Here is a 72089-nt window from a genome sequence, read left to right as displayed (position 1 = left end):
CAGGAGTTGTTTGATTTAATTCCAGGGGTTACATGATATAATTTCGGGAGTTATAATAGCTGAATAATGATGCAATGAACCTGGACTATTTATGAGTCAGGTTCATTTAGACGTTTCAGCTGTTACAAAGAAGAGATTTAATCCTGAAATTTTATAGACAATTTTAACCCTATTTCTAGCCTATAAATATAGAGCTATATTCAGCTTCTCAACTCACTCTCAACATTCAGAATTCACTCTCCAAGTGTTTTACTAAATATTCTCTCTGTGTGCTTTCGATAAGAAGAACAATACCACCGGCAGTCCAATCCGATTTCGGGTGTACGGAATTCGGAGCGACCGTGTTTACCTCGGAGGACGGTCCGCCTACTGTAGCGATTACACACATCGGGGCGAATTCATTTCTAAAGAAGTGGTTATACCACGACACGGTTTACGAATCTGTTCCTTTTAATTACTGTTTATATTTCCAATCATTGCTAAAGGTGTAGTTTTGCAGTTCATATATCCAACATATAAAACATCGAATTTCTTTAAAGATTTCCCTTTTGCATCCCTCGAGAACTTGAAGTGATATCTCAACATATTAAACTCAACATTGATGGATGATTGAATCCTTGGAGTTGATAATAAGAACCCAAAAGTGACTTCAACAAATGAGCGTTCAAAGTAGCATTCAACTTGTTTCTTCTTAACCCTTTAAGTTCATACTTATTTATATATTTCATCATTTTCTTTCAATTAAGATAATGATAGGTGTTATTATCTTATTTGACGACATTAATTTATTAAAGAAATTACTTAATTGCATTATACGTCCTCAAACTAGAAATCTCATTTTAAACTAGTCCTTAAATTTTTAAATATTTCAACTTTATCCTTGAACTATAACTCTCATTTTAAATTAATCCTTAAACTTTTTAACATTCTTATTCCATCTCTAGACTATGATTGTAACACCCCCAACCTATATTCAACCTGAATACGAATCCAATGTGTCACATTGACTTTTCAAATCATTGACTTTTCAAAGTAGTTTAAAATTAAAACTTTTATTTATATTAAAATGGTGGAACCCTTAACTTAAAATAAATATTAAAAACTCAAGCTCAATTCAAACATAAATACTTAATAATTTACATAAATACAATAAAGTATGTTTACAAAATCTGATAGATCATATGCGATTTAAACATCTAATTACATACCAACAAAATTCAATATAACAAAAGAACATACCACTTAAATTATTTCTGATATGATCTTCTGTAAAGATATGTTATCTTGACTTGTCCTTGCTTTGTTCTTCCGGTTTCTTTGAACCTACGTGTGAAACACTCACATGCTAAGTCTTTGACTTAGTGAGGCATAAAATGCATAAATAAAACATAAAAACATTTAATCTTATTCTTAGCTTTTATAAAAAAAATCATAGAATAAAGAAACTATAGTACATTTCATTAACAAAACATATATTATCATGCACTGTTCATTAATGTTATTTCTTTTAATAGCCCATGGTAATTCACTGAGAACTCAAGGTATGTGAGTGCATTGATGTTGTGCACTGGGTTGCAGTCGAAACTGCCACATAGAATTGCACCGAAGTGCCGCATAGAATATGCACCGAAGTGCCACGTAGAAATTTCTCGAAGGACCACGTAAAAATGTCCAGAAGGACCGTGTAGAATATGTCCTAAAGGACCACATAGTATTATCCCGAAGGACCGCGTAGAACCCTCCACTCTTGGCATGCCAATTATACCTTTAGCTCTCATATCACATACTTTTGGGTTTTACCATTTATACATTACTCATAGCTTATATCACATATTCATATAATCACATATATCAATAACACATAGTATAAAATCCAAACAGTGCATGTACACATAGTAACAAAATCAAAACCATGCTTATATTCATGTAAACATGTATTCCTAATATTAATAAACTTTAAAAATATTGTTTTAATCAAAACATTGGAAATAAACTCATCGCAAGTCTTCTTTCTATATAACCATATATTATAGCAGTATGCACTCACCCTTTTGCCTCACTTAGTTAAAGCAAAATCCTTATCACTCTTGGCCAATATCTTATAACGTCGAATCGTCCAGAACTTGCCTTCGTTCAATATCTACACAATAATACAATCTAGAGGAATATCAATGTTCATATTACTATTAATCAAGCATCAATAACTTAAGCTAAACGAAACATCTTATTCAAAATCTCAAGTTGAAAAGTATCGATACTCTATGCCAGTACTGATACTTCCTCACTATGGTATTGATACTATACTTCAGTATCGATACCCAATCTACATTATGGAATTCGACTTCCAAAAATGGTACAGATACTTGTCCATTTGTATCGATACCCTTGGTATCAATGCTACTCCTTCAATATTGATATTGTTTTACTGATTCATACCATTTCACCTTATAGTATCGATACTGTTCTTCTAGTATCGATAATGTTCTTCCCATCGATACTAACCCATATTTAACATTTTTTTTTGAAATATTGGTACTATTCATCCAGTATCGATACCCTTGTCCAGAAATTACCCATTTCAACTCGAAAATTTACCAAAACTCAGCTAAATCTCCCACTTTTATCTCCTTTCAGGCCTTTAAACTCAACTACTCTTATTAAAACAACTTATATCACTTTAATACTCCTAAACATCCAAAATCCCACTAAATCACTTGAAACTAAAAATTACACCCATTATTCAACATATTCCAAATCCTTTTCCAACACCTTAATCTTCTTATTTTATCTTATGACAAGTCAAATTCCACTTCAAAATCCATTTACTAATCATTACTCATCAATTTTCTCAAAAACCCTCTTTACTCAATTGCCAATAACTTATCAATCTTTTAGTTTCTACTTCTCTTTAAGTTTTCTCAAGCTTTCCTAATACCCCAATAATCAAAACCAATTAAAAATTACAAGAATTAACTAAGTTAAGATTTCTTACCTTAGCCCAGAAGCTCACGGTGGAGAGAAGGAAGAAAGGATGAAGAGAATTATAGATTTTCTCTTTTTCTTCTTCTCCACGTGAATATATAATTGTAATACCCTAATTTTATCTTAAAATAAAAAGGAACAAAATATAGGCACCAACCATGTAATTTTACCTTTTTAAAGTTTGTGTGGCTTTAAAAGCCAAAAAAAAAAAGTTGGAAACAATCTCTCTCTCTTCCCCATTTTTGTAACCTCTGTTTGTGTAAAAACAGAAAGCAAATAAGAAAAATTGACTATCTCTTTAGACTCCAAATTTTCCTTTTTTTATGCTTATTTTCTTTAAGTAATAAAGCAAATGTGGTGAGGATGTTTCGGTCGGTGATCGGTCGCCTCTTTTCGGAAGGTCGGTGGTCGGTCATCATACGTCGGAGAGGAATGTGAGCAGTTGTCAGTGTGTTTGGGGGGTTATTTCAGGCTTTTTTTATTTTGGGTTGCTTAGGTCTAGGTTGTGGTTAAACCGACCATCGTTAGGCCTATCGGAGTTTTATAGCGGTGCCGATTTATGGCTAGAAGAGGGTGGTCGTGCTCTTTAGGGGTCGGCCAACATGAGGAAAGAAGAGAAATAAGCTTCTGGGGTTGTTTTGCCTTGCTTAGGTGACTTCTCCGACCACTGGTGTCTTGGTCGGCGTTAGTTGTGAGGATGTTGTCGGCCGGAGTTCGGCGATCGATATTGGTTTGGTTGTTTATAGTGAGCTACACCGGTGAAGAAATGCTTCACGAGTTTCTATTGCGTTTCAGGGGGTGGTTTTGATTGTTTTAAACTTTTGGGTAAATTATATTTTAGTCCTCCTTATTAGTTGTACTATCATGTTTTGGTCATTATTTTAAGGAAAAACCCCGCGTCAAGTCCCCAGTCTTGGTATGTTATTATTTTGGGCATTATTCTGTTATATTATTTATTACATATTAACCACTAACTTTTATTTTATTGTATATTATCTACTAACTTTTATTTTACTGCACTTTAATCATTGTTATTTATTTATTGTTTCTAATACTCGATTCGACCTTGTGACGACCCGATCCAGGGTAAGACCCACATTATTATGGTCCAGACTCTGCTAACCACTAAACTTTTTATTTTATTTTAGTTATTTGTTTGCATTATTCTATTCGACCTTGTGGTGACCCGATCCGGGGTATGATCTGCATTATTATGGTTCAGACCCTGCTAACCCTTAACTGCTAACTTTTCTAACTAACTAACATTTTAGTTTATTGCACAAACTAACCCCCTAATTTTTAAATTTATGCAATTTATTTCTATTTATTTTATTTTATTTATTTTCCAACATTTTAAATTCTAACATTTTATTTTTTTGGCCTTTAATTTTGCTGTATTTTATTTTAGTCATTTTTTATTATTTCCAGCATCTTTTTTGTATTTGCATTTAAGCGTATTAACTTACACTTCATTTTATTTTAGTCACTATTTTTTACAATTTATTTATTTTAGTCACTTTTTTATTTCTAATTTGGCTACTATTTTTATTACATTTTGGTCCCGTATTATTAATCAATTTAATTTCAGTCCTTTAATTAGTGTACTCTAGTTTCTATTTAATTTATTTTAGTCCCATGAATATATATGCATGTTTCATGTTTTTACGTATTGAATGTCTTATTTTTCTATATTGCATTGTGGTCCTTATGTTTATGATTTTATTTATTAAAGCACTTATATTTGTGTGATAATTATTTTTGGGCCTTTGATTTTTATTGTGTTTACACTTTTACCATTTTAGTTCATACTATCATTATCTAGCATGATTAATATAATTTGGATTAATTACCTTAATTTCTTATTTTGGTCAAATCAAATTGTTTAATCTCAAGTTTTTGGGAGAAGTTATAATATTCTTTTTATTTCAGTTGGAAAGAGAAATATTTGTCCTAAAATAGTTTAGGGATTATTTTCTCTTCAATTGAAAATATTAGAATATTTTTTATTTCTCCTTAGAATTTTCCATTAAATAAAACTTTCATGGCTGAATTTGGAATAATGGGATCGTAATTTAAATTTATATTTGAATTCTTAGATTTCTACTATTAGAGACAATTTATAATCGACGGGGTACCAATTTTGGGCGTTGTGGAGGTGCTTATCCTTCCTCACACGTAATCGATCCCCGAACCCCTTTTTTTTTTTTTTAAAAAAAGAATGAATCTCTTGTTACACGTAGACTGATTTATCTATTAAGATTGTGTTTACTTTAAAACTCTTTTAAAAGAAAATTTTTAAGTATTCGACCTACCTGACCCAAAAGGTCGATGAAAACTCCTCACATTTTAAAACCTCTTCAAAGAAAACCCCCAAGTCGTTCTAAGTTTTTTTCCCCGCCCGGGCGAAAAATGGTGTCAACAACATGGCGACTCTGCTGGGGGCTTAGTGGATCAAGCCCTAAATCGATTATATATTGTCTCTATAGTTGGAAATTGAGAATTCGATTTTATTTCATTTACGATTCTTTTGATTTCTTTCAATTCTTTTATTATTTTTTATTATTTTATTTTATATCCTTGTATATTAATGTGTACTTGATTGATTTTCATATATTGAAGTTTTGGATTCATTTTAGCTCGATATTAGTGTGGGTGTTGGTCAAAGGTTTGAGAATTTCTCTTTACACACAACATGTGCATTGCATAACATAAGCTATATACCCGAGCTATCCCCTTTAAGTGGGAGTGAAAATGATGTCTTTGTGAGAATTTATTCTACGTGTTAGACCTAGCAAGTAGCTACCGGAGTTCAGATGCCCTATGTCTTCGTGAGGATTTATTCTTCGTGTTAGGCATAGGGAAATGTGCCCTCTCGAATTGAACGCGATCCACTTAAGCCTATAATGGGTGAGGATTAAGGGCCTGTCTCGCCCAAGGGGGCACCGACAAGGACAATTCGAGTATCTTAACTCCTAGGACCGAAACTCTACATATAATCAACTATAGAAACCCACTTGATCTGAGACAATGCCGAAATTCTATCCATATGTACCCAAATAAATGTACACAAAGGATAAATGAACTCTAACTTTTGTCTTTTATTTATTCGATAGTTTCTTTTTAAATAAATTCATGTGAACTAGAAATTATGCGGTTAGGATTTTAATTTCTTCCATGTGTTTTATTCACTGTATTTTATGGTTCGTTTACCAGTTGAATTTAATCTTTTTATATTTCATTGAATATATTTCCTCTCTTTGATTATTATTTTTGCTAACATATTTTCGTTGTCCTGTTGCTTAATTTTGTGCATAAACATGCTGTTAATACCCGAGTTATTTATCAAAATTAGAAGGCTTTTAAAATGATAACGCCACTTGAAGGGGTAAATATTTTATCTTCTTTGACATGTTGGGATGTTGTGAGTTCTTTGAAAGTTGTTCTAGGATAATTACCTTGGAATTAACACATGTTCATACATGTCATGTCATAGAAGGTATTGATTCCCGAGTTAATAGTTACATTAAAAGGCTTTCAATGTAACAATGTCACTCGAAGAGGTATAATAGAAATGCAAAAACGAATCAGTGGTCCAGAATTATGTTCCAGGAAACAACTGAAGAGCTACATCAAGATGGAATAAATAAAGCTCAAATAACGTAGTAAAACAAGCTTGTCAAGGGCGCTACAACGATGTTGATACAACTAGCCAAAAAGAAATAATATGTTTGAAGTCATCAAGCAACAACGATAATCAACACGAGACAATGGATGATGTTAATCACATATGGTCACTCAACAAATGCATTTCTGGAAAATAAGTCGAAGCGTTAGAGTTTTCCATCAAGCCAAGGATAAAAGAAGATTGTTTCATTGCATGTTCGATCAAAATTGAAGAATTTGAGTAGTATGACGTGATTTGTAGTTTTCATGTGCCTCGGTGGATTGAGACATTGTGTGCATTTGGAAGTTTTTTTATGATAATTACTTTGGGGATCAATTCCTTTGTTGCATTTATATTTTGCATTTTGAATTCCCATTTTGCATCTTCACATTTGCATAAGCATCCTTGCATCTTTGCATTAACATCTATACATAGTAAATTGCATGATATACATTGCATCTCAGCATGCATTAATAATGGATCCCGAGAGTAACTCGCAGAGAGACTGGTGAAAAAAGTTTTGAGGTAAGAAGAAGTCGACCCATTCATTCATAGAAAAGGTTAGAAAGCTATGAACGTGATGCTATCACCATCTGAAGATCAAAGCACATCAATGAGAATGGTAGTGCATTGAAGCGCAAGGTTCATAATTTAATCGATTCATAGGGCATGGACATTTGATGAATGACGGGACATTCTGATGCAAATCGAGAAAAACTATTACATCCAATACGAACTTTCGATACACTTGCATATTTTCTTGTTTGAATTTTTTTCTTTCTCTTTTCATTAAAATGTTTGTAAGTCACTTGACGTTAGAACATTTCAAATAAAATGTTTCCTTCTTAGGAAATGAGCAATGAACAAAATCTAATCTTGAAATTCCTTGAATATCATTTTAATTAAAAGCTTTTTAATAATTGAGGTTGTAAATCTTTGACAAATAACAAGATTGAACCCCATCAAAATAATGACCCCTTGATCATAATCTAAACCTACTCCAGAATATACATCAGAACATACCCTTCTCTTGCATGGACCTAGCTAGTTTTATCCTTGCATGCAGAGTCAATCAAGGGTTTGACATTCATGTATGTGTTAGGAGATGACAAAATGGGGCAACTTGCACATGAGATCGCAAAGCTTATTAGTTTCTACTTCTGTTAATGACGTTCAATGATGATCATGATCTTCGCAGATAAAAAGTTGAGTAGGTGAATCTAGTTTAGGTCAGTTGCTTGGAAATTGAACTCTAAAGATGAGATTTTCTGACCTACAACAAACACTAGGACTATAACATATTCTCCTTGACAAGCTTAAGAAATGGAATCTGTGTACCCATAATAATATATATATATATATATATATATATGTATGTATGTATGTATTATATGTATGTATGTATACAATAAAGCTGAGCTATTATGCTAAAGCAACTGGTTATAGAGGAAACTCGAAAGCCCTGGCTTTATGAATAGATTACATTCAAACCATGACATTGATCGGGTACTTGGCAATTCGGTGTTTTCTCTATTGTGATTGTCAGGTCAAATACTCTGTGACGACATGAATCCTTCAGCTAGCCAAACAAAGGAAGATATAATATATATGTACAATAAAGCTGAATTCAACTAGCCCAACCATGGAAAATTAAATCAAATTTACTAAATAAGGAGTTTTAGTGAATATGGACTAAGTGAGTTAAGGAACACCTGTTATAGTCAAACTCACACGAGCACTCAAAAATCTCATTTTTAAACCATCATTTATGCATTACCTTTGTTAGAAGAGTCTACAAAGCTTGAACAAATGGAAGATTTCAGAGAATTGAAAAAAAGTGTTCTAAAGAGTCTAGCAATTGACTATGCTAGTTGCGTAATTTTGTCTGTCTCCGATCAAAATGCCAAACCAAGAAAGAGGGGCATGTCCTAATTTTCACGATGACCGAGAAAAGGAAAAAGGACGAATCGAGGAAACAAACCTTAAATTTAGGTACCCAACCTCAAAACCAACCTTTCGATCCTGATATTTGTCAAAGATTTGTAACTATCAAAGATTAAAGAGCAGTTGATTCTTTTGATATTCAATGAACTCCTGTTTTATGATTCGTTTCAATTGTGAAACTTAGAAGAAGACATTATTTTTAAATAATAAATATATTTTCGATATTTTTCAAAATTTTGAAAATTCAAAGAAAGAAAAATATTTTCCAACAAGATAATCTATCTAGAAGCATATCTTGGAATTCAACAAATATCCCTTCGAAGCTTAAGATCGAAGCTGAGGCAAGGGAGGCCAAATTTTTGGGGTAACATTTGATGGGCAACGAAAATAAATTGTTTCGGGTCGAAGTTTACAAGAGTACATCCGGGTAGAAATGAAGATAAACTGAAATCAAAGATAGAATGAAGGTTGTTCATACAACCATTCCCGTAACACATACATATACATACATCAACACATGCATACATAATACATGAAATTTGCATCATTACATTGAACATTCATCATGTGCAATAAAGACTTTGATTTTCCCTCTCATGAGGAAAAATTCAAAAATTCATCAAATAAAATACAAACTTAATCATGAGACCTGTAAACATCCAAGATAGGCAGTCATAAATATATCATTTCGATCTTTCAGGAAATAAAAGCTCGGAAATGAAAGCACGGAAATGACCAGATGTCTTCAAGATGAAAGAACAATGTCATCCACAGATTTGACTTCCTGAAGTCAATAATTAGTTTTCTGAAGACATTTCCTCAACGTGCAGGAACAAGAAGACTCTCTATCTCCTTGGGTGTTGTTTCTCTCGAAACAAAATGTTGTCTCGCTAGAGACATTGTTTTCTTTAAAACAAATTTCGTCTCACTTGAGACATTTTCCTTTAGAACACAAATTTCAAAGTTGTTTTTCTTAAAACAAATTTTTTCCCACTTGAAACATTTTTCTCTTAAAACAAATTTCGTATCACTTGAGACATTTTCCTTTGGAACACAAATTTCAAAGTTATTTTTCTTAAAAACAAATTTTTTTCTCACTTGAGACATTTTTCTCTTAAAACAAATTTTGTCTCACTTGAGACATTTTCCTTTGAAACACAAATTTCAAAGTTATTTTTCTAAAAAGCAAATTTTGTCTCACTTGAGACATTTTTCTCTTAAAACAAACATCGTCTCGCCTAAGACATTCTCCCAAAATTTTGAAATATTTAAAACAAATATGATCTCACATGAGATAGTTTTCCTAAGAACAAATTTTGTCTGACTGAAGACAATTTTCCTTCAAACAAAATTAATCTCACTTGAGATTGTTTTTCTATAAGAAACAAAATTATTTCCTTTGAGAATTTTTTTTACTCAAAACAAATTTTGTCTCCCTTGAGACATTTTCTCTTGAAATATAAACTTTGAGAACGTTTCCCTTGAAACGAATTTTATCTCACTTCAGACAATTTTTACTCAAAACAAATTTTATCTCTCTTGAGACAGTTTCTACTCAAAACATATTTTCTCTCTCTTGAGACAGTTTCTATTGAAACAAAATCTTTAAGTATGTTTCCCTTGAAACAAAGTTTTTCTCTCTTAAGACAGTTTCTTTTGAAAAAAAACTTTGAATATGTTTCCCTTGAAACAAATTTTGTCTCCCTTAAGATAGTTTCTCTTAAAACACAAAATCTTTAAATCTGTTTCCCTTAAAATAAGATTTGTCTCGATTGAGACAGTTTTTACTCGAAAGAATACCATTTCACTCAAGATTGATTTTCTTAAAACAAGATTTGTCTCGCTCGAGACAGTTTTTGCTCGAAAAAATACATTACATTTCACTCAAGATTGTTTTTCTTAAAACAAGATTTGTCTCGCTTGAGACAGTTTTTGATCGAAAAATACATTTCATTTCACTCAAGATTGTTTTTCTTAAAACCAAAATTTATCTCGCTTGAGATAGTTTCCCTCGAAACAGAAGATTTTATCTTGTTGGAGATAGTTTCACTCGAAAAAAAAAGATTTTTAGAAACTAAGCCTAATTTTCAGGGGTTTCTCGATGTTTTCAAATGAATTTGAAAGAAGCTAAGCCTAATTTTAGTGGGTTCTTAATGTTTTCAAATGAATTTCAAAGAAATTAAGCCTATTTTTAGGGATTTCTTGATATTTTCAAATGAGTTTTTAGAAACTAAGCCTGATTTTTAGGGGTTTCTTGATGATGATTTTTAAAAGGAAACTAATCTATTTTTTAGGGGTTCCTTGACAACTAAGAAACTAAGGTTGATTTTCAAGGGTTTCTTGATGAGTAAGTCTTTTGCGCAATCAGTAAGTCTTTCGAGCATAATGCTTAAATCCTTCGGGTCATATATAAGTCTTTCGAGCAAGATGATAAGTCCTTCGGGCCATCCATAAGACCTTTGGGCATGATGTTTTCAATATTTCCTTTGCTCGATTCATCACATATGGAGTTGAATCAGCAACTCCCCACAGAGGGGTTAACATTTCCTATTGCTCGATTACACACTTCGAAACACCTTAAGTCCTTTGGATCATCCATAAGACCTTCGGGCATAATGTTTTCAAATGAGTTTTTAGAAACTAAGCCTGATTTTCAGGGGTTTCTTAACGATTATCACCAAAGAATTTTTAAAAGAAGCTAAGCCTAATTTTTAGGGGTTCCTTGAAGACAACTGAAAACGAAAGATTTGTAGAAACTAAGATGGATTTTCAAGGGTTTCTTGATGTTTTAAATGAATTATAACAGAAGCTAAGCCTAATTTTATCGGTTTCTTGATAATTGTAAATGAATCTTTTTGAAGAAGCTAAATTTATCAAGGGAAATTTTTTTACTGGTGCAAGATGCGCCCATTCACAAGTCAAGATTTGCAAGAATACACTCAGGTGCAACAGGTAAAGAAGACAATCAAATCAGGAAAAGAATGAAGATTGATCTAGCATTGAAGATTGCTCTTGCAACCATTTCCATCAGATCAAGAAAACCATCATTCATACATGAATTTGCATCTTTGCATCATACATTTTATCATTTCATACACATGGTCACTTCAATGAGAATGAACAGTGTCGTTTCCAGGATGGACCCAACAAAGACAAAAACTCAACAATTTGCAACATTAAGGATTTCAAAGAGCCAACAAAGATTTCATTTCACGACTTCAGCATAAAATCAATCCATATTGTTCACCAATGAAAGAAATGAATCTCAACAAATTTTGAGGACCTTTTGGTCAATACCTTCGGGTACTTCAAACTGAATTATTACTGACATATGTTAATCTTTTGTAGGATTAAAACTTTTCAAGAGAATAAACCGGTCAACATTTCCAGTGGAGAGTTCATAATAAGAAGAACCCATCCGACAGAGGGAGAAGAATTTCATAATGAGAAGAGCTTGTTCAACCTATCGCTCGATTCACGACATTTCGAATCAGCGACGCCTTGCTCGAGGGATCAACATTTTGAGTGGAGAGTTCATAATGAGAATAACTCATCTGACAGAGGGAGAAGAAGTTCATAATGAGAAGAGCTTGATCGACCTATCACTCGATTCACAACATTTCAAATCAGTGACACCTCGCTTGAGGGATCAAATTTCCAGTGGAGAGTTCATAATAAGAAGAATTCATCCGACAGAGGGAAAATAAGTTCATAATGAGAAGAACTTGTTCAACCTATCGCTCGATTCACATCATTTCAAATCAGGAACACCTCACTCAAGGGATCAACATTTCCATAGAGTTCATAATGAGAAGAACTCATCTATAAGAGAGAAGAAGTTCATAATGAGAAGAATTTGTTCAACCTTAGCTTGTTTCCATCGCATAAAGAGTTGGATCAACATCATCGTTTAACTCGTCTATCACATAAGGAGTTGGATCAGCATCACCTTGGATCAATCATCACAGAAGGAGGTAGATCAACACTTCCAGTGCAGAGTTCATAATGAGAAGAACTTGTTCAACCTTGGTGATTCCATCACAAAAGGAAGTGGAGTGACATCCCCAACGAAGAGTTCATAATGAGAAGAACTCGTCCGATCAGAAGAAATTAGAGCTCTCGATGCGAAGCAAACATCGTAGCTAGACAAAATTAGGTCGTTATTTGTCTTTGCTTCGTCATTGTTTACACAACAACGAGCAAAGAATGATAGTTGTAATACCCTAATTTTATCTTAAAATAAAAAGAAAAAAATATATAGACCAACCATGTAATTTTACCTTTTTAATAATTGTGTGGCTTTAAAAGACAACAAGAAATCTAGAAACAACCCCTTTCTCTTCCTCATTTTTATAACCCCTGTTTGTGTAAAAACAGAAAGCAAATAACAAAAGTTGAGTCTCTCCTTAGTCTCCATTTTCCTTTCTTTATTGTGTTTATTTTCTTTAAGTAATAAAGCAAATGTGGTGAGGATGTTTCGGACGGTGGTCGATCACCTCTTGTCGGGAAGGTCGGTGGTTGGTCGTCGTACGACGGAGAGGAATGTGAGCAGTTGTCAGTGCGTTTGGGGGGTTGTTTCGGGCTTCTTTATTTGGGTTGCTTAGGTCTAGGTTGTGGTTAAACTGACCATCGTTAGGTCGGTTGGAGTTTTATAGCGGCGTTGATTCACGGGTAGGAGATGGTGGCCGTGCTCGTTGGGGGTTCAACCAACGTGAGGAAAGAAGAGAAATAAGCTTTTAGGGGTTCGGCCAATGTCGTGGCCGGCGTTAGTTGTGAGGATGTTGTCGGCTGGAGTTCAACGATCGATTTGGTTTGGTTGTTTATAGTGAGCTGCACCGGTGAAGAAATGCTTTACGAGTTTCTATTGCGTTTCAGGGGGTAGTTTTGCTTGTTTTAAACTTTTGGGTAAACTACGTTTTAGTCCTCCCTATTAGGTGCACTATCATGTTTTGGTCATTATTTTAAGGAAAAACCCCACGTCAAGTCCCCAGTCTTGGTATGTTATCGTTTTGGGCATTATTCTGTTATATTATTTATTACATATTAACCACTAACTTTTATTTTATTGCATATTATCTACTAACTTTTATTTTACTGCACTTTAATCCTTATTATTTATTTATTTATTGCTCCTAATATTTGATTCGGCCTTGCGGTGACTCAATCTGGGGTATGATCTGCATTATTATGGTTCGAAATCTGCTAACTACTAACTTTTATTTTATTTATTGTTTCAAATACTCGATTCGACCTTGTGGTGACCCGATCCGGGGTAAGACCTACATTATTATGGTTCAGACTCTGCTAACCACTAACCTTTTTATTTTATTTTATTTTATATATTTGTTTATATTATTCTATTCGACCTTGTGGTGACCCGATTTGGGGTATGATCCGCATTATTATGATCCGAACCCTACTAACCAATAACTGCTAAATTTTCTAACTTACTAACATTTTATTTTATTGCACAAACTAACCCCCTAATTTTTAAATTTATCCAATTTATTTCTGTTTTTTATTTATTTTATTTTATTTATTTTCCAGCATTTTAAATTCTAACATTTTATTTTTCTACCCTTTAATTTTGCTGTATTTTATTTTAGTCCTTTTTATTATTTCTAGCATCTTTTTTGTATTTGTATTTAAGCGTATTAACTGACACTTCATTTTATTTTAGTTACTATTTTTTACAATTTATTCATTTTAGTCACTTTTTTATTACATTTTTGTCCCTTATTATTCATCAATTTAATTTCAGTCCTTTAATTATTGTACTCTAGTCTCTGTTTAATTTATTTTAGTCCCATGAATATATATATGATGTTTCATGTTTTTACCATATTGAATGTCTTATTTTGCTATCTTGCATTGTGGTCCTTATGTTTACGGTTTTATTTTATTAAAGCACTTATATTTGTGTGATAATTATTTTTGAGCCTTTGATTTTTATTGTGTTTATACTTTTACCATTTTAGTTTAAACTATCATTATCTAGCATGATTAATATAATTTGGATTAATTGTCTTAATTTCTTATTTTGGTCAAATCAAATTTGTTTAATCTCGAATTTTTTGGAGAAGTTATAATATTCTTTTTATTTTAGTTGGAAAGAGAAATATTTGTCCTAAAATATTTTAGGGATTATTTTCTCTTGAATTGAAAATATTAGAATATTTTTCATTTCTCCTTAGAATTTTCCATTAAATAAAAATTGTATGTTGAATTTGGAATAATGTGATCGTAATTAAATTTATATTCGAATTCTTAGATTTTCACTATTAGAGATAATTTATAATCGATGGGGTCCCAATTTAGGGCGTTGTGGGGTGATTATCCTTCCTCACACATAATCGATCCCTGAACCTCTTTTTAATTTTTTTAAAAAGAATGAATCTCTGGTTAGACGTAGACTGGTTTATCTTTTAAGATTGTGTTTTCTTAAAAACTCTTTTAAAAGAAAATTTTAGGTATTCGACCTACCTAACCCAAAAGGTCGACGTCGACTTCTCACATTTCAAAACCTCTTCAAAGAAAACCCCCAAGTCGTTCTAAGTTTTCTCCCCGCCGGGCAAAAAACGGTGTGGACAATAATACACCAATAATGAATTTTAAATTCATTTCTTTTTTAAAGAACATTATGCCCTTCCATCTTTTAATCTTTGCTAATCAAACCTACACCAATAATTTTTAATTAAATCCCTGAACTTTTCAATTTATAAAAATTGATCATGAAGTTTTAAAATCTTACACTTTAGTCACTAACATGGTATTTGGGGTGTTACAAATCTCCCCCTTAAGAAAATTCATCCTGGAATTTTTACTGCACAAATAGATGTGGAAATTATCTACGCATATCATCCTCACGTTCCCATGTTGTTTCCTCGACTTTGTGATTCCTCACAAAACTTTAACTAACGGATTTTTTGTTCCTAAGTTCCAAAACTCAATGACTTAAAATTTTCACCGGTTGTTATTCATAAGTCAAATCTAGTTGAATTTCAATCTCTTCCGGTGTAATGATATGAGAAGAATCAGATCAATATCTTCTAAGCATAGAAACATGAAAAACATTATGAATCTTCTCCATTTCTGGTGGTAAAGATAACGATATGCTACTGGTCCCACTCTTTTAACAATCTTGTATGGGTCAATAAATCTGGGGCTAAATTTTCTTTACCGGCCAAAAGTAACACTTTATTCCAATGAGAGACTTTCAGAAATACGTTATCTCCAACATCGAACTCAATCTCTTTTCTCTTTAGAACAGCATATGATTTCTGTTTAAGATTATGCTGAATTATTTGAACTTTCTCTTTTACCTCCTTGATCAAGTCAGGACCAAGAACGTTCTGATCCTTGAGCTTGTACCAATTTAATGGTATACGACCCTTTCTCCCGTATAAATCTTCATAGGGAACCATCTTAATGCTCGACTGATAGTTATTGTTATAAGCAAATTCAGTAAGAGACAAATATTTTTCCCAAGATCCTTTGAACTCGATAACACATGCTCTTAACATATCTTCCAGAATTCGGATAATCCGCTCATACTGTCCATCCTTCTCAGGGTGAAAAGATATGCTAAATTTTATTCGAGTCCCTAAGGCTCAATACAAAGCTTTCCAAAATCTTGAAGTGAATCGTGGATCTCGGTCCAAAACTATCGAAACAGGCACACCATGAAGTCAAACAATCTCTTTGATGTAAAATTCAACATACTTGTCCATAGAGAAATCATCTTGAAAGGGAATGAAATGTGCTGACTTGGTCAATCGGTCAACTATCACCCAAATTGAGTCACTTTTATATTAGGAGTCAAAGGTAACCCCATTACGAAATCCATCGTAATATTCTTCCATTTCCACTGAGTAATAGAGATTGGTTGCAATAATCTTGAAGAAACCTGATGTTTAGCTTTTACTTGCTGACACTTTAAACACTTGGACACAAATTCTGTGATACTTCTTTTCATTCCTGGCCACCAATAACGACATTTAATATCCATGTACATCTTATTTTCGACTGGGTTCATAGTCAATGGACTATAATGAGCTTCCGACAATAAGTCATTCTTCAACTCCTCATTATCTAGAATAACAAGCCTCCTACGATAATACAGATTGCTATCAAGCTTAACTTCAAAATCTTTATTCCCTTCATTTTTCACTTGCTCCATTTTTTTCAAACACTTGTCATCTTTACCTTGTAAATATTTAATTCGATCCATTAACTTCAGTTTAAGCTTTAACTCCGCAAGCAATGTACCATCGCCACTTAATGGAAATCTCACATTTAAAGCTTGTAAAGCTGAAAACGTCTTCCGACTCAGAGCATCAGCTACCACATTTCTTTCTCGGGGTGAAAATCAATTACTACATCATAATCCTTGAGAAACTCAATCCATCTTCCTTGACTCAAGTTTAAATCTTTTTGAGTCATCAGATACTTAAACTCTTGTGATCCGTGTAAATGTAGCAACGTTCGCCATATAAGTAGTGACGCCAAATCTTCAGAGTGAAAACTACTGCAGTCAACTCTAAATCATGTGTCGGATAGTTCTTCTCGTGCGGTTTCAATTGACTCGATGCATATGACACTACTTTATCTTCTTGCATCAATACAAATCCCAAACTATTATGAGATACGTCACTATAAAACACATAGTCCTTGCCAAATTCAGGTTGGACCAATACTGGATCTTCTGTCAAAATTCACTTCAACACTTCAAAACTCTTTTGACATTCAGAGGTCCAAACAAAAGATACATATTTCCTTAACAACTTGGTCAAAGGCAAAGTTATCATCGAAAAGTTTTTAACAAACCTTCGATAATAACCTACAAGACCCAGGAAAATCCACACTTCTGACACATTATTTGGAATTTCCCAATCTAATATGGATTTTATCTTCTGAGGATCTACCTGAATCCCCTCTGTAGATAGCACATGTCCAAGGAATGCCACTTCAGTTAACCAAAACTCACACTCAGACAATTTAGCATAAAGTTTCTTTTCTCGTATAGTTTGAAGAACTACTCAAAGGTGTGCATCATGCTCTTAATTGGACCTTGAATATACCAAGATATCGTCAATAAAGACGGCCAAAAACTGATCAAGATAAGGCTAAAACACTCTATTAATGAGGTCCATAAACACAGCAGGTGCATTAGTCAACCCAAATGACATAACTATAAATTCATAATGACCATATCTCGTCCTAAAAGTCGTCTTTGGAATTTCTCTTTCTTGAATCTTCAATTGATGATAGCCAAAGCACAAATCAATCTTAGAGAACACCGAAGCTCCTTTAAGTTGATCAAACAAATCATCGATTCTTGGGAGATGATACTTGTTCTTTATTAGTACCTTGTTGAGTTGTTGATAATCAATGTAGAGATGCATCGAACCATCTTTCTTCTTTACAAATAACAATGGAGCACCCCAAGGTGACACGCTAGGTCTAATGAACCCTTTATCCAATATCTCTTACAACCGAGTCTTTAACTCACTCAGTTTCTTCGGAGCCATTCGGTAAGGAGCCATTGCAATCGGTGTCGTTTCAGGCATTACCTCAATTTAAAACTCAACTTCTCTATCTGGAGGTGATCCCGGCAACTCAGCTGGAAATACGTCTAGAAATTCTCGGTCCGTCGAAATGTCCTCTAGTCTTCTCTCCTTGACTAGAGTATCAATAACATTGGCAATGAAAGTTGGACATCCTTGTAACAATAACTTTTTAACCGATATCACTGATATAACATTAGTTATCGGATTAAATCTTTCACTGCTCACAATCACTTTTGATCTATTATGAGTTATCAAAGTTACTCTCTTCAATCTACAGTAGACGTTGGCATTATAGTGATACATCCAATTCATTCCCAAGATTACTTCAAACTCTTCAAAGGGTAATTCCAGCAAATTAATAGGGAATTTAATTCCTTGAATTCTTATGGGACACCCTTGACATAACTGATTCACCTGAGCCCTATGCCCTAATGAGTAGTCACTATCACATCGTTACTTATAGCTTCTAAATGGATTTTAAATTATCTCACCAATTTGATACTAATATATGAATATGTTGATCCCAGATCAATCAATACCAAAATAAACTTATTAAATAATTGAAAAGTACCTGCAATGATCTCCGGATCATCACAATCTTCATTAGTCTTAATGTTGTAAGCTCGGGCAGTTGAATGTATCTCAAGTTGTGTGGATGAATCAGAATGATTCCTTTCTTGACCTCTTTCTCTACCTCTCTGAGGTACCGTGACAGATCGCTCTATTTGTTTGTCTCTCTAGTCATCAATGGATAATTCCGGATAAAATGTACAGTGTCTCTGCATCTGAAACATGCTTCAGAGACCGCTCGACATACTCCGGTATGATTCTTCACATAATGCTGACACTGCCTCGATTGACCTTGATTTGATCTTCAACTACATACCCTACTGATTGAGTCTATCTAGCTCTCATTGGATTTGATCCTCTGGCATAGGATGTTGCTGACTCAGTTTAGTCTGAGGTTGAAAACCAGACCTTCTGCCTCTCTTTGATTGTGCTGAGCTAAATGAAGCACCAACACTCTTAGTCATCTGAGCTTTTAGTACTCCAAACCTCTCATTCTGATCTCTCTAAAGCTTTAGCATGATTGAACACTTCTTGAAATGAGGATAAATTCAAAACTATTAACAACTCTTTTAGTATGGGATTTAAGTCCTCTACAAACCAATCACATGCATCATTTTCAATTGGAACCAGTTCAGTAGCAAATCTACTCAGCTTATTAAACTCGCACTCGTACTCATACACAGTTCAATTCCCTTGCTTCATACTCATAAATATTTTCTTCATTTGCCTAATAAACTGATCACAAATGTACTTATTCTTGAACTCTTCTAAAAAAATGACCACGTTACTTAATCATTTGACATTCTTATAGTGACATTAGTCCACCATACTCGAGCTTGACCTCGTAGCAAGAGATGATCCATCTAACTTCTCCACTTTCGAGCAGTGAAGACCCTATAACATGATCTATACATCATTATGCCAAAGATCCGCAACAATAGACCTTTCTCAGCTTCACCCTTGAACTCGGGTGCTCCTAACCCTTTCAACTCTTTTGCTACATTCATTCTAGCAGTTGAGGGAGCAGGCGGTTGGAAAAGCGTCAGAATAGTGTCCAACGTCCTAAAAAACACTCCCTGAACTTGTACAGGAACTCCTTGAGGCACCTGTTCTTCACCTTGCCTGGCCAGGGCAGGTCCTTCATCTCCTACTTTACTTCGGGAGCCCTCGTAGTTAGACATCTAATAAAATATAACCATTTAACTATATTAACAATGACACATATTCATTACATTATCATATTAAAACTTTTCACTTTTTATTGGCATGTATACTTTTAAAACATAAATGACTTCAGTTTAAGCATAGAATCAGCTAAACCACATCTCTGATACCATTATATGTAACACCCCCAACCTGTATATGACCCGAATACGAATCTGATGTGTCACATTGACTTTTCAAATCATTGAATTTTCAAAGTAGTTGAAAATTTAAAACTTTTATTTATATTAAAATGGTGGAACCCTTAACTAAAATAAATATTGAAAACTCAAGCTCAAATCAAACATAAATACATAATAATTTATATAAATACAATAAATTATGTTTACAAAATATGATCAGAGCATATGCAAAGATATGTTGTCTTGACTTGTCCTAGCTTTGTTCTTCCATCTTCTTTGAACCTACGTGTGAAATACTCACACGCTAAGGCTTTAACTTAGTGAGGCATAAATTGCATAAATAAAAAATTAAAACATTTAATCTTATTCTTAGATTTTATAAAAAAAAAATCATAGAATAAAGAAACTATAATACATTTCATTAAAAAAACATATATTATCATGCATTATTCATTCATGTTATTTCTTTTAATAGCCCATGGTACATCACTGAGAACTCAAGGTATGTGAGTGCATTGAGGTTGTGCACTGGGTTGCAGTTGAAACTGCCACATAGAATTGCACCAAAGTGTCACGTAGAATATACACCGAAGTGTCACGTAGAAATGTCATAAAGGACCATGTATAAATGTCCCGAAAGAATGCGTAGAATATGTCCCAAAGGACCACATAGTATTATCTCGAATGACCGCGTAGAACCATCAACTCTTGGCATACCAATTATGCCTTTAGCTCTCATATCACATACTTTTGGGCTTTACCATTTATACATTACTCATAGCTTATATCATATATTCAAATAATCACATATATCAATAACACATAGTATAAAATCCAAACAGTGCATATATGTGTAGTAATAAAATGAAAACCATGTTTATATTCATGTAAACATATTCCTAATATTAATAAACTTTCAAAATATTGTTTTAATCAAAACATTGGAAATAGACTCATTGCAAGTCTTATTTCCATATAACCATATATTGTAGTAGTATGCACTCACTTTTTTGCCTCACTTAGTCAAAGTAAAATCCTTATCATTCTTGGTCGATATCTTATAACGTCAATTCCTCTGAAACTTGCCTTCGTTCAATATCTAAACAATAATACGATCTAGATGAATATCAAGGTTCAAATTACTATTAATCAATCATCAATAACTTAAGCTAAACGAAACACCTTATTCAAAATCTCAAGCTGAAAAGTATCGATACTCTATGCCTAGTACCGATACTTCCTCACTATGGTATCGATACTATACTTCAGTGTCGAAACCCAATCTACATTTTGGAATTTGACTTCTAAAAATGGTATCGATACTTATCCATTAGTATCGATACCCTTGGTATCAATGCTACTCCTTCGGTATCAATATTGTTATATTGATTCATATCATTTCACCTTATAGTATCGATATTGTTCTTCTAGTATCGATACTCAAACCCATATTTCACCTATTTTGTCTTTGAAGTATCGGTATTGTTCATCCAGTATCGATACCCTTGTCCATAAATTACCCATTTCAACTAAAAAATTTACCAAAACGGTGCTAAATCTCCCACTTTTATCTCATTTCAGTCCTTTAAACTCAACTACTCTTATTAAAACCAACTTGTATCACTTTAATACTTCTAAACATCCAAAATCTCACTAAATCACTTGAAACTAAAAATCACACCCATTATTCAACATATCCCAAATCCTTTTCTAACACCTTAATCTTCTTATTGTATCTTATGACAAGTCAAATTCCACTTCAAAATCCATTTACTTCATTTATCATCAATTCTCTCAAAAACCCTCTTTACTCAATTACCAAAAACTTATCAATCTTTTAGTTTCTACTTCTCTTTAAGTTTATCAAGATTCCCTAATATCCCAAGAATCAAAACCAATAAAAAATTACAAGAATTAACTAAGTTAAAGATTTCTTACCTTAGCCTAGAAGCTCAAGGTGGAGAGGAGAAAGAAAGGATGAAGAGAATTCTAGATTCTAGATTCTAGATTTAATATTTTTCTTCTTTTCCACGTGTATATACAATACACTAATAATGAATTTTAATTCATTTCTTGTCTAAAGACCATTATGCCCTTCCATCTTTCAATCTTTTCTAATCAAACCTACACCAATAATTTTTAATTAAATCCTTGAACTTTTCAATTTGACAAAATTGATCACGAAGTTTTAAAATATTACACTTTAGTCACTAACCCAGTATTTGGAGTGTTACAATGATCCTCTTTCTAAAATGGTCTCCAAACTTTTGAATATTCTAATTCATCCCCATATTTATCCAAGTATATAATTAGTTTCAGCTATAGTTTAACTTAATTTTTTTTACAAACATATAATGATATAACTTGGTCTAACGATTTTATTAACAAGAGATGTGATTAGTATGAAGGTAATAGTTTGGGGAATTAGAATGTTCAAAAAGTTTGGGGGACCAATTTAGAATGAAGGTAATAGTTTGGGGTGAAATTGAGATGTTTAAAAGTTTGAGGACTAATATAGAATGACAATCATAGTTTAGGGATGAAATTAAAACATTTAAAAGTTCAGGGTCCAATTTAAACTAAAGTCATACTTTGAGGACATATGATGCAGTTAACTCTAAAGAAAATAATATGTGAATATATTGATTTAGTTGTTAATGATATATGAGTGTGCCACACCAACCGTCGTTAATAGTTTAACAGTTCAATAATAGAAATGAAAGTTTTTATAACAAACAATGATTCTAATAAAAAAATTGATTTTGATGACAAAAAATACAAATACTGTAAAAATTTAATGATTATGAGTGTAGTTTAGCCTAATAATAATATAAATATTGAAATAGGGGTTTCACATTCTTAGGATGAATGGAGTCGATGTTCAAATGATCTATCAAGGCGTATCTAAGGTCTCTTGTACACAATCCTATTTCATTTTAAGTTTTCCAGATATATTATGTAATCCATATTTAATGACAGGACTGTCATTTGTAATCCATATATGTTAAACCATATATTTAGTCTCATCCAAGTGTCTACTCATCAGTGCATGTCATTCAGCATTCTTTGAAATTGAGCTTCCGTGTGGTTCTGCCAATTGAATTCACATGAAAAATCATTTGATTTACCTCCTTATCTGATTGATTGATACTGCTTAAATCTCTGCATGACATTTCATGAACCACAGTTTCATAAAAGGTTCATATCATATTTTTTAAGAATTAGAGACCTATTTCTCAGCAAAAACCCATTCTAGCAATTGTCAAAGTGATGCATATGTGATTAATTTGGCTTCCAATTCCAAAAGGAACAATAGAGAGCGAGTTGCACACACACACACATGCTACGAGAATCTAACAACAGTATACATTAAGTCCAGACTTTTAGTATGTTAAAACTAGAAGAACACCTCCTGGAAAAACAAAAAGAACAAAAACGAATTGAAGAAAGCAGAATGTAGGCTAAAGACTATGCTTAGCCCTTGGTCAAAAGACCTGTTAATATAGCCACGCTGATTGCCTCTTTCATGGATTAACCCTTGAAAGTTTAATCCAACAAAGGATAGCTGGCTTAGCCGCCTAACAATTTACCAGAAACGGTTAGCAAAACCAAAAGCTAACGACTCCACCTGGCAACCCTTCCAGCTGGTAATGCTCAATTCTTAACATTTACCCCGTTTTTCAACTTCTTGAGGTAAAAAAAACTTAATTCTTGTGCAGCTGAAGCCTCTGCAGCGAGAAAACATTAAGCTTTTGGCGTAACTCCTGAAATCGTGTTGTAACTATGGCTTGGTTAACACATCCGCAATTTGACAATTTGTAGGAACATAATTGACTACAAGTTGTTTGTCCATGACCTTCTCCCTGACAAAATGAACATCAAGATCCACATGTTTAACTTTAGCATGCAAGACTGGATTAGCAGCCATGGCTACGGTGCTGGTATTATCACACCATATAACCGGAGCTTGAGACAGTTCAACATTCATATCATCTAGAACTGCTTTAACCCACAGAACCTCAGCAGTTGTATCAGAAGACTTCTATATTCTCCCTCACCTGTTGAACGGGACACTGACCTTTGCTTGCGTGAACTCCATGACAACAAATGATTACCTAGGTAAACATAATACCCGGAAACTGATCGCCTATCATCGAGATCACTGCCCCAATCTGCATCTGTAAAGGCTTTGATTTGAAGTTTCCCTGTCCCTTGATTAACCATAATCCATAATCCATTGTACCTTTTAGGTAACGTAGAATGCGTTTAACTCCTATCCAATGAGCTTCACAAGGGGACTGCATAAACTGTGCTACTTTATGAACCGCAAAAGCAATGTTGGTCTAGTATGACACACATACAATAGTGCACCAACTGCACTTCGATACTGCTGAGCATTGACAGGAGCTCCTGCATTTTCTGAACTCAACTTGGGTGTAATAGGTAAGGGCGTGTCCACAGGTTTAGCATGAACATTAAACTTGGTCAACAGCTCCTGCACATACTTCTTTTGACTCAAAAACATTCCAGTTACTGTATCAACAGCTTCAGCCCAAAAAATAGTGAAGAAGCCCAAGATCCTTTAACGAGAACCTGCCATGTAGCTGCTTCTTAACCTCTTTAACACATTTTTCAGAAGACCCCATGACAAGAATATCATCAACATACACAGCAACATATGTGATATCATGCTTTGTGCCACGAATGAATAACGAGCTATCAGCTCTAGAAGGTCGAAATCCCATGTCACATAAGCATTGTTGAAGTTTTTGATACCAATTGCGAGGGGCTTGTCTAAGGCCATAAAGGGCTTTTTGAAGCTTGCACACTAGCTTTTCTCCATGCTCACCAGTCTTTTCGAATCCTTCTGGTTGAACCATGTATACCTCCTCCTGTAGATCGCCTTTGAGGAAAACATTATTAACATCTACTTGATAGACTTGCCATCCACGTGAAGTAGTAACCGACAGTAACACATTTATCGTGAAGAATCACACCACAGACTGAAGGTATCAACAAAGTATCATCCTGGTACTTGAGAGTACCCTTTTGCGACAAGCCTTGCTTTGAATCTATTAACAGAACCATCCGAGTTGTGTTTAATGCGAAACAACCATTTATACCCAATGGCCTTTCGATCAGCTGGTAGAGGAACCAAATTCCACGTGTTATTATCAGTCAACGCCTTGAACTCTATTTCAACTGCAGTACGCCAATGTTTATGTTGTAAAGCATCCTGCACACTCAAAGGAGTCTCATTAAACAAAGCATTATAAACCTTAGGTTTGAAAATTCCTGCTTTGCTGAGTGTAACCATGTGATGCTTATTTGTGACGTGCTGAGCAGCATCAGACACAGTCCTGCTTGAAGCACCTAGCTCCTGAACACTTATTGAACCATTTTGATCATCATTTGGAGTAGCACTAGAATGTGTAGGCTCACTATGAGTATCCTCTAATTGAGCAGCAACTCTCGACACAACATCTGGCTCGTCCTCCATTGTGTTAGCCTATCATCATGGCCAGCACTTACACCAGGTGTATGAGATGAATCAACCATTGCATCTTCCACCAGATCAGGTATATTTACCAGATTATCACACCAGTATCCTCGTGATCTGTCATGCTGAGTTCCTTGCAAGGAAAAGGAACAGCCCAGTCAACTTGTTTGACATGTTGATTGATACCAACACGGTGCGACACACATGGAAACACATTTTCATTGAACACCACGTGTCGAGATATATACACACAACCTGATTCGTCAAGGCATTGATATCCATGATGTTGTGGAGAGTCGCGAAGAAATACGCACGGCTTGGACCTGAAGTCAAACTTGTGCCGATTGAAATGTCAAAGATATGGGAAACATTGACAGCCAAAGACACGAAGAAACTGATAATCGGGTTTCTTACCGTACAGCTTCTCAAATGGTGAGATCCCTCCAAGCAAGTATGCAGGTAACCCATTGATTAGGTAAACTGCAGTAAGGACAGCATACGACCAATATTTGAAGGGAACGACTGATTGAGCTAGAAGTGTTAAGGCTGTGTCAATGATGCGCCGGTGTTTACGCTCAACTACACCATTCTGTTGCGAGGTATGTGGACATTGTACCCTGTGTTTGATTCCTGTAGCTACAAGACACTGCTCTAAACCTCGATACTCACCCCCACCATCAGTTTGTAATGCAACAATGTTTGTTTTAAACTGGTTTTTAACAAGAGCATGAAACAAATTGAAAGCTTGAGTAATATCCGATTTATTACACATCAAGTATACCCAGACATTCCTGCTGAACATATCTATAAACGAAACATAATATTGTCAGTCACCAGACTTAATCGGTGCTGGAGCCCATACATCTGTTTCTACCAACTCAAACAAACGACTATAGACTGTATTCGATTGCAAAAATGGAAGCATGTGACTTTTTCCTAGCTGACATGCAACACATATTTCACTATTATTATGAACACCATTCTTAATGTGAAAGAGTGAAGATATAGTTTTCGACGCAAGGTGTCCCAACCGTCGATGCCATAGCCAGAAGCTTTTATTGGACTTAACATATTTTTCCTCAGCAGAAGCAGTAACCTGATGAAGCATGCCATCTATACGAGCAGTTTTATTAAAGCAATACAACCCATTTTCCAGTTTACCTTCTAACTGGATTCGGCCAGTTTCTTCATCATTCACAAAGCACTTGTCTGAGTGAAATTCGAGGTATACATTGTTGTCTTGTGTACGTTTAGAAACAGATAACAAGTTTCTAGTTATTTTTGGAACGCACAAGACATTCTTTAGCTGTAGATCACATGTATTGGCAGTTAATGGTACATTACTTATATGTGATATTGGTAATGTGGAACCATCACCAAGGTAGACCTTACCTTTTCTTGAGTATGGTCGACCCAAGGATGCTCCAGCTTTGTCGTAGGTCACATGGTGTGTAGCACCAGAGTCGGATACCATTTGTCAGCAGTAGACAGAACTCTTTTAGCAATAAGAGAGTTGATTTGCATAGTGTCAGTGGTGGCATCTTCAGCGACCACCTCATCTCATGCAGCTGTATGAACAAACGGATTATAAGATGAATCATTAGCATCATATTTACACACATTAGCCTGTATCATTGGTATCTCTGGACTGCCTCGAAGTTACGCCTTTAAAGTTCTCATCGAAGCGATGCCAACACCTATCCACTAGATGACCAATCTTCCCGCATAATTGACATTGATGCCTAGGTATGCCCTTATATTTATTCACGTTCTGAGTTTTTTCACGAGAATCATTCGTCCTATTACTAGTGTAATACCTGTCACGATTACCATTGGCATTTCCTCAATTGTAATTATTATGCCTGGTCAAGTTTATGCTGACGACTGTCTTCATAAGGTCACCAATCCTCGATTCAGCATCAATGAGAACCGAGGTGACAGTGTCAAAAGTATAAGGTTCACGACTCACTGTTATGGCAGCAACAAATGGTTCAAAATCGCCTGGAAGCCCATTGAGTAATGTAACAATTTGATCAATCTCAGAAACCGGGCTTCCACTCGTCGCAAGTAAATCACAGATCTCTTTGATTTGTGTGGAAAATTCACGCACATATAGGTCTCCTTTTTTTAGAGACATGAGTCTTCCATGCAAGCTCATAATCTTTGTAGTGGAGAGCTTGGAGAACATGCTGAGAACCGTATTCCAGATCTTAGCAGAGGTATGTGCTCCTACAAGCTGAGGAAGAATGGATGAACTGATTGTTGAAAGAAGCCAGGATGCCAAAGAACTATCCTGCTTTTTGTGCCGCCGGTACACCGGATTTACTATTAATTCACCAGACTCATCAACAATAGTTTGAGGTGGAACCGTCAGCGATTCATCCAGCAGATGTTCCAGTTCGTGTCCTTGAATCATAAGGAGAACTTGCTGCTTCCAAAGAAGGAAGTTGTTATCATCTAATCGAACATTAACATACTTGTTCATGAATGGCGTTTCTACCATCCGATTATTGGCAGCAGCAGCACTGCTTCCTTCTGATATTGCTTCGACTGCAATAAACGAGTCAGGAATGATGAACAAAAAGTAGAATCATCAAAGAGAGATCACAGTTGAATCACTGGCACTTGGATCGCTAGACATCTGATACCATGTTAAAACTAGAAGAACACCTCCTGGAAAAACAAAGAGAGCAAAAATGAAGTGAAGAAAGCAGAATGTAGGCTAAAGATTATGCTTAGCCCTTGGTCAAAAGACTTGTTAATATAGCCACGTTGATTGCCTCCTTCATGGATTAACACTTGAAAGTTTAATCCAACAAATGACAGCTGGCTTAACCGCCTAACAATTTACCAGAAACGGTTAGCAAAACCAACAGCTAACGACTCCACCTGGCAACCCTTCCAGCTGGCAATGCTCAATTCTTAACATAGTACATAGTACACATACAAAAGCCAGTGTTTTGGTGACTCTGTCAAGCTTCAACCACCCAACAATTGGATGTAATCTACATCAAGGAAAGTTTGGATCTCCATGGGAGCAAGCTCAACCAGCAGCTTAGTAGGATCAACAGGTCCCCCCTTACCACCTTTGATTCCTCTCCGGCAGGCCCGCCTTCGACTTTCCAAGCTAACCTTCTCTTCTCCATTTCACCTCTTTCTTGATTCTCAGACAAACTCATCTCTGTCACTTTCTTTATCTGTAGTGAACACCACAGTAAGATAAAAAATTTATGGCACATAAATGTCATCAACCATATCTTTTTGCTCTTACCTTCTTGTTTGGGAACAACTTTTTCAGTTCAACACTTGCCATCACCGAAAACTCCTTGTCCTTCCCGTCTTTGATCAAATCAACAAATTAGAATCTATTCTATATCATGTTGGGTATATGGAACCATAATAATGAAGCTTCTATACAACATATACAAAGGGAGGAGTACCTCGTATAGACGAGCCAGTCGCAAGAGATCCTTTCCATTTTCCAGCTCCTGCAATTTTCAAAAATAGGGGAATAAAACTTTGCCTTCACAGGGCAATTAAAATTCCCATTTCTAGGTCCTGGACTATGTGACTTGTTCTTTACCTGGAGAGTTATTATGGCAATGTTATCCGATAACCAGTAGGAGGGATCAATGGCTGAAAATGTTGGAATATGAGAGCTCGCCCAATCATTGCCATCCTATAGAAAAGGAGCATCAATAACATAAGCATGGAGGGCCAACACCACAGAAAATCAAGTCAAGTTTGTACTTCACCTGTTCAGAGAAAGCTAAAAGAAGTGCGGAATATATCTCTTGTCCAACCGTGCGACGCCACCCCTTCTCCTATGTGATCAATTCGGAGATAAAATTTCCCTACGATCTGCAAAATCCAGGATTCGGTTACACTTGGCACTTTCAGAGTCTTGGACAAAGAACATAATGACAAGCAATGCTTACAGTTAAACCATCACATCCTTCAGGGACACAAACTGTTTCATTTAATACTTCACCAACACCTCTGATATCATCGTGAATCAACCTCCTATAAATCATTATATGTCATAGGTCATGAATAAATAAGTAGGCGTAAAAATGAAAAGAAAAAAAAAGGAACGGAAAGGACCTGTGAAGCATAAGCTCAATTTGGCCATCAGCTAAGCTGGACCCCCCTACTGAACGATCCACCAACACTGAGAGCTCTGTGCTATTGTCTTGCACGTAGATTCCAAGATTAATATGGAAGAATGCAATTTGAAAGGGCAAAGAAGAAATTCAATTTCATTTTAACACAAAAAACTTGTGCATTTACCAGACTTTAGCAAGTCGAGCAGATATCCACCATTAATTATACAACGTAAATTTATAGGAAATAAATATTTGCAATTTTCACAGGAAGGAACATAATGGGTAGTAATTTCCAGCAATTGGTTGGTTCACTTGAAGTTCCCAGTCCTTCCTAAAATCTCGAACCTGCAAATATTAGATTTAAATACCATGGAGCATAAGTAAACATTATTATGAGCCGTTATAGAACTAGAATTTCATTTTGGTGAATGAAACAGTAAATTAATAGAAACAAAAGAATACAAGTATTCACCAAGTAGAAAAAAGAGACTAACAAAGTTACCATTCAGCAAACTTTGAAAGCTGAATTTAAATATCTAAAAAGAATCTAAGCTAAAAGTTGAAGAATTCTGCATAGCATTGGATTTTGAAAAGAAAAAAAAAAGTTGCAAGAGAAGAATTTGCTATAGGCCAGCAGTAAGAATCAACATACCCGTTTAATGAATTCACGCCCATTAGAATCGGTATAGAAAGTTTTGTTGGTCTTCATTGTTGTTGCAATTTGAGTAATGATTTCTTTACCTATCCCATTGTTCACAGGAATAGGTCAAATCTAAGATCATCCGCATAATGTCAGAAAATCCACACAATTGACTTCTCAACCTTATATAAACACTTTACAAAAACTCTGTTCCATCCTGCAAGCAATTTATAAGAGAAATAACTCACATTGAATTCAACTTCAGCATGCTCTTTTTCCTTGTACACCATGGTAACCTGTTCATAGGTGCAGCATTCTGTTACCATAAGTTGAAGACACCTGACAAACAAAAACCATACACTTCTTGTTCTGCACATAGAAACGGCATTACATAACTCCAAAATTGAATATAAAAATGATAGCAGGGATTCTACCAAGTTTGGAGGTGGGTGTTTTTAGTACAACTTGGAGTATAAAAGGAAAAACAGAGACCAAACTGACAGGTTTTTAAATTTAACCAACATTTATTCCACAGAAACATAAGTTAGACAACACATGAACAGGATACACAACCCCCTTCCCCCAAGTCCAATAATTGAAAATAAACTACAAGCAATTGCTTCTTTATGAAATTTACAACCCAAAGCTTTACAAACTTGTGAACTAACTTTCAAATGCAAGAATCAGAAATAGGACAATCACCTGAGATATCCATGAATTCAGCTGTTGATGTACTTCATCCAACAATAATCGAGTCTTCAACGAACAAATCCATTTTTCTTCAGATCCTCTTTTTGGATAAGTATAATAAATCAATTGTAAAGGGTCATCACTGATTGACATCAAATTTGTTCAAATAAAAACAGCTACCTGGTTTTCAGATTTTATGGAGAATGTAACATTTGGGCGAAAAACATATGCCCCAGAAGCCTTTAACAAATATCAAGTATTTTGTAATTAGTAAATCATATGATAACTCTTTTTATCCTACTACAAACTTGATGAAAAAAAAAATAGAAATGAGAAGTCAAAACATTAAGCAGCATTATCAAGCAATTAAATTACCCGAGGATCTTTATCAGTTCCATCATTTCCAGAGTAATAACCATAGGATTGTTCAGTAAAGGCTGTAATCTTCAGTAACGTTGAAATTAAATTACATACTGGCTTTAAATAACATTATTTTTATCACACAAGAAAAAATAAAGATCACAAATAATAAAAAGAATCCAAATAAAATATGAAGCACAATGTACTGAAATAAATTTGAAGAATAATAAATGAAAAAAATCCAATAATTATAATCAAAGAGGAACAACCAAACTGAAATCAGACAGCATAGCTTACCAAAGTTTTGGTATTAACATAACGCATGAGTTTTCCTTCATCTGCTGAGTAAAGAAGCTTCAAACTTCCTTGGCCAACTTCAATGGTATTGTTATCACTTGCTTCATAAGTATGCACAGTTGAGATGGTAGAGCTACGGCCTTCTGAAATTTTAAACATGAGTCAAAATCCTCCACTTTATTGGCACATTGTAAAAAACTGAAGCGAGAATGTCAACCTGTCTCTTTAGTAGTTGCTACAATATAGGTGCTAAAACCAAGAGGAGACACTGAAACTGAAAAAGAAACCCAATATTTAACTGTTTTAGTTGGGTTTCTTCCCAAATAAGCTTTGACATAATGACTTCTTATGTAGGGAGAAGTTGTGAGTCAATTTCTCTCCCTGCAGAATCCCTGACAATAACCCTTTCACTGGAGACCTGTCACAGATTTAATCTCCCTGAAAAACAAGTATAATTTCCATGCCCCAAATGATTACAATTAGATTCTACATCATTTCTTTAATATTAGGAATGGGTAAAATTGCAATTCCTAATTGTGTCCTCGTCTCTGGTTGGATATGGATTATGAGTATACATTTTGTATCATTTGTTCTATATATTGTTGTCCACAATATCAAAACTTAGCGAGGTCAAACGGTCACATCACATGATAACAAGGCCAAGAGGGGGGTACTCACAGGAATTCTTATAGTTTCCTCTCTCTTCCATCCTAGAGAATTGTAGATAATGACAACCTACATTGGACACAAAATATTAGTTGACTATTGCCATGAAAGAAAATGATCCAACTCACAAAAAGTAAATCATTACCAAGTTTTTCCCATTGGACAAGGCAGCTTCTGATGGAGCACAAAAACTTATATCAAGTAAAGGACACTAGCAAAAAGAATTGTCAAAAAAAAACATTAATCACAAAAGTCTTCCAGCTCAATTATAGTAAAAAAATGAAAATTCACTCAAGAAGAAAGGTAATAAAAAAACGTATGTGCACTCATATTTCAATTTTAGTTTCAACATGCTACTTAAACTTCAAAGATAGGATAAAACTAATAAAAATGATATTGCTTACCTGCTGAAAGCTTGTAACACTGTTCCCTTGTCCATTACTTGACCTCGACTCTGCCAAGAAGGCAAGTGAAGAGGCAACCAGTTTCTCAGCCTAAAAATAAAGTGGAAAGTATTAGATTTCCGTTGAGCTGTATAATGGCATAGTTACTACAACATTGTTGGACATTAAGCCATATAAACCTCATTGTATCCTATTGACAATCGTAATGCATAGTCAGCAGCTACATGTCTTTGTGTGCCACTAACTGCATCATGATGTTGAGCAATTGCCAAAGCATCAGCTAATGCATCTGTGTTCGGTCCAGAAGTACTCCTACCTTTAAAGAATTCCAACTGCCTAGCAGCCTGTTAAAAATAGAAAGAAAGCAAAAAATCTTCATTATACAGCAGCGAAAATCTACCTATAAAGTCCAAAGCCACATTTCTAGAAAGTAACTTACCAGATAGTAAGCACTCAACGCTTTGTGTTGCGGAATATGACTATCGGATAGAGTAAAATCGCAACTGATAATTTGAGAAAATAAAAATGAAGATAAAGAAGACACAAATTTTACGTGGAAAACTCCTAAATAATATAGTGTAAAAATCACGGGCAAAGGTAGAAGAATTTCACTATGAGAAAATAGGAATTACAACTTCTCTCGATCTAACAAGTAGAAAACAATGGCAATTCTCTATTGATAAAAAAGAGAAAACAACTCTCAAGAAAACTCTCTAAATTCTCTAGTATTGAGAGAAAGCTAGAATGATATGAGATGATTTTGAAGCTAAATGAGTTAGAGTATTTATAGTTGAAGCTTAAGGACTAATCTTGTAAATACTCTAAAGTACAGGGACTAAAAAATCAATTTTCTCATTTAAACTTTTCAACCATTGCTGCAAAATTGGACTAAATCAGTCGCCCCTTGCAGCAAAATAAGACCATTAATGTTGAAGTATTTGACTTTCAACAATCTCCCACTTAAAGATTTGATTAGAACAATCATATCTTCACACCATTCTTTCTACCTTATACATTCATGTTGCTTAAGTCTCTGATAGGCCACAAAATAATATTTCATCTCTAAAATAATAATAATTTAATCCCTATCTCAACTTTACTCGACGTAAGTCTCAAAACTTGACAAATTTTCTAACTGGTCTCTAAACTTAGGTTCCATCTTCATTTGGTCCTTAATGAAATCCAAATTTAAGGACTAAGTTAAAATTCTTTTGTCAATTTCCTAAACTAATGTGAATAAAAAAATGTTTAATTTTTTTAGATTGCGTGAGTGAGAGAGACTGTAGACATTTTAAATAGGTTGAAGGTAACTTAGTAGATTCGGAAATGTGTTAGACTTTGAGGGAAAATTTCAGCTAATCAGTAGTAAGTACATAGGGATTAGGATTTTGTCCATTGAGACAATTAAGGGTGGATGGGAAGAAGGGTTAAGGGAACCTTGCATTACTGTAAACACCATTTTTTGTCCACCTGTCATCAGCCCATGCTCCACTCATCAGCACCAGCCCATGCTCCACTCACTAGCACAATACCTTGATGTTCCCCACTCAAGTGCCTGCCCATACCCTGCCACACCAGCCCATACCTTGTTGTTCCTGCACTATCACAACATCAAATGTTGGCCATGCCGTGCAGCTTTCCCATGCTCCATTTTTGTTTTTATTTCTCTATATAAGGGTATATAACCTGAATTCAGTATAACAAAGGGGGAGATTCGAAAAAACGTAAGAGAGGCCCTCGATTCGAACTGAAAAACAGATTGTAAGGAATTTTCTTCCCATTTTATCTCAAGAAATCAATACACATGAAAAAAAAATTTAGATTCATAAACAATATTTTCCCAAAGGTATTTTTATTTTTTTCTTACATGCATGATTATTTTTTAAATTCGAATAGGGAGTTCGGTTTACTTGGTTGCCGGTGAGCTCGTCGGAGTAACAAGGTCGCCGGGAAGGAGGTCGTCGCTCGCCGGAGTTAAGCTTGAATGGTCGGTAGTTTGGCCTTTGTTTCCTGGTCAGTATTGCGTGAAGAAAGGGGAGGGGGCCAAACTATTTGGGATTTTCACTGAAATAACAAGCAGATTGCTTTAAAATGATTTTGGGTTAATATCACCTATGGCCCCTCCATTTCTTATCATCCTTTACATTGATCGCTTAAGGTATTGAGTTATTCACGTTGAAGCCCTTTAACATTTAGCGAGTTGTTGTAAATTGGTCATTAAATATTTGCGTAAAATTGCGTTTAAAAAACTCTAATGTTTTCATGTTTTTATTACAGTCCCTATAGCTCTATGTTTGATATATTTCATTTTTTAACACTTAAGTTTCGTTATTCATAATTTAGTCACTAATATTCCATATTTTCTGTTTTATTTATTTATGATGTGGGTACATTAATTTTTGTTAATTTTATTTTAGCCACTGATTTGTTAATACTCTAACACTTACTTCATTCAAACTAACATCCTAACTTTTTATTTTATTTGTTCATACTAACTTGTTAATTTTTATTTTACTTGTTATTATTAAGTTATAACCTTTTATTTTATTGCACAACTAACCTACTAACTTTTAGATTTATGCAATTTATTTTTGTTTATTTATTTATTTTTCAGCACCTTAATTTCAGTATTTTACTTTTCTATCTTTTAACTTTCCAGCATTTTCTTTCAGTCCACTTTTATTTCCAGCATTTAATTTTCAATATTTACATTTTGGCATCTTTACTTATTATTTCATTTTATTTTAGTCATAGATCTTGTTTGTGGTATATTTACATTTTTGTTTCGGTCTTATTTATTTACACTCTGGTTGGTATGATGCTTTTAATCTCGATGGATAATTTAGAAAGCTTGCATATTGATCCCTTATTTATGTGCATATTTAAATAGTTATTAACACCCTCTTTTATAAATCATCATTGTTTTTTAAATATGTAAATGGGAAAATGTTTATTGTGAGGGAAATCTATGAAGACATCTCCCAACTAAAGGGAAGATATCTTTTCGAGGATTTTTCGCATAAATGTATGTTTGTATTCGATAATTCTTTTTGTTCTACGTTTATTTATTTTGATTATTTTTTAACTCTTTTCATTTTTATTTCATTTCATTTCATTTTATTTTACTTTGTCAAAAATTGTGAAATAATGTTTTTTATGAGGGGAATCTATGAAAAAATCTCCTAACTATAAAGTAAGTGCGTTTTCAAAGATTGTTCACATTTTAAATAAATTCGAATCAATAAAAGATCATAATTTAAATACATTTCGAAGTTTGTAATTCCCAATATTTAAACATTGTATAATGGTTTAGGTACTAAAATTTGGGCATTTTGGGGTGCTCACCCTTCCCCACACGTAACCGATTCACGAACTCTTAAAAATGAATTTTTGGTAAAACACAGACCATTTTGTTGTCTTTTAATGAGTTTTCTAAACTCATTAAAATGATGTTTAAGGTTTCCAATCTACCTAACTTAAAGTTTGGTGGCGACTCCAAGATCAAATTGTTTTCAAATCGAATTTCATCGTTTCCCCCCCAAAACTAAATTTTTAAAGTCTAACGGATCCCCACGGGAAACGTTATGACAGCTTGGCGACTCCGCTGTGGACCTCGAGAGTCAGGCCATGAACGATTATACGTTGTTTCATATTTGGGAATTACAAACTTAAATTGTATTTGATCTATGATCCTTTTATTTATTTTGAATTTCAACACTACATGCATTATTTTTATTTTTAACTAATTGATTTTTGATTTTAAGTGATCCTCAGATTTGAACAAATTTTGGGACTTGTGAAAGAATTGTTTTTGGTCATATTTTAAAGGTTTGTGAGTTTCTCCTCACACACGACACGTGCATTTACATACCATAAGCTCACTTACGAGCTTTGTCCCTTTTAAGTTGAGGTGAAAGCTTTGCCTACGTGAGATAATTTGTTTCTCCGCACGGGTTTTAGCAAGTAACCTTTAGGGTTCATATACCTTATGTTTACGTGAGATAAATTGTTTCTCCGTATGGACATAAGAGAATGTATCCTCTTGAATTGAACTCGATCCGCTTGAGCCTGTAATGGGTAAGGATTGAGGGTTTGGCAGCCTAAGGAGGTACCAACAAGGATAATTCGAGTACCTTTTTCTCATAGTGCCAAAACCATGCATATAGTAAGCCCTACGAACGCACCCTGATAAAATTCATTCATAACCTTTGTCCGTCAGATGATACCCAAATTAAGTGTACACAAAGGATAAACGTTTCTGAACCTTTCCTTTTGCTTTAAATTTTGTTGAACAAAATAATGCGAACTAGATACCATGCGGTTAGGATCATTTCATTGAAATTAATCATTTTTTGGTAGAAAACATGTTCGGGTAGGATTGTTATCTATTTAAAGCATGTCCGGGTAGATATAATGATTGGGTATGTGTTATATTTATCTTTAAATAACATCTTTCAATTTCATTGATTATTTTGCCCACACTAACTTATCTTGTTTCTTTTGCTTGTGTCATTTTTCGTCCCTTGTTGTATTATATTTAATAGGATCGTCAATTTTACATCTGCATTCTGCATAATGCATTGCATGTCAGAGGATCATCACTTTTGCATCTGCATTTGCATCATGCATGATCATCATAAATAAAAGAAAAGTGTTGATTAACCAAGTAATCATCAGATTAGAAGAGCGATCATTGAAATGGAAAAGAATTTTCATAACAAGGAAGAACCCAATTCAACTGTTTGAGCTTAGTCTTAAGAAACAAAAGGGCAAAATGAGATAGTTTTCCTGGGGATTATGTATCACAGATGTCAACGTCAGCTTCAAATAGAATGATCTACAAGAGTTGATAGATATTTGGAGAATAGTTACCAAGGAGAAATTTCACAAGGAATATGGAGACAGAGTCTATCTCCTTTGCATAAAGATAGATGATCTGCTGCTTAAAGCTCTGAACAGATGCTGAAATTCTGCATACAACTGATTCATTTTCAAATAGACAAGATTTGACATCAACAATAGAAAAGTATGCAATTTTATTCAACTTCGAGAACCTCCAGGTAGATAGAATTCATTCTAGACTACTGAAAGTCCAATCCTTCAAAAGCAAGCTGGTGAAGATTACAAGTAAAGTTGAAGATTGGATAGAAGAGCAAATTCAACAAAAGAGAGTGGCTTTCCGGGGCATTTTCTCGAGAAGATTTCTTTGACAGATTAAAGAGGTATAAATCATGTACTGGCTATCTTTGAAGAGACTTTTCGATCCTTAAATGATTGCCATAGATTGGAGGGACAACGATTTAGATACTGCTATCAATTACTCACCGTTTGGATTTTGAGAAAAAAAAGAAAGTTGTTGGGATCATAACTAAGATCATGGAGCTAAATAAAAAGGGTCGAATTGCATTCATAGATTGATCTTTCTTGTAAAGATGAAAGTTCTTTTGAATGAATGAAACTCTTTCTAAGAATACTTTTGGAGATCGATACCTTTTGCATTTGCATTATACACTGCATTCATTCAAGCATTTTTGCACTCATCATGGAAGATTCGATGAAGTAGTCTTAATCACATGACATTCCTCCGAGAATTGTAAGGAATTGAGGTGCAAGATCCAGAACTTGATTGATCGAAGAAGAATGGGGGCATTGCATCTACCATTGCACTGAGAGCATTGTTTTGTTTGAAATCGTTTTTGATTTTTTTATACTTGATTAATCTTTTGACTGAATTTATTCTACCTTCTAAGGTGAAATAATTGAACGAGTTTTAATCTTTAATTATTTGAATATCAAAATGAGTTACGGATTCTTTTAATTCTTCAAGACTTATGGATTTTTGACATATAGCAAGATCAAACATTTCTTATCATGTCTAAAAAAACTCCCTCGTTTTTTTACCCAGAATAATTCATGGAAATACAAAGAGTCATACCGATACCTCTGAGTCAATAAAGTCACACCATCGTCTTTTTAGACGCAACACGACATCTTTATACCAATAGAACCTAAGGCACTGAGTTGTTCACTTGAGTATGAACCTTTCTACCATAAGACACAACGTATGGCATCTCATATCAACTTCCTGAAAATGAGCCTGAAAATTGAGACATGCTAGGAGCAAGAAGCAGAAACTTAATAATTCTATCACGCATTAATTATATTTTTTATGTGAATAAAATTATTCCTGAAAATCTATCCCCCTGTGGATACCTCTTCTGCGAAGACTTTTGTGTATGAGATGATGAACGAATTTGTTTCATTTATCCATATATGTATATATATATCCCTTGTTGTCCCCTTTTAAGCCTATAGTATTTTCTTCTGATTCAACCCTAACCAAGGATCACCTTCCACACTGGGGGCAAAAATGAAGGACATCTACTCGCATGAGTGAAGATCAATCCAGATTTCACTACAAAAACAAATCATGAGAAAATAAAGTGAGAAAAAACAAGATACCGCGAGGTAGACCAAATATGAAGCGCACGAAGATCAAATCGTGTTATCGACACAAAGAGAATACAGAGAATAATAAGAAAAAAGAAAAAAATATCAGAAAAAAGAAAAAAAAAGAAAAATCAAAAGAAACAAAGGGAAAATAAACAAAGAAAAAGAAAACAAGAAGCATGAATGAATTCCTCGATTCAAATGACGCATCGAACTTCAAATCATGAGATTGATTAAGCACAATCATTCCAGAACCACTTCACTCGAAGATCATGGAGCATCCAAAGAAAATCAAGGGAAACACATACGAGCAGATTCAAATCAAGCAAGACATAGTATAAGAAGGAATTAATCATTGGTTCAATACCCTAAAACACTTGTTTGGGCCTCTTATCTCTTTCTTTTATAACCATGAACCATGACCAACATTACGTGCCTTAAAAGTCCATTCTAATCATACATGGATTTCTAAACATAAGAGACTATCTTCAGATTTCATTCCGCACACCAGGATTAATCTTTATTTACAAAAGGTTTTCTAAAATCTTTAATGTATGATAGAGAAAAATAATAAAGGGGGGTTCAAGACGTAAATTCTGAATGACGTCTTGAAACCAAAGGAGGATTCGAGTTGAAAACATGAAAAGGCGGCTCGAATATAAAAATTGTGCAACTGAGGCGATCACACAAATTCCTTGATAAGGCATTGCACAATGCATAACCATGAGAGCTTGGAGCCGAAGAACACTTCCAGTAGATGAGCATACAAGCTACCCCATCAGATCAGTGAACATCAAAGAAAATAGAAGGCCAAACCATTGACCAAACACAATAACCTGAGACTTTCTTATCCATTCCTCACTTAATCATTTCCCAAAGATAGCTTTGATCTTGACACTTGTCAAAAAGTTATAATTTATTGAAGGATTAACAATGTAATTAATTCTTTTATATCCAATGAACTCTAGTTTTATGATTTGTCACAATTGTAAAACCTAGAAAGGAGTAACATTTTCAAAATATTTGATTAAGCATTTATCAAAATTCTTCTAATTGATATTTTCATATCTTGAAAATAAAAGAAGAAGAAAAACACTTTTCAGACAAGATAATCTCTCTAGAGTGGATCTTGGTAGATGACATGTGGTTCTCAAACACAAAGCTCATGCTTAGAGTCAGTGCTGAAATAATAGAGAGCATCTTTGAAGATTCAACATCAAATGTTGGGGCATCTTTGAAGATTCAACATCAAATGTTAAGGCATATTTGGAGATTCAATATCGAATATTGGGGTATCTTTGGGGATTCAACATCATGATGCGCGAATAATCAGATCTTCTGAAGGCCTTTCCTCCACATAGAGGATTGTCAGACAAAGCACGAGACTTCATTCAGATATTCGATTTAAAAGCACATTTGAAGATCGATGGTGGTTGCTTAACTCAACAGTGAGAATCTACACCTCAACCAACTTGACAGATGGACAGATCTCAGAATCAACTTCATATGGTTTTGAGAGCCAATTCAGAACGAATCCAGTTCACCTTAACTCAATGAAGAACGACTATTTTGCAGTTAAAAGCCAAATTTCAACTCAACGACGGATGATAACTCAAGGCGAGAAGGGTTATCTGCCAACAAAAGACCTTCGAGTTCGATTACACTCAGCTCAAAGGCACATTATTTGCAAAATAGCTCAAGGAAAGAAGGGTTATCTACCAAAGACCTTCGAGTTCGATTACACTCAGCTCAAAGGCACATCATTTACAGCAGAACTCAAGGCTAGAAGGGTTATCTGTCAACAAAGACCTTCTAGTTTGATTACACTCAGCTCAAAGGCACATTGTTTACAGCATAGCTCAAGGCTAAAAGGGTTATTTATCAACAAAGACCTTCGAGTTCGATTACACTCAGCTCAAAGGCACATCATTTGCAGTATAGCTTAAGGCGAGAAGGGTTATCTGCCAACTAAAGACCTTCGAGTTCAATTACACTCAGCTTAAAGGCATATCAAATTTACAACATAGCTCAAGGCGAGAAGGGATATCTGTTAATAAAAGACCTTCGAGTTCGATTCCATTCAGCTCAAGGACAACCAAATTCACAGCATAACTCAAAGCTAGAAGGGCTATCTGTAAACATAAACCTTTGAGTTCAATTACATTCAGCTCAAGGATATGTCAAATTTACAACATAACTCAAGGCGATGAGGGCTATCTGTTAATAAAATACCTTCGAGTTCAATTTCATTTAGCTCAAGGAAAGCCAAATTCACAGTATAGCTCAAAGCTAGAAGGGCTATCTGTCAACATAAACCTTCAAGTTCGATTACATTCAGCTCGAGGATATGTTGAATTTACAAGGCGAGGAGGGTTATCTGCCAATAAACACCTTCGAGTTTGATTCCATTCAACTGGATGACATATCAACCGCATGGTAGCATCGAGGAATTACTTTCTGGTTGAAGCCGAGGTCTTCAAGTCAAGAAGAAGATCTGGGACAATCTTTCAGCTCAGTGCAACATAGGTTAAGTAAAGAAAAGCTATTTGTCAATGAAAACTTTCGAGTTCGATTCCATTCAGCTCGAGGAACTACTTTCCAGTTGAATTTTCAAACCAAGGTCTTTAAACTAAAAAGAAGACCAAATTTGACTACGATCGAGCAACAAGAAGTCACCCATGATTTCAACTTCACGAAGAAGGATATTGTGCCCAATGATCGACTTAGTGTCACAACAACAGTGTCAACTCAGATAACCAAGCGTCCCCAAATTGACTTGATTTCCTCAACGCGAAGGAACAACGTCACAATTTATCAAAAACGACCCGATCTCTTCAACACGGATGAGAAATGTTGTCTCAACGCGAAGGAGCAGTGTCATATTCAGACAATCAGACTTCCTCATCACGAAGGAACCGTATTGTCCCCAAATTGACCCGATTTTCTCATCACGAAGGAACATCGTCATAATCGAAAACGACCCGATCTCTTCATCACGGATGAGCATTGTCATCTTCAACATCAAATTCACTCGATCTCCTCAACGTGAAGGAGAAATGTCATCTTCAGACAATCAGATTTCATCATCATGAAGGAACCGTATTATCCCCAAATTATCTCTTGATTGACCCGATTTCCTCATCACGAAGGAACAACGTCATAATAAAAAATGACCCGATCTCTTCATCTTGGATGAGCAGTGTCATCTTTAACATCAAACCTACCAGATCTCCTCATCACGAATGAGCAGTGTCACCCTCAGACAATCAGACTTCCTCATCACGAAGGAACCGTATTGTCCCCAAATTATCTCTTAATTGACCCGATTTCCTCATCACGAAGGAACAACGTCATAATAAAAAATGACTCGATCTCTTCATCGCGGATTAGTAGTGTCGTCTTCAACATCAAATTGGCCCGATCTCCTCAATACGAAGGAACAGTGCCATCTTCAGACAATCAGACTTCCTCATCACGAAGAAACCGTATTGTCCCCAAATTGACTCGATTTCCTCATCACGAATGAACAACGTCATAATCGAAAACGACCCGATCTCTTCAACACGGATGAGCAGTGTCGTCTTCAACATCAAATTGACATGATCTCTTTAACGCGAAGGAGCAGTGTCATCTTCAGACAATCAGACTTCCTCATCAAGAAGGAACCGTATTGTCCCCAAATTGACCCGATTTCCTCATCACGAAGGAACAACGTAATAATCAAAAATGACTCGATCTCTTCAACACGGATGAGTAGTATCGTATTCAACATCAAATTTACCCGATCTCTTCAACACGAAGGAAAGTGTCATCTTCAAACAATCAGACTTCCTCATCACGAAGAAACCGTATTGTCCCCAAATTGACTTGATTTTCTCATCACGAAGGAACAACTTCATAATCGAAAATGACATGATCTCTTCAACACGGATGAGGAGTGTTGTCTTCAACATCAAATTGACCCGATCTCCTCAACGCGAAGGAGATGTGTCATCTTCAGACAATCAGACTTCATCATCACGAAGGAACTGTATTGTCCCCAAATTGACCCAATTTTCTCATCTCGAAGGAACATCGTCATAATCGAAAATGACTCGATCTCTTCATCGCGGATGAGCAGTGTTGTCTTCAACATCAAATTGACCCGATCTCCTCAACGCGAAGGAACAGTGTCATCCTCAGACAATCAAACTTCCTCATCACGAATGAACCGTATTATCCCCAAATTAACCTGATTTTCTCATCACAAATGAACAACGTCATAATCGAAAACGACTTGATCTCTTCATCGGGATGAACAATGTCCTCTTCAACATCAAATTGACCCGATCTCCTCAACAAGAAGGAGTAGTGTCATCCTCAGACAATCAGACTTCCTCATCACGAAGGAATCGTATTGTCCCAAAATTATCTCTTGATTGACCCGATTTCCTCATCATGAAGGAACAACGTCATAATAAAAAACGACACGATCTCTTCAACACAGATAAGCAATGTCGTCTTCAACATCAAATTGACTCGATCTCCTCAATGTGAAGGAGCAGTGTCACCCTTAGATAGTCAGACTTCCTCATCATGAAGGAACCATGTTATATCCAAATTTACCTAAAAACGATCAAAACTCTTCATCGTGGATGAGAAGTGTCATCTTCAGCAACAAATTTCATCAACAAACAATGATTATTTGAAGAATATGGGACTGGTCGAAGAGAGAAGAACTCGTCCGAAGAGAAACAAGAATTTCAGAAAGAAAAGAACGAGTGGTTAGAGAATTTAAGTAATTCAAGCCAAAAATGGTGCTTTAAATCTTTGCTTCATTCATGTTTCACAACAATGAGCAAAGAGGGGCAGCTGTAAACATCATTTTTTGTCCACCCTGTCATCAGCCCATGCTCCACTCACCAGCACAATTCCTTGATGTTCCCCACTCAAGTGCCTGCCCATACCCTGCCACACCAGCCCATTCCCTGCTATTCCTGCACTATCACAACATCAAATACTGCCCATGCCTTGCAGCTTTCCCATGCTCCACTTTTGTTTTTATTTCTCTATGTAAGGGTATATAACCCGAATTGAGTGTAACAAAGGGGGGAGATTCGAAAAAACGTAAGAGAGGCCCTCGATTCGAACTGAAAAACAGATTGTAGGGAATTTTCTTCCCATTTTTTCTCAAGAAATCAATACACATGAAAAATTTTCAGATTCATAAACAATATTTTCCCAAAGGTATTTTCATTTTTTTCTTACATGCATGATTAGTTTTGAAATTAGAATAGGGAGTTCGGTTTACCTGGTTTCCAGTTAGCTCGTCGGAGTAACAAGGTCACCGGGAAGGAGGTCGTCGTTCGTCGGAGTTGAGCTGGAATGGTCGGTAGTTTGGCCTTTGTTTCCTGGTCAGTATTGCGTGAAGAAAGGGGAGGGGCCAAACTGTTTGGGGTTTTCACTAAAATAACAAGCAGATTGCTTTAAAATGATTTTTGGGTTAATATCACCTATGGCCCCATTTCTTATCATCCTTTACATTGATCGCTTAAGGTATTGAGTTATTCACGTTGAAGCCCTTTAACATTTAGCGAGTTGTTGTAAATTGGTCATTAAATATTTGCATAAAATTGCGTTTAAAAACCTCTAATGTTTCTGTGTTTTTATTCCAGTCCCTATAGCTCTATGTTTGATATATTTCATTTTTTAGCACTTAAGTTTCGTTATTCATAATTTAGTCACTAATATTCCATATTTTCTGTTTTATTTATCTATGATGTGAGTACATTAATTTTTGTTATTTTTATTTTAGCCACTGATTTGTTAATACTCTAACACTTACTTCATTCAAACTAACATCCTAACTTTTTATTTTATTTGTTCATACTATCTTGTTAATTTTTATTTTACTTGTTATTATTAAGTTATAACCTTTTATTTTATTGCATAACTAACCTACTAACTTTTAGATTTATGCAATTTATTTTGTTTATTTATTTATTTTTCAGCACCTTAATTTTAGTATTTTACTTTTCTGTCTTTTAACTTTCCAACATTTTCTTTCAGTCCTCTTTTATTTCCAGCATTTAGTTTTCAATAATTACATTTTGGCATCTTAACTTATTATTTCATTTTATTTTGGTCATAGATCTTGTTTATGATATATTTATATTTTTGTTTCGGTCTTATTTATTTACACTCTGGTTGGTATGATGTTTTTAATCTCGATGGATAATTTAGAAAGCTTGCATATTGACCCCTTATTTATGTGCATATTTAAATAATTATTAACACCCTCTTTTATAAATCATCATTGTCTTTTAAATATGTAAATGGGAAAATGTTTATTGTGTGGGAAATCTATGAAGACATATCCCAACTAAAGGGAAGATATCTTTTCGATGATATTTTGCATAAATGTTTGTTTGTATTCGATAATTCTTTTTGTTCTACGTTTATTTATTTTGATTATTTTTTAACTCTTTTCATTTTTATTTCATTTCATTTTGTTTTATTTTACTTTGTCAAAAATTGTGAAATAACGTTTTTATGAGGGAATCTATGAAAAAATCTCCAAACTATAAAGTAAATGCGTTTTCAAAGATTATTTACATTTTAAACAAATTCAAATAAATAAAAGATCATAATTTAAATACATTCCGAAGTTTGTAATTCTCAATATTTAAACATTGTATAATCGTTTAGGTATCAAAATTTGGATGTTTTGGGTACTCACCCTTCCCCACATGTAACCGATTCCTGAACTCTTAAAAACGAATTTTTGGTAAAACGCATACCATTTTGTTGTCTTTTAATAAGTTTTCTAAACTCATTAAAATGATGTTTAAGGTTTTCAATATATTTAGCTTAAAGGTTGGTGACGACTCCAAGATCAAATTGTTTTCAAATCGAATTTCATCGTTTCCCCCAAACTAAATTTTTAAATTCTAACAGATCCCCACGAGATTACAATTTTTTATTTTTTAAAAAATTAATTGAATCCTTCCAAAATTATCAAAAGTTATCAGAAAATCTTAAATTTTCTAAATATTTTTAATTAAATCTATTAATTTTTAAATATTGCAATTAAACCTTCAAAAAGATTCAATTACATCTTCAAACTATCTCATCAAGATTCGTCATTGATAAAAACATGTTATTCTTTTTACGATGAAATCGAAACAATTCCAAATCCAAATATCACATGTAAAATTAATAATTACATTTGAATCGTGAATGAACCGTAGCAAATAATATTTTAGTTTATACGAATGAAATTGTCAGAGAAAACTTTTCATATTTTTCCCACAAGTCCCTTTGTCTTAAATACCTAGAGAGAGTACCTAAAACATCAAGCAATCCTAGAGAGAGAGTACCTAGAGGTTGTTAGATCAAACCCCTCACAAGGTTTCCCTGAGCAACATTTCATGGTTGATGGGTTCACTTGAATGACCATGTAATTCCCAGCAAACAGATCACCAAAATGAGCTCGACTCTCTTTCAACGTCTTCACCAGCTTCCCAAATGAGACCCTGGCAACCCTCACCTTCTTCCCCAAATACCTCCCCAGGCTTGGAACCTTAACCCTGAATCTCTTGATCTTAACTGATACCCTTCTGAGCCTCTCCCATGGCCTTGATTTCCCTGCAAACCTATCGGCTCAAGCTCATCATGCTTCAGTCTCTGGTAAGAAAACCCGGTAGCTGAGCCTGAGGTCATCCCCAACGCTTTTGCTTTGGGGATCTTGGAAAAGCTGAATGATTGGAAACAAGGGTGGCTAGCTAGCGCCTCCCAATTAAGCTTGTGATAACTCCATTGAAATGTAGATGGTTGGTTGGTTTTGCTCTAAAGTTGGACTTCATTAAATGCAAAGGGTATCATTTTTTTCAAGGGTAAATTATAAATTTCATATATTTTTATTTCACTTCTATTTTGAGTCACTGAAATGGAAGGGTGATATAAATGTCAGGTGGACTGATGTCGTCGTAGAATTCATAATATTTTTTTATTATTTTTCTCTAAAGATGAAAACTTTATAATTTCATCTTTATGTTGTATTAATGTTATAATTATTATTCTTTGATGTATTCTTCGACCATAAAGATTTCAAAGAATTCACTTTATTGTCTCTTACCATTCTATTAAAATCTTTAATTTTACCTAAATCACTTTAGAATTCATCAAAACTCATAAAATCTTGAACAACCATGTTCTATAATATCTACCATTCGATCAAAATGGAATCAAGATATACAATTTTTTTTCCTCCGCCTCTCAACTGTTGAGATTTGAAAGAAGATACTAAATTATCGAGAAATCAAATGAAATTCAAATCTAAAAATTTTTCAAAAAAGGAAAAAAAAAGTTTCGATAAAATTTTATAACTTTCAAAAGAAAAACTTATCATCATAATATCGTTGATATTTATCGACAGAGTGATCAAAATAATAGTAAATAAAAAATTTAATAAGTAAATTAAAAAGAAAAGTTAAATGTTAATGATCAAAACAAAAGTGAAAAGAAAGTTTAGTGATAAAAACTTTGAAATTTATCATTTTTTTAGTTGGGATGATCCCAAAAGACCATTACATCAATTGGGAATTAACTTAACTAAGGGACAATTTAAATTTTTATGGAAACAATCTGTAATAAATTAGCAACAGATTGAAAAATTAACAAAGATTCATCTAAAGATTTAATAAATTTGATAAGACCATCAGTAATCATGTTTATTTGCATCGAATCAATTGGAAATCAACCATGCAAACTCTCTCTCATAACCCTGCAATTAAAATAATCAAATATTACAAAATGTACAAAGAATTCAAATCAAAAGAGAATGGACAGAAAGGATGATTGGGAGCCCTCTTTGACTCCCCTAACCTATCACTATTTGCATTTTCTCAATGACAAACCACCAAACCATGAATGATGGGGGTAAACACTGTTTTAGTTCAAAAGTAGAGCTTTATTCTGGTTTGGATTGGACTTCGGCATATCGGACACGTTTGGAGGTCCTTCGCGCATTCTTCACAGGTCTGAAAGAAACAAAGATAAAAGGTCAGTATTATGCCAGCATCTTCATCTACGATTACCTACACCAATAACCGATTACGAGATGTTTACCTGATGTCCGCAACCGAATGCCATGTCTTTCGAGTTACTAAGGCAAATGGCACAAAGCTGTTCAAAGCAATCGCAAGAGAATATAAATGTTAAGCCTTCGGATGAATCATCACATATGCAGTTTACAATCTTTAGGTCTTTGATCCTTTAGGATTTTGGATCGAAAGTTGAACGCAAAGGCCATTTATCATTAATAGAAGATATACGGGCTGATAGATGTATTATATTAAAACTTCCGTACCTGGCTATCATAGGTAGAACTCGGGGCTGGAGGAGTTGGGCTCTGGGATTTACCATCTTCCGGATAAGGAGGGACGCTTGGTGGGAAACTGGTAGAATGGGACGGTTTTGAGCTGTTGAAAGATGCTGAACCATATTGGAGACTGGTAGAACGGGAGGGTTTTGAGCTGTTGAAAGAAGCTGCACCATATGTAGGAGGAGGTAAGGGAAATCTCTCGGGAACATTTCCCTTTCGACTACTGCACAAATAAATCAAAATCATCATCAAACTTAATGTCATTAAAGGGTAATACAGAAACCTTTAAAAAGGCCAACATGTAACGAATCATTACCCCAAAATATTAAGCTCAATGGTTGCTTTGTACTGTGAAGGAATCTCCATTAGAGCGGCTAGAGAAAATTCTGTTTCCTTCCGGGATGGGGATGTATTCTTCGACATAATCTCCGTGAAATTCACAAACTAGAGAAAATACAGGAGAAAGACCACAGTGATTGAAGCATCATGATAATACCATTGGAACAAAAGATGGTAATATCGAACATGAAACTTCTTGTATGCAACTCGGAGTTTACCTGAAAATTATCAAATGCTCGAGCAGGAATGTTGTCGTCAAACTCCTCCATCGTATCCCAAGGTCCATCTCCAACACCCACCAATATAATTGACAGAGGAAACTTGCTGAAATATGAAAAACAAGTAAGAAAGAAAGTGGTTGCACCGAGAAAGAATAAAAAAAGAGTATTAATTTACCGAATGCTTGAGCAGGAATGTTACCTTGCTTGCACTATGGCATCGACAGTTTTCTGCTCTTGTGGACTTAGCTGGCCATGCTGAGTATCAACGCTTCTAGTTACCTGAAACAGTTATCAGTGTTAGTGACATTATGCCTATATGAAACCTTCATGTCAGCATGTTTTATTCATATTATTCCCGTACCAGCCCTTAAGGCTAACACAAGTTTACTTCCTGCCCCTTCTTTATTTCAAGAAAGTGTCGAAAATATGTATACATACACAAAGTGAGAAAAATACCTGACCATCAGCGATTATCACTAGCACGTGGTACTGGCCACCGCTCTGCTCAACAATGGTCATTGCCATTTCAATGATAGGAGCAAATGATGTAGGTCCTGGAAAAAATTGTAATAATTATTTTAATCAGATATGCATCAAGAGGTAACTCTGAATAAGTATTAAAAAAACAAGAGATAATGTAAACCTGCAAGTCGTAGATGTGGCACAATTTCTCTATAGAGGCTTAAGACTTCCTCGAATCCATTACAAAATCGGTCATCCGGGTAGAAACTAAAAACATTTTGATCATGTGTTGATGCTGCCAAAAGATACAAGTAATTCTTAGCATATGCATTTAAATAAATAAACATTCTCGTATATAAATCAAATGAAACACGTACCATCACCAAATCCAAAACAAGGAATTAAATTATCCTCATCAAAGGCAGCTAATGTTTTTCCAATAATTGATATTGCTTGTTCGTAAGGATTTGAACCATCTCCAATGTGGTGCAAGCTTTTTCTATTGAATGATCTTTTCCCTACAAAAACAAGGTTGATTAAGTGGATTCCAATACGGCTAACAACATAGATTACTCCTGTAAATTAAGATAGTTGAGCTAAACCTGTCCACTCGTTGCTCTTTGTGAAATCAATACCGACAATGAGATTGGAAGATTCCAGACCAGCTTTAGCAAGAGCCTCTGTCACCTGTAACCAATTGATTAAGCAACAATTACACATCATTGTCCTGCATAAGGATAAAGCATAAACTAATATAAAAACTAACAAAATTGAAATAAATGTAGATATTAACCTGATCTAAGGAGTTGTAATTGTCTGCAATTCTTGAAAATCTTCGGTCTAGAGTCCTTTTATCACTGCCACGGTTTTGCGAAGGTGGATAATACTGCAGCTCTGGTTGTGAAGGCGGATAATACTGTGGGGACGCATAGCTATACTGTGGCACATAATGAGGGCTTTCTTGATCATACGACAACTGAGGATTGCTGTTACGAGAATCCCATGATGATGAATTCGAACGATATGTTGAATTCTGCCTCTGATTCCCTTCCTTTGAACTACTACCTCCCATCAACTCAAATATTTATAGAAATCCTCAATTTGTTACAAAAACAGATTCCTTTGTCCACAAATACCAGAATACCGGGTAACTTGAAAGCCTGATATAAATGCACAAACAAGAAGCAATCTGAGAATCACAATTAAGGAATGAAATCACCAAAGAAACTTCCTGAAATCTTCTACAAGACCCTCTTCTCCTTTTCAACTATATTGATACACCGCACAATATCAATCTTAAACCAAATCAATATTAAAACAGAAACAAGCATATATATAAAGAAGCCACCAAACAGATAAAAAATGGAAAAGCCACCAAAGCAAGCATTCAATATATATATATATTGAAACGATGTCTACTATTTAGAATTTCCTAGAAACTTCAAATTTTCCTTCTTTACCAAAAACTCAAAGACCAATTCAGAGACATAAGCTTCTCCTTCACTAATTTTAAAACAAGCAAGGAAAAACCTTCCTTGCTAAGTATATATGTTCCCGATAAGTTACTCCCTTGGAACTTATATTACACCAAGACTCAACCTAAATGGATTAAAGAATCAAGAACAAATCATATCCTATTAATAATAATAAAGACCTTATTAGCCAGCAAAGACAACTTAAATTCACTTTCAACGAAAAGTAAAACGGTGGCTCCAATCAACGAAACGCCAAAAAGCACCGCTGTTTCTTATCAACAAAAAAGCCATGAATTCTGAAGAGACCCTTTTCTGTTAGCGGCTGATAATTGCTTAAGACTAAAGAGAGATTGAAAAATAGCGAGTTCTCAAGATTTTAAGTGTGAAAGTAAACAAGAATTGAAACTGGGTTAAATCTAGAAGAGGAATTACAATACCTCTAACTATAATTGAAGTAGGCAAACTTGCAGAGCATCAATGGAGGATCTGGGTATCTTTCTTTGCTTTTTGAATTTGTTGATAAATAACGTAAGAGAAATGAAAAAAAAATAATAAAAAAAAGTGGACTTGCTTTCGTAAAAGTATATACTTTTTTTATCTGAATGTTTTTTTAATGAAACTGCGAAATGGACGTCACATGGAAGTCGCCGGATTTTGGAAGTTCTTATAAATTTAGATATTATGGATTTATATAGGTACTAAAATTGAAATTATTTTAGGGTACAAACCAAATAATTTCATTGATAATAAATTTATTATTATACATTAAGGTATCATATTCAATCACTCATGTCAAATATAAACTTTATTTTTGAATAATTAAATTTCCTTTTTTTCTATAAGAAGAACTAAGCAGAATGACATCCAGTCACATCTTTGACAAGAAAATGTCAAAACATTTTATAACTTTATTTTAGGGTAAATCACGCTTCTGGTCCTCATTTATTTATTAATAATCGAAAACAACATTTTATAACTTTTAGGATAAAGAACATAAATGGTACCCCACTATAGGATGTTGTTTTAGTGAATAATTGATTATTAAAAATTATAAAATGATCATTCGATTATTTTATGTATTTCAAACTGGACTTTTTCCGTTACATATTTAACGACCATCTAAGTTGGTCGTTAACCTGCTGACTTAACTATTAACGTGGCAGCCACATTTTATTGGTGAATTTAAAAGTCATTTTAAAATGTCATGTTTGGGTTTAAGAATTCAAAAATACCTTTCATTTATTTAATTAACATTTCATTAATTTAAAATTAATTTTTTATAATAACAGAAGGGTTAAATGAGTTGACTGCAAGTTTTGGGTAAATTAAGGTTTTTTTCACTTTTAAAATTGGATGTTTTGACTAAATTAAGTGATTAGATACTCTAAAAATTAGGATTAAAGATTAACTACGACGGAAGAAAAGAAAAGCTCGCTATGGTATGTTATTACAAACCCTGTGTTTAGATTTACTGGCAAATGTATTAAATTTTATGACTTCTATAACACTAATGACATGAGCATGTTAGAGCTTGATGATATGGTTCAACTGTTAGGATTTAGAGGCCTTGTTAAATTATATTAGAAAAGAGAAGAGGAGGAATTAAGTGCGGAAACAATTGGACAGTTGAATACTGATCAAGATGTACTGGATTTAATAGTTAGCATGTCTAAGGACCACTACCTTCACGTTTACCTAGTTGAACAACCATTGTTAAATAAAAGAGAACATGTTGAGGTTAATGTTGGTGCACATCCTAACTTAGGATAAAATGAGTTGAATGAGGAATAAGATGTATGGCATACTAATTTAAACGAGGAAGAATTAGAACATGATGATTTCGATGGGGAATTTGTGTTTGAACATACAGAGATTAATAGATCTGATGATTCAAATGATTCTGATTCTATTTTTGTAAAGACCGATAATGATGTGAGTGATAGGATAGAACACATCAATAAGTTTCTTGCGGACAATTGCTATTCAATTTCGACTTAATGCAAGATGTCATTAAGGACCATAATACTATTGTGTCTCGAGCCAAGTGTAATAGGACAAGAAAAAATACCCTTGAACTAATAATGGGAAGTCAATAAGGAGCGGTACACAAAAATATATAACTATCTTGCTGAGCTTTGATAGACCAATCCAGAAACCTCAACCATATACTATTTAAATGAATGTTTATTTCAAAGGATGTGTATTTGCATACAAGCATGCAAAGATGGATTTAAAGGTGGATGCAGACTAATGATCAGTCTTTATGGTTGTCACCTAAAAGGGTTCTATGGTGGGCACCTATTGTCTGCAATTGGAATAGATGCTGATGATTGTATCTATCCCATTGCATATGCTTGTGTTGAAAGTGAGTATTATGAATCTTGGGCTTGGTTCCTTGATATTTTGAGGAATGATTTGGATATTCAAATTCTTTCCATGTTTCTTTCATGTCAGACAGGCAAAAGGTACAAATTTTTTTAAAATTTTTATTTTTAATTAAGATATTATTAACACTTTGCATACTTATTTGCAGGGACTTATGGATGTCATTGCAGAAATTTTCCCGAATGCTAAACACAGAACATGTGTTAGGAACTTATTCACCAATTCTAAGTCAATAGAAAGTAACAAGGGCCTCAAGAATCTTCTTTGGAGAACTGAAGATCAACAAATCATACAATGGCAACGATGAAGGCTATCTCAACCCCTTCTTATGAATGGTTGGCTAAGAGAGACACTGTTCAATGGTCTAAGTCCAATTTCACAAGTAAGACTAATATGTTGCTAAACAATCTCTGTGAATATTTTAACAATGTACATGGATACTAACATATTTGACACTGACATGTTTAAACTAATAATTTGAAAATAACATATTTTTTTGTTTGTGCAAGTTTATACTGGAAGCACGAGAGAAGCCTATCCTTACCATGATGGAGGCAATAAGGGCTAAGATAATGCAAAGGATAACAAAGAAATAAGCAGCAGCTGAGAAATATGTTGGCCCTTTATATCCCAAAATTCGAAAAAAGATGGAGCTTATAATTGAGCTTTCTTATAAGTAAAGAACATTGCCAACTGTGATTTTATAATTACTAGATATTAATATTCTTCCATCAACTACAAATGTTGGGTTAAACATGCTGGTGGCCTAAATTAACAAGTTGAATATGCCCAAAGCAGTCAACATGTTGTGGACATACATGCTTCGACTTGTACATGTAGGAGACAAGAGTTAGCATGCATCCCATGTAATCATGATGTGGTTGTGATGCTAATGACAAATGAAAAGCCAGAGAATTTTGTTGATGTATGCTACAACAAGACCACGCAACTTCAGATATACTCAGGTACATTAACTCTATTAGAAGACCAAATCAATGGACTCCTTAACAACGATGTCAGTCAATATTGCCTCCACATTGAGAAAGCCACCTGGAAGACCTACCAAAGCTAGAAGAAAAGAAGTTGATGAACCGACTATCACTTTACCAAAATTGAGCAGAAAATAGGTGAAACTGAATTGCACCAAATGTGACAAACCATGTCACAATGTAAGGACTTGTAAGGGAGAAGTACGTGGTAATAGGAGAACTGCCCCGAGGGTAACAGCTTATATGCATTTTCAATAATTTTTTTTAGATTATAAAACATATTATGTTTTATTAACTTAAGTATTTTCTACAAGATCATTGCACCAAATGTGACAAACCATGTCACAATGAAAGGACTTGTAAGGGAGAAGTACGTGGTAATAGGAGAACTGCCCCGAGGGTAACAGCTTATATGCATTTTCAATAATTTTTTTTTAGATTATAAAACATATTATGTTTTATTAACTTAAGTATTTTCTACAAGATCGAATGAGAGGTTCCACTAACCAACCTTCAACTATCCAACCTCCAACTCAGTAGTCTCAGACTCCAATCTAACAACCTACAATTATTTCTAGGCAGAAACTATCTTTTAAGAGGAAGGATCCTAATTCAACATAATCAAAGAACAAGTATTTCAAGGCAACAAGAAAATGTGTTTCCTGTCAGATGGATGTCATTCAACCCTAAAAATGGGTTTATGATAATTCCAATCATAGAAGAGAGTATTGCTATAACCTCAAGCACAATCACAAAGAATATCACAGAAGATAAGGTGGACCAAGGAATATTTATCTGAGTTTATTATTTTAAAGAATCATTCTTGATTCATTGAATATAGATGACTGTTTGATTTGACATTCAGCAATGAAGTTTGTTTATCTTGCTTGATTCTTGCTTTAAAAATAAATAATATTACTTGTCAAATTTGAAGTCTTTCTGCTTTAATTTAGAATTTTACTTTAATTCAAATGTAAAAAAAATGAACAAATATTTCATTTTTTTGTAGAACTATCAGAAAAAGTTTTAATTTCCCAAAATGATATAACACCCTGTAAATGAAAACAATTTATAATCCAGAGCAAGCCAAATTCATCCTGCTTGGTTTGAATCAAAACACTTCAATTTCTGTTATAAGCATTTAACTTTCAAACTGTAAATATTTTTATTAACAATGGAAGGATATATAATAAGTATGATAATATGAAAAGTGGAATGAAAGCCACCACGTTCATCTGTTACTTGAATAACCTTTAGGGTCACCTTAACATCAAAAGCCAATATGATAGTAGATTCATTTTTCCTTTTTAATGTCATTTTTCTTATCCAGGGTCTGTGCCTATACCACAGACATTAATATTTACATCTGAAGTTTTCAGATATTCAAGCAACGTTTCAGATGTGTACAAACAAAAATTTAACCTCCTTCATGATGAACGACATTAACTAGTACAACATCAATAGTTATAAAATTAATCTCCTTAGTCTTTCTATTTTCAAAACATGATCACCCTTGTATTTCGACTTTGTCAAACGAATTGACCGGAAAGGTAATTAACTTTTGAATTTTTCGAAACCACCATCACTATCACTGAATTCAAAACTATCTTCGATGCAGGAAACAAAACGATAAAACTGATTAAGTCCACAACTGTCTTATGAATTAACCTTACCCAATAACCAGTTAATTGTAAAAAATGACTAATTATAGATCTTAATATCTGAAAAATAGAATATCAATTCATTTTATGTCGTATACAGTTTTTACAAGTTGAAAATTCACTAATAATAATGATAGAAAAACAGTATAGCAATATGAAAAATGAAATGAAACTCACTTTTCTATGCATTTGGATGACATTATTCAGAAATTGCATTTTCTCAAAGGTGAAAAGAAATAAAACTATTTCAAACCTCATAAACTCTGCATCCCAATCTTTCTTCTCGTGTCTCATTTCTGTAGCATTTACTTTTCCACGTAGAACTCAAATGTTGCCATAAAAAAATAATTATAACATCAACCAACTTATACTCAGACCACAATGTTCTGAGCTGAGTCCACTCCACAATCACATTTCCGAAACTCCCTTTCTGTGTCCAGTTTGTGTGGTTCTCTTTCTTCTTTTTACATGTGTGAGTTCGTTCTAAAAATAGATATTACTAAAATATAATTTTATTATATCTAGTTAGCAAGTTAACGGTCAACTCAGACGGTCGTTAAATATTTAACGGAAATGGATCAATTTGAAACATATAGAATTGTCAAATGACCATTTTGTAACTCTTGATAGTCAAGTGACTTAATAAAGTAGTACCCTATAGTCGAGGATCATTTGTATATTTTATCTTAACTTTTAATAATCGAAAGATTAAATAAAGTAGTACTCTATAATAAAAAAACATTTTATGTACTTTATCCTTATTATATTTATTTTTTATTTATTAAGTAAAATTACTAAATATTATTAATGAGAAATGGATGGTACTAATACCATATATTTAAAGTACTTTGAAGCCATCAAGTAACTTACTGATTAAAGTAAGTGTTATTTAAAAATATTAAACTTAAATAGCTGCATTTATAAGATGAATGTACTTTATCAATAATTTAAAAAATTAAATAAACACTACTTTATAATTATCATAAATTATTTTAAAAATATTTTGTAATAAAAAATCATAATATAAATAAAATCTTTGTTTTTCAATAATTTGCTTTTACATTCAAATCTATATTTTATTTCCTTTTTTTCTATATTAATAAAAGGATAAACTATACTACCACCTAATTATAACATTTTTTTCATTTTGACCATCATTTTTTAATTTTTGTCAATCAATCACTCAACTATTTAAATGCATTCAATTAGACCACTTGCCGTTAACATTTAATAGAAGCGTTGAAGTGACAATTAATTTTTGTCAATCACTCAACTATTTAAATGCATTCAATTAGGCCACTTGCAGTTAATATTTAACAGAAGTGTTGACATGACAGTTAATAAAATTGATATGATTACATATTTGATCCTTAATATTTATGCATTTTTTCAATTTGATCATAATTTTAATTTAATTTAATAAATTTAATCCTCCAATCATGTGAGGACACATGTAATAATATGATTGAATTTTTTAAATATTTTAATTGAATAATATCTTCACCAAAAATGGCATCGCCTTATGCAAAAATGGCAACGCTTAACCTCCAAGAAAAATACCATATTTGTTACTTGAGTTAAAAATGATTGATATATTATGTTTTAAATTAGGATAGAAAAATAAAATTTAAAGCTATGGATTAGATTTGAACATGAAATTTCAATTTGGATTGGGTTCACCTTAACTATCGAGATAAATCAAACATTTGATCGTAAAAAATTTATATTGTGTTCAGAGGGCCACGTAACGATCGCAAAGAAACAATTCAGAGGATGGGGACAAATATGTGGGGGTTTATTTCATAGTTGCTATTGTCATCATATTCACCGTCACAATCGTACTCATTCTTTTAACGGTCAATAGGTTTCTTTAGGTTTTAGGTTTCAGTTTAATTAATTCTTGCAAGTTCTTGCGTTTCTTTCTTTACTTTCTTTGGGACAATGGAATGTTTTTATTTCAATAGTAAAGTGAAAAATTGGGGTAGGAATGAAACTCGTGGACGTAGCAAAGAGAATGGAACGAGGTGAGTTTATTCATCCTGAAGCTAATATTATTGAGAATCGGGGTAGGAATGAAACTCGTGGACGTAGCAAAAGCTGTGATATGCATCAATCTCGAGGTATATTTAAGTCACGCTCGAAGATTACATGCTACTACTGTGGAAGGATGGGCCACAAGAAAATGGAATGTGGATCCTTCAAGAGAGATCAAAAGGCCGGTAATGTTAAGCCAGACCAAATCAGCCCAACGAAGAAGCAAGAAGAGACTAGTACTACTGCTGTAGTATCAAAAGAAGATCTGCTATTTCTCGTTGATGAAAGTAATATCCTAAACATTGCTTATGATGATAGCTCTTGAATTTTCGATTCTGGTGCTTCCTTCCATGTTACTCCACATATAAGTTTCTTCTCATCCTACTGAAGCAGTGACTTTGGTATGGTGCAAATGGGAAATCAAGACAGGAGCAAAGTCGTCGGGATAGAAGACATCATCCCGACGACAAGCACCAGATTCAAGTTTATCTTAAAAGATGTGAGGTATGTTCCAACCATGCGCCTCAATCTTATCTCTGCTAAGAAGCGAGATGATTTTGGTATGATAAATTACTTTGGTGAAAGAAAGTGGAAGCTCACCAAAGGAATCCTAATAATGGCTAGAGGAAAGAAAGAAGGATCATTGTATGTGATGCAAGGTAAGCTCTGCAAAGGAGAGGTAAACATCACCACTGAAGATGTGAAGATATGGAATAAACGACTTGGGCACATCAGTGAGAAGGGTCTTCACATGCTCGCTCGGAAACAACTCCTACCTGACGTGAAAGGTAAACCACTTGATCCTTGTTCTCACTGTTTAGCTAGAAAATAACACAGAGTTGATTTTCAAAGATCTTCTCTGCCCACAAGGAGAAAAAACAACCTAGACCTCGTACACACCGATGTGTGTTCGATGTCTGAGAGATCAATAAGTGGTGCATTGTACTTTGTCACCTTCATTGCTGACCATTCAAGGAAGGTGTGGGTGCACCTGTTAAAATCAAAGGATCAAGTGCTTGACATAATCAAATAATTCCATGCCCTATTGGAGCGTGAGACCGGACGGAAGATCAAGTGTGTAAGATCTGACAATGGAGGAAAGTATAGAGGTCATTTTGAAGCATATTGTAAGAAATATGGCATTAAACTAGAAAGGACTCCACCCAAGACACCACAATTGAATGGACTAGATGAGAGAATGAATAGAACTATTGAAGAAAGAGTTCGATGTGTGTTCTCTTATGCTAAGTTACCCAAATTATTTTAGGGAGAAGTTATAATAATAGTGGTTGACATTGTCAACCTCACAGTATCTGTTCCCTTGAACAGGGACATCCCAGAAGAAGTCTGGATAGGTAAAAGGGATTCATACAATCATCTTAAGGTATTTGGGTGCAGGTAATTTGTTCATATACCCAAATATGAGAGAGCTAAGCTTGACGCAAAGGCGAAGGAATGCATCTACCTTTGTTCACCTAAGGATGAATTCGGTTATCGGCTTTGGGATCTAGTCAATAAGAAGGTTATCCATAGCAGAGACGTTTTCTTCGAATACCAAACAATCGAAGATATCAAAAATTCAAAGAAATCCAAGCTTGAGAAACTAGAGAAACTAGAGAGTTAGAGAGCCTCTTTGAGAGAGAAGAGAGATAGCTTGAGAAGTCTTTATCCTCAAGCTTGAGTGAGCCACCAAGTGTGAGTCAAATTTTGTGAACACATCCTTGTAATCCTACTATTCTTTTGTATAGTGGAAGAATCTCCAAATTGAAGAATTATACTCTTGTGCTCTCTTTACTATCCTTAATCTCTAAGTGCCTATCTTAACTTCACGAAGCGGGAAAGATCGTGATTCCCAACAAAATGATGAACCAAAAACCACAAAGCCCATTTCAATGCAATCCTCCACATCTGTTTCCATGACAATTGAGAACAAAATGTCTTAGATTTTAGCTCAAATTCATCCACTAAGAACACACTTCTTGTTATGTCTAAAAGATAGGCTAATCTTAGATATTTTATGTTCTCAGATTTAAAGACTGCAAAAAAGAAATTTTGTTGATATCTAATGATTGGTGAAGGTGGATTTGGTGGTGTTCATAGGGTAAGCTCAAAACATTCCCACAAGAAAATAGACGTTGTTATTAAATAACTCAACCAAAGAGGGTTTCAAGGGCACTAAGAATGGCCAAAATAAATAAATGTGTTAGGGGTGGTTGAGCACTTGTTGACTCTGAGATCCAGAATTTCTAAAAATACAGATCAAACATGTCTTTCAAAAGTTTTTTTTTATTAAAATACTTTAAAAGGCATATTTTCAGGTTTTCGACCTATCTAACTCTAAATGTCGATAGTGACTCCGAACTTTTCTGAATATTTCTAAATATTTTCTTATTTTCAACTTTAAAAATCACTCAATTTAAAAAATATATCGTCATGACAACTTGGTGATTCCACTAGGGAACAAATCTAGAATCGCTAGTTTCTTAGAGAGTCAGGCCGTAAAACTAATTATACTTTTTCCTTATATTAGAAAATTAGGAATTAATTTTTTTATTTTTTATTCTTTTAATTTGCTATTAATATTTATTTCCTTATAAATAGTTGTACTAATGTTTGACCTAATGATTTTTCAAATACTAGATTTTGCCTAAGGTTTTGTGATTATATGGTTCTCTTCCATGGTCTATTATTAAAAAGGTTTAAGAATTTCTCTTCACACACTACACGTACATATTCATAACATGAGCTCTATACTCGAGTTATCCTTTATTAAATGAGGATGAAAGCGATGACTTCGTGAGAGTTTATTCTCCGCATCAGACCTAGTGAGTATAACCTTGAAGATCCAAAGTATCTATGTTTTCTTGGGAATTTATTCCCTATGTCAGACATAAGGAAATGTATGCCCTTGAAATTGAACTTGATCTATAAACTTGTAATGGGTGCGCAATCCCCTAAACCCGACCTAGGAATTACAATTGAATTAGAGTAATCACGCTGACCCTAGAAATAGTTTACAGATGAAAAATTGTTCTATAAACCATTTTAAAAACATTTACCAAATACAAGATCAGAATAAACTCATGTCACAATTTAAAGAGGTTGAAAGAAAAAAAATTAACCTCACACAGTATGAAATCGAGACTACTCATCCGATAGCCAAATCGGTTATGCATTTGGATAATCTGAAAATAGAAATAGAAACAGAGTGAGCTACAAAGCTCAATGTGCCCTATAAATACGAATAATAATTCAAATAATCCAGGCATGATATAAAAGCAATAAAATAATCAAATAACAATATAACCATACATTTATTACCAGAAAATTATACGAAATTTCTCACAACCTTACTTCTCATCATAGATAAACAAAATGGAAAACACTAGCTGGTGAAAGCAACCTAAGACCAACAAAATGGAATATAGAGAAAAAAACAACAATTAAGATGAGGACGCTACCCTCCAAAGAGGATCCCAAGTTAACCTCAAGGAGGAACTCATCATAAATCAGAAACAGAACTAGGATGATGCCCTCTGTAGAGGATCACATACAGAATCATGAAGGAGATATAATCCCATGCAGAATCAGTATAGAGATCAAATCCCATGCAGAATCAAGATGGGGATATAATCCCATGCATGACATATAATCCCATGCAGGGGATATAATCTCATGTAGAATCAGGACGAGGAAATAAACCAATGCAGAATCTTGAATATGTCAATATGTAGAAAGAAAGTGATACATTACCAATAAAAAATAAAATATATATCAAGCCAATATATGTAGAATATAAATATGTGTAAAGATAATATCACACATATAAAAGTATACAATTTTTAAATAAATTATACGGGTCAAGGGAACACACCTATACCAACTAAGCTTTATATTTTCCATGAACAATAGTAGTAGGTCCTGTGGAACAGAAATGTGTATTTTGAATCGAACGTATAGAGTCAAACTGAGCTGAATAGAGGCACTTCAAACTTACTAGGGAATGAACAGAGACATGTGAACTCCTTCAAAATATAATATCAGAGAATAAGTCCATAAATTTGAAAATTTACTTAACTATATTGTAAAGTACTAAAATATGTATAAAAAAAAACAAGGCTTTCGAGTCAGAATTTGGTAAAACATACTCAGAATGTCGAAAACAACAAGATTTAGGTCTTCGAAAAAAGTCAACGGGTCAAAGTCAAAGTCGACTGTTAAAATTCAATGTTAATGGTTAACGGTCAATGAAAAAGTCATTGGTTAATGGTCAACAGAAAATATAAAAGGTAACGATTAACAGGTCGAGTCAATGGGTTGGGTCAGTCAAAGTCAAGGAATCGGGTCGTTCAAAGTTAACAAGTTTAGGGTTGGTTCGATTAGGCTATTCCAAACTAATTCAACCAAGTTGGTTCATGCTTGAACCAATAAAATTACTCCCACACACACAGCGGTGCATGGGGGCGCGTGGAGGGTCTTCTGGTGGTCAGATTTCGTCGAAAATAAAACAAGGCTTTCGGGTCAAAATTTGGTAAAATACACTATGGAAATGTACTCATGACGTCGAAAACATCAAGATTGAGGTCTTCGAAAAAAGTCAACGGGTTAAAGTCAAAGTAGACTGTTAAAATTCAAAGTCAATGGTCAACGAAAAATTCATCGGTTAATGGTCAATGGTCAACAAAAAAAAAAGTTAACGGTTAACGGGTCGGGACAATGGTTTAGGTCAGTCAAAGTTAATAGATAATGTCGGTCAAAGTTAATAGTTTTAGGGTTAGTTTGATTAGGAAGTGTGTGGGGCCACGTGGAGGGTCCTCTGGTGGTCAGATTTCATCAAAAATATCCAGAACTATATTTTAATGAATGGGGAACTAAATATCGAGGTTGATTCACGGTGAAGCAAGGCAAAAAATATTATTTTCTACAAAACCCAAACGTTTTCTCTTTTCCTTTTTACAAACAGTGATGGAACATAAAAGTAAAACGAGCGACGCTAGTGGTGTTAACCACGACGACCCAAATGGCCACAAAATGAAAGCCAAAAGGAACAATAATGGAGAGGGAAATGAAAGTCACGCAATTTTGAATTAGAGGGAGAAAATAAGGAAATAAAGAAAGTGAGTATTTTAAATTCTCAAACTTTTGAGTTAATCATGCAACCGATCCTCATTTTTTTTATAGTTTGCAGAAAGTACCTAGAATTCACAAACAATTCAGTTGAGCCCCAAAATTTTGGGGTGTGACAACTCCCCCTTAAGAAAATTTTGACCTCAAAATTTCACTTGACAGAAACATATGAGGGAACTGCTCTTTCATAGACTGTTGAATCTTTCAAGGCCTTCGTAAGGCTACGGTTACTCCATATAACCTTAACTATCAGAATATGTTGGCTTCTCAGAACTCGATCCTTACAAGAAAGAATCTGAATAGGCTACTCCTCATAACTCAGATCAGGTCTCAACTCATTACTCTCATTAAAAAAATAATATTAGATATATTAGATTGGTAATGCCTTAGCATTGAAACGTGAAAGACATTGCAAATGCGCTTAAGCTCGGGAGGTAACTCAAGTGAATACAAAAATGGTCTTATTGAATGTAGAATCTTTTAAGGTTTAATAAACCTCAGCTCAATCATCCTTTATAGCCAAATCTGAGTACACTCTTCCAATGAGTTATCGTTTGAAAGAATCAGTCACTCATACAGAACTTAGTATTACTTTTTTTCGATCATAAAAGATCTTTGTCAAACAAATCTTTGCAAGGTCGGATCCCGCAATCCTAATCTCAGATAACTCAGTTAAGAGAGTATGTTACATCATCTACGACCATATGAGGCCTTATACAGTGTCATATAGATATTGGTATAGTAATTATTATTATAGGCATACTCAACCAACAGTAAACTAACCACCCAACTATCTTGGAACCCTATAATGCAACCTTTCTATTTATCTTTCAGAATCTGAGTAACATGCTCCAACAGACAATCAAACTGCGAATAATAAGTTGTACTAAAGTTTTAATCGCACATATAGAGCCTAAAAAAGATACCTTTATAAATCTTGACATAAATATCAGATCTCGGTTAGAATTTATGGATAAGGGGACCTTACAAAGAAAATCAATCTTAGAAGCAAACAATTAAGTTAGTTATCAGGAATATAATTAGTTCGAACCAAAATGAATCTTACTTAACTTATTCAAAGGTAATCCACTAAAACAATCTATAGTTACTCACTTCCACCCTTACTCTAAAACATGTACGATTTATAGAATAATACTCAAAATTGACTATTTCCCCTCGAGATAGTCTATATTAGAGTGATAAAAATGTTATATTTGTTAGCTCTTACAAGCAACTAAAATATGCAATGAGGGGATAATCGGCCTTTTGAAATTTTTTGTAGAAGTAACCGGAAAATAAAACTTTTTGCACAATGATTTATAGCGGTTCAACTTTCTAAACCAAAGTTTACATCCTCTACCTTAACATCCACACTAAGGATTTCTCAAATCCACTAGATTTGCTTACCTTTAAGGACAATGAGTAACCTTACAAACACTTCAAGGTTTATACCACAAAACCTTGAATACACAATCTTCCAAAAAGTAAATACAAATAAAGCAAACAAATGAGAAAACTTCACAAGGAAAATATGTTTGCACAATTTAAGCACTCACCCAATACACACTTGAGCAAAATAAACAATGTAGCTCACAAGTGTGTTTTCAATAAATAATTTGACAAATTAATCACAAAACAAAACTTTGATGTTGGTAGGTTGGTTCAATATGATTCTTGTTGACCTTAGGAAGGTTTGACTTTCAATTTATACCTTCTTCATTAATTCTATCCATTTGGAGACATTGTGGATTATTATAGTCGTTAACTATAAACCAAAACAACATTTAATGCCCAAGGGACCGATCAATTGGTGAAAGGGATCGATCATTTTTCAAATAATTCGACAGTTACAAGAAAGGAATCGATCCTTATTGATCCCTTCACTAAAAGGATTCCTCGATTCTTTGGTCAAAGGGATTGATCCTTTCGGTAAGGGATCGATCCTTTGAGCCAAAAATGCTTGAAACTCAACTTTAAAGCGTGAAAACGATCGAGTATGTTTTTGAAAAGGTTCGACTAAGTTGAAAAACAATTGAAACCTATTTTGCAAGTTAATTTGGACTTTGAACTACTTTTGATAAATTTGATTAAGTCTAAAATCAATTTTGCAATTTATTGTTATATAAAAATATTAATTTAACAATCTCCCTATTTTTGATATAACAACACTCTTTGAAAAATTATTTTTAAAAAATAATAAAAGTATTTATGAATTAAAAAAATTAAGCTTCAATTTTAATTTGAAAAATTAGTTTTCATTTTACACTTACTTCTTCCCTTTTTGCTATATAAATAATAATTCACAATGTTTGTACTATGTAAGAAAGAGATAAAGTAATTAAAACAAGATATAATCAAGAATAAACATATTAAGGTACCAAAAACAAGAATATCCCAAAATATCAAATGCATATAATTCAAATATCCAATATGAAAATCAACCAAATATCAAATCAACATAGGTTTATAATACCAAATATCCAAAGTCAAATACCTAAATATAACAAAGTCTAAAAATCTAATACTAAAAATGATATGATATGTATGCGTGAAATAAAATGGTGATGAATAAGGGAATAAAAATCCATCAAGCTAATGATGGATCACTCAAACCTCCTCGATCATATGAACCTCAATAGTATTTGACGATGCTCGATCGCATCAAAGCGGGAGTCAACATAGGCTCAGAGAGAACTGATAGACTGAAGCATCTTCTTCTCAAAGCCTTAGAATAAATTTGCGGGAGATATCAGGTCTACATGAACTGCTCTCTCGACATCCTCGACAACATCATCATAATGAGCTACATATATGTGCTCATTTCCATCGTGGTCATCATCCATATGCTATCCATGGATACTATAGAACCAATACAGGGATCACTCGAGCTCTTCCATATAGTTGACCTTCACCATAGTGCCATGACCAATGGTCCTCTCATCAAAAGGGAATGTGCAGGGCTTGTGTGAAGTGTCGACGTCGATAAGCTTAAACAAATTACTGAGTTCATCCCATAGACAAGGTTTGGTTGAGCCTTCGATTTGATAACACTCATGATATCATTGAAGATCATACTAGCAAGGTGAAGCTTGTGACTATGTTGAATGCAAAACATCCACCAATAGTCGCTCTTGCTTACGGTAAATATTTTTGTGCCACGAGCATGGATACAATGAGAGATAATGAGATGGAGCAAACAATCATTAAGGGATAAAAAGGTGGCTCTATTTTTTAGAAGGTGCATCTCGGGAGGAAAATAGCCTTTTTCATTTTCATCGTAGGTAAAGGAAGGTAAAAAGATTAGGTGATGAAGTCGACGATAATTGTGGCAGTATGACCCATAAGATACGGGACAATGGTTCAATAGATGATGCCATCACAAGAAGCGGATAACACACGAGCATTCAAGTAAAAAGCTTGAACCAAAGAATGATAAGTAGGTCCATGAAAGTTAAGAATGGTGAAAAGTTTCATATCTTTCAAGTTTTGCTCGCAAGGGAAACCTAAATTGTTTAAAAATTCAAAATCAATTTTTTGGGTTTCTTTAATCGATCGATATGCGAAGAATTATTCAAAACACTCATGATCTTAGGAGTTTCGAAAACATTGGTCAATTCAAGAATCAATTTGAGTGTTGCTTGTGGATTGTCCCTTTGATGTCATGGTTTTTCTTTTTGGCATTTTGAAAAAAATATGTTTTTGAACCAAAACAATGTTTAAGGATGCTCCAAAATGATTTAGAAAGAATTAAAAACTGAAATTTAGGCTAGAAAATGGTTTATGGCCGAATGATATTCGAAGGTAGTTTTGGTTGGAGACTTTTATCGAACACATTGTGAGTGCTAGATAAAAATTTAGGAATTTTTAAAAAAATTATCAATGGGTAATGATCCCTGCAACAAAACAATAGTTTTTACAATAAATAAATATTCTCTAACTACCTAATTCAACCCAATTAATCCGAATTTAAAACATTGAAAAGTTAGGATTTTTTAAAAAGCTTACCAAAATGTGATGATTCTTCAAAAATTGAAGAATGATTCATTAAAATGATGAAATGGGGTGGATGTTCGCACAAAATCACTTAAAAATGATTCGAATTAAGGATTTTTGGTGAAATTTGGAGTTTGGGGGTTTTGGGTGCTTTTGCTTCGAATTATAAGGTGAAAATGAGGAAATACACGCAACTAGAATTAAACAGCCTTTCCCCGCTTATTTGGCCTAAAAGATCGATCCTTCGTAAAAAGGGATCGATCCCCATTTATAGCCTAGCACTTAAAAAGTTTAAGGATCGTTCTGATAACTTGGTGACTCCGCTGGGGACTGGTTAGACAGTCAGACCGAATTCAATTATATATCATATTTATATTTGAAAATTATAAATTTGAATGGTATTTAGATTTCCATCCTTTCATTTTATTTTTCTTTGTATTTCATCATGCCATTTTTATTTGCTCATACTAAATAGTTGTACTAATGTGTGATTTGAATTTGTTTCAGATTTTTAACCTTTTTTATTTTGTTTGTTTTTTAATCGAAGCAAAGGATTGTGAGTGTCCCCTCACACATGTTTTAACCATCTTGAATATTTAGAGTCTTCTTGTTGTGCTATGTCCCGTTAAGTAGGGATGAAAGCTTTGCCTTCGTGAGAAAATTGGTTCTCTGCAATAGATTTCACTTTGGAATGACACCTTTGTTTTGCATACATGCATTTACATCTGCATCCTTGTATTTCGCACTTGTATCTTTGTTTTTCACATTTGTATTGTGTTTATTTAAGCACTTTTACATACATTCAACCATGAAGACATGAGAGTAACTCGTTGAGAATTATGTGTTAGAAATTTTAAAAGCAAATTGAAGCCACCATGGTCGTGCCTAGAGGAAAATCAAGAGCCATGAATGAGATATTAACACATGTTAGTAGGACTGAGAGACTCTAGGTGTAACTTATAAGGATTCAAAAAGAAATGATTACCGAAGCATAGTAGTTCCAAGATGAATCTAGAGAGAAGATGTCCAAATTAACGAAGATGATAAATGTTGTGAAGAGAAGCCATCAGAGGATACCATTTTGCAAGGAAATGCAAGAGCTTTGTGTGAGGATATGAATGTTGGTTGTGAACCCAAGGTGACATCAACAGATGATCAAGAGACTTTTAAGCCCAATTTGTTCCTAAAATATGTTGGTAAAACAATAATAAGTGAGGAAACATCGAAATATGAAGGTCTTCTTGTAGGGGATAAGCTTCACTCGAAGAAAATGGGCATAGATAAAGTTTAAATACTAATAAAAAAGTTAGAAAGAAAAAGAAAAATGCACCATTTTTCCCAATCCTCGGGTCATACTCAGTTTTTCTATCTTTTCTCTTCAGGACTCAGCTTCTAGCACCAATTCCGCCAAGACCAAATGATTGTGTGCAGTTAAATCGGCAGAGTGTTATAAATTCATGTGAATTTGATTATGGTGATGTCAACTACTCCATAGATAATTGTTGGATCTTAAGACTAGAAGTTGGAAAGCCTCATCACATATGGGTTATTCTACTTTGAAGATGGAAAGCCTAAATTCCCTCGAAGTTTAAAATTTACTGATGAACCTAAGGAGACAACATATCAAGGTCAAACAACTACAAGCTAATACTTTCGTATACCACAAAATACGATTCAAGAACTGAAGATTCGAGATCAATCTCTAAAATCTCCTTTTTCTCACACGATCCCTTCACTAAGTTCTTTAGTAGGTCATGATAATTAGGAGAAAATAAAATCCAAAGAGCCTTTATTTAATTTTTTTTTCATTTCTATGCAGTAAGTTATATCCCAAGTTGCTTGAAGCTCGATTGATTAATCCACATCTTGTTAAACATTTATTGTTCCCTTATAAAAGTTGGTATAATGAGAAAGTTTCTTGTGAATATCACATTGGAAGCCAATGAAACTCTATCAAAAGATGTGGTAACTTCAAACGACAAGTTCAAGACCTTATAGCTCGTGGATTTATAGAATTGGATGCAAGGAATCAATTTGTTTTAGTCAAACAGTTGGAAATTAGTCACCAGGATGAAGCTGACATAGTTAATTCGAATGAGGAGTAGACAAAAAAGGGCATGGAAAAGGAAAAGAATGAAGGATGAAGAAAATAAGGAATGTGAATATGAGTTAATAGATTTTGACTTTCAAAGTATCTCTAATAGTGGTACAAGAGAAGAAGAAGAAGAAAATGAGAGAAATTAGAGGTAATCTGAGACTGACTGCTACAGATGTTTTGAAAAATATGACCCTCAATATTTCCCAAATGCCCATTTCAAACCTGTTACGCCATTTAATTAAGAGTCAATACCTCACCCCAAGGCATTTTAGAATGAGTACTAGCCCATCTACTTATATCTATGACCCAAATAGTGCTTATGATTTTAATATGGGGGCAATGGGACATCCCAGTGATAAATGCATACTACTGATAGAAGAAATAGAATAGCTTATCGACAGTGGAGTTCTAACACGAGAGCTGATTGAAGAATAGAGAGAAAATGAAGCACTAAAGGGTAAGGTCGGGTATCCTGAAGTGAATAAAAAAGAAATCATTATGTCCACCATCAAACATAGTTGCACTTTAAGCATTTTACTTTTGTTTGAATTTGTTTTTATCCTTTCTCAATATTCTTGTTTAAGTTTTTTAAACGAATATATGTTACTCTTCACATTATGAGCAATGAAACAAATTTCTTTTGAAGTTCAATGAATATAATACTTTTATAGGTTTTGACAAGTGACAATATTGAACTCTTGTAAAACAATATCCTTGATCATGCTTCAGAAGTTACACAAGAGTATCATACCATTCTTCTATAGGTTTGAAGACAAACCTCCTCCTCATACGACAAGGCGATCAAAAGGCTTGACATTGTGTATATGTAGGAGTAGGTAAAATGAGACATCTTTTGTGTATGAAATTGAAAAATTTATTAGATCACACTTCCGTTCTGGACGTTGAGTGATGATCAATATCTTCACAAATGGAATGGTGGAGTAGATGAATTTAGTTTAAGTTAGTTTCCGGGGATTGAAATCTAAAAATGAAATTTTATGACTTTGAACGAAACCCAAACTATAACATGTTCTCTTGATGATCTTAAGAAATCTTCAAGCTGAGTACCTAGAAAACCAACGAAACGTTAATAGGTGAGTGTAATAAAATAGACCACTCTGTTGAAAGTAAATCAATAAGCTAAAAAATTGGAGATAATTCCAAATAACTATTGGAGTAAGTCTAAGCTTCAAGAAGTGTTTATATTCAAAATGTGACATTAATTGTGACGTGATGAATTTCCTGAGGGGAGGGAAATGTACGAGAGAAAAAATGATGAATTATGATGATAAGCTCAATAAAGGCATTAATGCCTAAGGTTAAGGTAAAAATGATGATAATGAGTTCAATAAAGACGATAATATCTAATGTTGAGATAAAATAAGTTTATGTAGTCCAATAAAGGTGGTTATGCCTAAAGGTTTATGATGAGTTTAGATGAAAGATGGAATAAGGGAGTTGAAAAACACATGTTATAGTCAGCTTCACACAAAAAACTCAAGAATTTTGTTTTTAGACTAATATTTCTGCACAACCTCTGCTGGAGGATTCTATGAAGCTTGAACAAATGAAAGATTTTAGAGAACTGAAATAGAAGTGTTTTAAAAGGCCTAGCAATTGATTACACCAGTTGTTTCATTTTTGTCCAAATCTGATTGAAATGGTAAGATGGGATAGAGGGGCATGTCACAATGTTTGAAAGAACTGAGAAAGGAATGACATATCGATTATTGAAACCTTTAACGAATAAGAAGCTAACCAAAAAAACCAACCTATTGGTCTCAACACTTGTAAAAGGGATATAAATTTTTGAAAAATAATAAAATAACTTCTTTATTTACCTGATATTCGTTGAACTAATAATTTGTTTCAATTATAAGCCTAAAGAAGGGGCACCATTTTGTTTTATAAAAATTATTTCATTCTTTTGAATTCTAAGAAAATAGTAGAAAGAAGAAAAAAATAGGATAATATGTAGAGAATAAATGAGGTCCTTGAAGCTAATGAGGCTTATTATGCCTCAAGTGAAGAAGTGAGATAACAAATAAAAGTCAAAGCAAGAAAAATAAGCTATACAAAAGAAATGAAGGGATGCTCTGATCTTCAAACGATAAAGCGTGAAAGATCAGAAGACTTAAGAATAGATTTCTCACTTTTCTTTGTGATATTGTTAACATTAATAATCAATCAGGAAGCAGACGATCGCCTTAATAAGAAATGGGGAATAATTTATTTTGAGATTTTTTTGGTATCTAAGTCATAGAAAAGATTCAAGGCATTTCTATTACAAGTATTGATCATTTTTTAAGTGTTTGCCTAGTTATGAGACCTCATAAAGAGAAACCCTTAAACTAATAGATTAGAATAAGAAGAAATGAAGACATTTGATGACACTTATATTTTTTTCAAGTTGATAGAATGTGATTCGTGATAAATGGTACAAGAATGAGACCATTAAAGGTTGAAATTTTGGCATTCAAATAAAGGGAAACCATGGAAAATACTCACATTAGGGCATTACTAAAAACCCAGATCATGTTGAGATAACAAGATTCAGATCAAGAAGACATTGAGAGTGAACCTCACCACTTGTAGTGTCAGGGGAAAAATGTGAAGATAGGAAGAGCTTACCTTGAGAAACAAATCATTCATGCTTCAGTTGGTAGAAGTATCCTAAGAAACAACACTGTTAGGGCAGAAAGGAAAATGCAGACTGTAGGCATGACCACAATAGAATTCAAGAGAAGAAAATA

General features: G+C 34.0%; 1 protein-coding gene and 1 pseudogene across 1 annotated transcript; both read right to left on the bottom strand.

The window, feature by feature from the left end:
* Positions 1-27418: 27418 nt before the first annotated feature.
* On the bottom strand, positions 27419-46889 carry LOC120172063 (annotated as a pseudogene).
* A 1068-nt stretch (positions 46890-47957) lies between these two features.
* LOC120172093 (E3 ubiquitin-protein ligase RGLG2-like) lies at positions 47958-50858 on the bottom strand. The gene is made up of 11 exons (XM_039179655.1): positions 50368-50858; positions 50177-50261; positions 49952-50092; positions 49756-49869; positions 49569-49666; positions 49312-49391; positions 49110-49215; positions 48869-48996; positions 48538-48775; positions 48297-48353; positions 47958-48208 (listed from the first exon to the last, which is right to left on the bottom strand). Exons 1-11 carry the CDS (start codon positions 50644-50646, stop codon positions 48125-48127), a joined length of 1410 nt encoding a protein of 469 aa, XP_039035586.1. The 5' UTR covers positions 50647-50858; the 3' UTR covers positions 47958-48124.
* Positions 50859-72089: the final 21231 nt, after the last annotated feature.

This window comes from Hibiscus syriacus, unplaced genomic scaffold (assembly GCF_006381635.1).
Source record: "Hibiscus syriacus cultivar Baekdansim isolate YM2019G1 unplaced genomic scaffold, ASM638163v2 tig00111841_pilon, whole genome shotgun sequence".
NCBI classification, from domain to species: Eukaryota; Viridiplantae; Streptophyta; class Magnoliopsida; order Malvales; family Malvaceae; genus Hibiscus; species Hibiscus syriacus.
Note: the sequence above shows the minus strand (reverse complement) of the source record. Positions and strands in the feature narration are given on the sequence as shown.

Excerpts from the sequence above, each read along its gene's own strand:
- LOC120172093 (XM_039179655.1), bottom strand. The coding sequence starts at position 50,646 with ATGGGAGGTAGTAGTTCAAAGGAAGGGAATCAGAGGCAGAATTCAACA. Across the intron at positions 49,667-49,755 it reads GCCACATCTACGACTTGCAG|GACCTACATCATTTGCTCCT; the intron begins GTTTACATTATC and ends AATTTTTTCCAG. Across the intron at positions 48,354-48,537 it reads GTTCTACCTATGATAGCCAG|CTTTGTGCCATTTGCCTTAG; the intron begins GTACGGAAGTTT and ends TGCTTTGAACAG.